General features: G+C 42.9%; 2 protein-coding genes across 11 annotated transcripts; both read right to left on the bottom strand.

Moving 5' to 3' along the window:
• Positions 1–16,181: 16,181 nt before the first annotated feature.
• Positions 16,182–64,733, bottom strand: LOC110537448 (ubiquitin carboxyl-terminal hydrolase 25). Of its 9 annotated transcripts, none has more exons than XM_021623499.2 (26): positions 64,505–64,733; positions 60,056–60,133; positions 58,809–59,010; positions 56,229–56,352; positions 55,841–56,003; positions 55,171–55,257; positions 53,775–53,912; positions 51,288–51,364; positions 50,904–50,977; positions 47,735–47,889; positions 41,206–41,333; positions 40,923–41,018; positions 39,475–39,639; positions 39,068–39,297; positions 38,906–38,976; positions 38,468–38,696; positions 37,439–37,678; positions 37,072–37,214; positions 31,162–31,398; positions 29,930–30,025; positions 29,343–29,521; positions 28,383–28,461; positions 25,629–25,708; positions 25,008–25,131; positions 20,546–20,738; positions 16,182–17,006 (listed from the first exon to the last, which is right to left on the bottom strand). In XM_021623499.2, the coding sequence occupies exons 1-26, from the start codon at positions 64,544–64,546 to the stop codon at positions 16,834–16,836; spliced, it is 3,603 nt and encodes a 1,200-aa protein (XP_021479174.2). In that variant the 5' UTR covers positions 64,547–64,733; the 3' UTR covers positions 16,182–16,833. The 9 variants fall into 9 exon arrangements, with proteins under 9 accessions (XP_021479174.2, XP_021479176.2, XP_021479175.2 ...); XM_021623501.2 differs by having other exon boundaries at positions 31,210–31,398; XM_021623500.2 differs by having other exon boundaries at positions 51,288–51,361.
• Positions 64,734–65,194: 461 nt separating this feature from the next.
• On the bottom strand, positions 65,195–69,842 carry LOC110537446 (arsenite methyltransferase). Of its 2 annotated transcripts, XM_021623498.2 has the most exons (11): positions 68,923–69,842; positions 68,610–68,682; positions 68,361–68,491; positions 67,977–68,127; positions 67,728–67,864; positions 67,356–67,425; positions 66,735–66,816; positions 66,401–66,532; positions 66,020–66,162; positions 65,766–65,888; positions 65,195–65,363 (listed from the first exon to the last, which is right to left on the bottom strand). In XM_021623498.2, exons 2-11 carry the CDS (start codon positions 68,640–68,642, stop codon positions 65,247–65,249), a joined length of 1,119 nt encoding a protein of 372 aa, XP_021479173.1. In that variant the 5' UTR covers positions 68,643–68,682; positions 68,923–69,842; the 3' UTR covers positions 65,195–65,246. The 2 variants fall into 2 exon arrangements, with proteins under 2 accessions (XP_021479173.1, XP_036793292.1); XM_036937397.1 differs by lacking the exon at positions 65,195–65,363 and having other exon boundaries at positions 65,511–65,888.
• Positions 69,843–72,089: the final 2,247 nt, after the last annotated feature.

Raw genomic sequence — 72,089 nt, 5'->3', positions numbered from 1 at the left:
CGCTTTCGACCATTTGTACAATTGTTACTGGGTTTGGCAAACCCTCTAAGGCTCTAGTTGCAACTTCTGTTTTCTACCCAGCAATGTCAACAAAACTTTAGGGAAAACTGAGGAACCTGCGATTGTCATAATATCATCCCATCTTGATGGAACGTCATGCATCATCAGTCTATAGAAAGTATTTAAAGTGCCCTTTACACCCCAGTTTATGAAGTCAAATGCATTTTGAAACGCTTTATGGACACTGCAAGGAACATGTTCCAGTGTCAATTAGCTCTAAATCTGTGGCTTCTGCAAGGACAGATGTGAATTCTCGTAAAACTTGTGTATAACTTTTGGTCCATCAATCAAATTTGTAGAGTATGGGACATGTTAAGTTTCTGTCTCAATCAACTCTGTGAAGTGAGAAAGACAGTCCTTAGCTGTGCCATGTCCCATGAAGGGTAACCTTGTTGGTTGTGGGGTCAAAAAATCTTGTGGACATCCATTTGTTTGAGCTGATGTGGTTTGTTGAGCGATTCGTCAAAAATCATCATATAACCTTCATTCTTCTGCAACTTGTCCAGGAGGTGGTGCCGAAAGGAATGTGCAAGACCATGACTGATCATGTAGGCTGTCTTCTCCCCACAGGCATATGACTTGGATATAGCACTGTCCGGAAACATCCAGGTGAAAATTGTGGCGTTGTCCTCCGCACTTTTGCAGGAGTAGTGGGAGAAGACACTTCATTGCCCATAGGATCTCTGCACGCTATGAATCATTGTTTCGGACCCATGAAGAGAGGTTTGAAGAGGACTCAGGTTGAGGATTCTGCAAGCAAGAAAACAAATAACAATTATTAACTTGTCAGTATTACCGTACCTACATATTGCAAGTATTTTAATATTCCCTTCAAACCCATGCCTGTAGCTTTATAATCACTGAACAGACATAATAAACATACATACCATATTATAGACATTAAACAAACAAATAGAATAATGGTAATTAAAACTATGGTTTCACGAGAAATGTATTAGATGCCTAACGTTATTGCTTGCCATAAAGAGCAGATGTAGAAACTACTTTCAACAATGGTGCTCAATGATGCCTAGTTCCTAACTTAGCAGATCTCCACTGGCTTTGATGGAAAAATGTAACATCAGTGTTCTGTATACAGAAATTAACAGTGCAGTGGTGGAGTGTGCTAGCTAACTAGCCAAATGTTAGCTAACTAACATTGTAGTGGCTTGCTATCTATTTTAGCCAAGTTGGCTAACGTTTGCTGGCTAGCATAATTTCGCCCAACTCACTCACTGTCCCATATCAACTTCCTTGAAGGAGGCATAGATAAAGTGCTATAGTTACCTATAAATAGTTTAATACTTCAGCTTCAGTTCCTTGGCTAAGAAAACTAGCTCGCTAATTGGCTAGCTTAAGCTAGCTGGTAAACTCTGGCTTGCTAACAGGCTAGCTAGCTCTATTCATCATTCAGAATGTAGCTATACAGATAACTAATTAATGTTTGAAATGTTTATTTGCCTGTTGGTCTGGTTGTGCTGCTGGTTGTTTTGTTGCTGCTGAAGCTCTGGAGGTTACTGCAGAGAAAAGGTCATGCAATGTAGAACCTGCACTAGCCCCTGCTGCAACTTTGTCTCTCCCCCTTCGTGCGGCTCTTCAGGGCTGATTCACCCAAGCTCACAATGTCAGTATTTTACGCATTTTTTTTTTGCACTTTGGGGGTTGGTTGGGTCTGGTAAAACCCATTCATAAATATCCTGCCAGGCAGGCTTAAATCTACATTTGCAGGGCATTTTTGCTATCGATGTGATATTAGGCAGTGACTCAGTCGTCAGTTCTGTACCAGCCTGGCTGAATTGAAGTATGGGTGGAATGAGCGTTACAACCAGAGCTCGAAACACTTGAGGGGGAAAAAAACACTTTCGGTAGTCTGCCTGGAAATTCATTCGCAAGACCAATATATTTACATATTAACATTACATATTAAATATTAACATTTTATCATTCTGTTCTCCTCTCATTTAAATTCCGATACTTTCAAAGTAGGCTACCTATTTAAGAAAATATAGGATTTAAGATAAAGATATTTAAGATATTACAGTAATTTCAGTTTGCCACATTCAACTTCTTCAAGCAACATGTGCAAACCCTGTTTTGAAAACCAGACCAAATTTAAAGAAAGCCCCCAGAAGGGATTACAAATCAATTATTCACTGAATGAAGAGAAGGATGCTTCTGTTGACCTTATAGAGGTTTTGCAAGGTTAGCCTTTCAGGATTATTTATGCCTATAGTTTAACTAACTATAGCCATCTGATTAGATGTTCAGGAGTCTTATGGCTTGGGGGTAGCAGCCGTTTAGAAGCCTCTTGGACCTAGACTTTGTGCTCCGGTACCGCTTGCCGTGCAGTAGCAGAGAGTACAGTATATGACTAGGGTGGCTTTAGTCTTTGACCATTTTTAGGACCTTCCTCTGACACCGCCTGGTATAGACGTCCTGGATGGCAGGAAGCTTGGCCCCAGTGATGTTCTGAGCAGTACTCACTACCCTCTATTGCCTTGCGGTCGGGGGCCCGAGCAGTTGCCATACCAGGCACTGATGGAACACGTCAGCTGTAGAACCTTTTGAGGATCTGAGGACCCATGATAAATCTTTTCAGTCTCCTGAGGGGTAATAGGTTTTGTGGTTCCCTCTTCACGACTGTCTTGATGTGCTTGGACCATGTTAGTTTGTTGGTGATGTGGACACCAAGGAACTTGAAGCTCTCAACCTGCTCCACTACAGCCCCGTCGATGAGAATGGGGGCGTGCTCGGTCCTCCTTTTCCTGTAGTCCACAATCATCATCTTTGTCTTCATCACGTTGAGAGAGAGAGGTTGTTGTCTTTGCACAACACGGTCAGGTCTCGGATCTCCTCCCTATAGGCTGTCTCGTCGTTGTCGGTGATTTGCAAACTTAAATGATGGTGTTGGAGTCGTGCCTGGCTGTGCAGTCATAATTGAACATGGAGTACAGGAGGGGACTGAGCACATACCTCTGAGGGGCCCCCGTTATTCATGTCGTTGTTCAGCCACGACTCGGTGAAACATAAGATATTACAGTTTTTAACTTCTTCTGGCTGAGATCCCATAACCGGCAGCGATATAACAACAACCAGTGATAGTGCAGAGCGCCATATTCAAAAGAACAGAAATCTCATAATTAAAATTCCTCAAACATATCGTTTCTTATATCGTTTTCAAGGTAGTCTTGTTGTTAATCCCACCACAGTGTCTGATTTCAAATAGGATTTACGGGGAAAGCACCACAAACGATTATGTTAGGTCACCAACAACTCACTAAAATACACAGCCAATTTTACCAGCCAAAGAGAGAGAGAGAGAAAGCACATAGAGATAAAATGAATCACTAACCTTTGATAATCTTCATCAGATGACACGTATTGGACTTCATGTTACACAATACATGCATGTTTTGTTTGATAAAGTTCATATTTATATCAGAAAATCTGATAAAAACACTATCTATAAAAACACCACAGCTGCAAAGATGGCGTCAACATAAACAAAAAATTACATGATAAATATTCCCTTACCTTTGATGATCTACATCAGAAAGCACTCCAGGAATCCCAGGTCCACAATAAATGTTTGTTTTGTTAAAAAATGTCCGTTATTCATGTCCAAATACCTTCTTTTGTTAGCTCGTTTGGTATACATATCCAAAACGCTAATTCTGGTCAGCGTTATATCGGACGAAAACTTCAAAAAGTGATATTACCGGTCGAAGAAACATTTCAAACTAAGTACAGAATCAATCATTAGGATGTTTTTAACATATAGCTTCAATAAAGTTCCAACCGGAGTACTCCTTCTTATCTTCGTGAGCAATGGAACGCAAGTGACTACCACGAGGAATAAACATGATCAGAAAATGGCTGACTGCCAGACACCTGACTGATTCTGCTATCATTCACTCCCACAACATCATAGAAGTCTCATTATAATTTCTATTGATGGTTGACATCTAGTGGAACCCCTAGGCAGTGCAACATCATTCATATCTCAAGGGGATTTCATTGGGGACTTCCTGTTTTGATTTCAACTCAGGATTTTGCCTGCCAATATGAGTTCTGTTATACTCACAGACATCATTCAAACAGTTTTAGAAACTTTGGAGTGTTTTCTATCCAATACTAATAATCAAGTGCATATATTAGAAACTGAGACTGAGGAGCAGGCCGTTCACTTTAGGCACCTTATTCATCCAAGCTACTCAATACTGCCCCCCAGCCATAAAAAGTAAAGGTCCCGTTGGTAGGATATACGTGCTTTTAGTTTCTTCCAATTTATTATCCAGAGATTGTATGTTGGCCTATTGGACCGATGGCAAAGGCAGATTAGCCACTCATCGGCGGATCCTCACAAGGTACCGCGGTCTCCTTCTGCGATACCTCTTCCGTCCTTTTCTCCTGCAAATGACGGGGATGAGGGCCTGTTCGGGTGTCTGGAGTAAATCCCTCTCGTCCGACTCATTGAAGGTGAGTAATCGCTGTCCTGATGTCCAGAAGCTATTTTCGGTCATACGAGACGGTAGCAGCAACAGTATGTACAAAGTAAGTTGTTACAAACAATGCGAAAAAATAAAAGAAATAGCACGGTTGGTTAAGAGCCAATAAAACGGCAGCCATCTTCTCCGGCGCCATTATGTGAGTTTGGCACACCTTTATTTTGTAAGTTTTTCCCATTCTTCTCTGCAGATCCTCTCAAGCTCTGTCAGGATGGGGAGCGTCGTTGCACAGCTATTTTCAGGTCTCTCCAGAGATGTTAGATCGGATTCAAGTCACTCAGAGACTTGTCCCGAAGCCACTCCTATGCAGATGTCACAACACAATGCCACAAATGTCTCAAGTTGAGGGAGCTTGCAATTGGCATGCTGACTGCAGGAATATCCACCATAGCCATTGCTAGAGAATTTAATGTTAATTTCTCCACCATAAGCCTCAGTTGATGAAACTGTTGGTTTGCACAACCGAAGAATTTATGCACAAACTGTTTGAAACCGTCTCAGGGAAGCTCAGCTGAGTGCTCATCGTCCTCACCAGGGTCTTAACCTGACAGCAGTTCGGTGTCGTAACTGACTTCAGTGGGCAAAGGCTCACCTTTGATAGCCACTGGAAAGCTGGAGAAGTGTGCTCTTCACGGATGAATACTGGTTTAAACTGTACTGGGTTGATGGAGTCGTGTAGGTGAGCGGTTTGCTGGTGTCAACGTTGTGAACAGAGTGCCCCATGGTGGCGGTGGGGTTATGGTATGGGCAAGCATAAGCTATGGACAACGAACACAATTGCATTTTATTGATGCAAATTTGAATGCACAGAGATATCATAACGACATCCTGAGGCCCATTGTCGTGCCATTCATCCGCTGCATCACCTCATGTTTCATCATGATAATACATGGCCCCATGTCGCAAGGATCTGAACACAATTCCTGGAAGCGTGTACCACTTCCCGCCAATATCCAGTAACTTCACACAGCCATTGAAGAGTGGGACAACATTCCACAAGCCACAATCAACAGCCTGATTAGCTCTATGAGAAGGAGATGTGTCGCACTACATGAGGCAAATGGTGGTCACACCAAACACTGATTGGTTTTCTGATCCACTCCCCTACTAGATGCATAGCTGTACTCCCAGTCATGTGAAATCCATATAGTTGGGCCTAATTTATTTATTTAAATTGACTGATTTCCTTATATGTGCTGTAACTCAGTAAAATCTTTTAAATCGTGTTTATATTTGTGTTCAGTGTAGTTGCCTACCCGTGACAAAGAGTATCCAAAAAGCAAATCAGAGATACAGGTAGTTGCCTAAATAATGGACACACTTGAGTAAATGAGGGACACAAAGTATATTGTAAGCAGGTGCTTCCACACAGGTGTGGTTCCTGAATTAATTACGCAATTAACATCCCATCATGCTTAGGGCCATGTATAAAAACGGCAAGTTACCCATTATTTTGGCAACCATGGCTGGAAGAAGAAATCTCAGTGACTTTGAAAGTTTCAAGATGTAATAGTGGTACTTATGGGATACCCATGCTTCTCAACAATGCAATAACAGTAAGCAATAATAAAAGATAAGAATACGAACATAAAGTAAATGGTTCAGTAGAATAGAATAAATATTTTAGCATAAATATAATACAGGAAGGCACAATTGGGTAGCCTAGTGGTTAGAGTGTTGGACTAGTAACCAAAAGGTTATAAGTTCATATCCCTGAGCTGACAAGGTACAAATCTGTCGTTCTGACGAGGCAGTTAACCCACTGTTCCTAGGCCGTCATTGAAAATAAGAATTTGTTCTTAACTGACTTGCCTAGTAAAATAAATAGTCCAATATTTACATGTGTTTTGTGGAAGTGTTTAAATTGTGCAGTATTTAGCATCATAATAAGAGTCTGGTAGTAACAGTTGTGATGCGTGTGTGAAGCCATAGCTGCGGGAAGTAGGGGTGCAGCACCCCCTAAAAAAAATCTGGAATTAAAAAAAAATATTCCAAAAGTAGTGCACTGGGTCTTTACTAGTCCTGTAAACCGATATAGGCTTCTATAGTGAGGGCAAAACATATTTTCTTGTCCCTGAGCCTGATGGTATCGGACCTCATGCTCCGATACTGTCTGCCCGACAGTAAGGGAGTGAACAGCTCGTAGCTGGGGTGTGTGGTAGAGGTCGACCAATTATGATTTTCAACGCCGATACCTATTAATGGAGGACCAAAAAAAAGACGATACAGATTAATCGGACGATTTTTATATATATTTGTAATAATAACAATTACAACAATACTGAATGAACACTTATTTTAACTTAATATAATCAATTTAGTCTCAAATAATTAAATATGTTCAATTTGGTTTAAATAATGCAGAAACAGTGTTGGAGAAGAAAGTAAAAGTGCAATATGTGCCATGTAAAAAAGCTAATGTTTAAGTTCCTTGCTCAGAACATGAGAACATTTGAAAGCTGGTGGTTCAATATTCCCAGTTCTTCAATATTCCCAGTTAAGAAGTTTTAGTTTGTAGTTTTTATAGGAATTATAGGACTATTTCTCTCTATACCATTTGTATTTCATATACCTTTGACTATTGGATGTTCTTATAGGCACTATAGTATTGCCAGCCTAGTCTCGGGAGTGGATAGGCTTGAAGTCATAAACAGTGCTGTGCTTCAAGCACAGAGCTGCTGGCAAACTCAGGAAAGTGCTGTTTGAATGAATGCTTATGAGCCTGCTGCTGCCTACCACCGCTCAGACTGCTCTATCAAATCATAGACTTAATTATAATATAATAAACACACAGAAAATATTATTTCGAAAACTGTTTATTCTTTCAGGGAAATACGGAACTGTTCTGTATTTTACTGAACGGGTGGCATCCCTAAGTCTAAATATTGCTGTTACATTGCACAACCTTCAATTTTATGTAATAATTATGTAAAATTCTGGCAAATGAATTACGGTCTTTGTTAGGAAGAAATGGTCTTCACACAGTTCGCAACGAGCCAAGCGGCCCAAACTGCTGCTTGCACAGAATGCAAGAGAAGTGACACAATTTCCCTTGTTAATATTGCCCGCTAACATTCATTTATTTTAACTAAATATGCAGGTTTAAAAAAAAAAAAATCGTATGTATTGATTTTAAGAAAGGCATTGATGTTTATGGTTAGGTACACTGGTGCAACGACAGTGCTTTTTTCACGAATGCGCTTGTTAAATCATCACCCGTTTGATGAAGTAGGCTGTGATTCGATGATAAATTAACAGGCACTGCATAGATTATTTGCAACGCAGGACAAGCTAGTTAAACTGGTAATATCATCAACCATGTGTAGTTAACTAGTGATTATGTTAAGATTGATTGTTTTTTATAGGATAAGTTTAATGCTAGCTAGCAACTTACCTTGGCCCATTGCTGCACTCGCGTAACAGGTGGTCAGCCTGCCACGCAGTCTCCTCGTGGAGTGCAATGTAATCTGCGTCCAAAAATGCAGAGTACCGATTGTTATGAAAACTTGATTAATCGGGTGACCTCTAGTGTGTGGGGTCCTTGATGCGGCTGGCCTTCCTCAGGCACCGTTTCGAGTAGATGTCCTGGATGGGTGGGAGAGCGGTGTCTCAAAGGCTGCGTTTAGACAGGCAGACTAATTGTGATCTTGAAAAAATATCAGAATTGGGCTGCTTGTCTAAACAGCCAAAGGAGCATACCGGTTAAAAGGGTGTGTGTGTCTGTCACCAAATCGCTACCTAATTGAACACTTATAGGAGATTCTGTAGCGGCACCTTAGTGTTTTCCACCACCATCAACAAAACACAAAAAGTTGAGGAGACTAAATTACTTGGCATCACCTTAATTGTAAACTGTCATGGTCAAAACATATAGATTCAATGGTTATAAAGATGGGAAGAGGTCTGTCCGTGATAAAGAGATGCTCTGCTTTTTTGACACCACACTCCAAAAAGCAAGTTCTGCAGGCTCTAGTTTTGTGTGATCTCGATTAATGACCAGTCGTGGTCGAGTGCTGCAAGGAAAGACCTAGTTAAGCTGGCCCAGAACAGAGTGGCACGTCTTGCTCTTCATTGTAATCAGAGGGCTGATATACAGTGTATTCAGAAAGTATTCAGACCCCTTGACCTTTTCCAAATTTTGTTACAGATTTGTTCTAAAATGAATTAAAACATTTTTTCCCCTTCAATCTAAACACAGTACCCCATGACAAAGCAAAAACAGGTTTATAGACAACAACAAAAAATGAAATCACATTTACGTAAGTATTCAGACCCTTTACTCAGTACTTTATTGAAGCACCTTTGGCAGCAATTACACATTTTTTGAGGGGGGCCTGCCTGTTTTGCTTGTTATTTTGACATTAATACGTGTCACATATTAGTTTGCAAACAATTTAATTGAGTTAATAATGCCGCATACAAACATGGTCTCTTTTTTGCTTTCTTGAGAAAGGCAGCTCCAAAATGCAGGTGTTTCAGCCTATCTCAGTGCTTTGTGCTAGCTAGCCGAAAATACAGAGCGCGGCGCCTGATTGGCTCAGTTTTCTGTCACTCATGGGACAGTACGTCATCTCCAATTCTAAGGTTAGAGCTTGAAAATGTTAGCCCCTTGGGTTCTGCCATAGAGTTATATTAGAAGTGCCCATCCAAGAAGGCTCAAGGTCATTGGCCACAGATAACGTGATTTGATGTCATTCTATCTACAGTAGCTTTGATTGGAATGATCATGTCAACATCATACTTTCAAAATCTTAGCTAGCAGTCGTCACCATGAATCAAGTCGACAATCAAATCCTTTTCTATCCTTGCCATATGAAGAGAAATTAGAGATAAAACGTCTCGGTGCTCATCGGACAAACATTACACAAGTTGGAAATCGCAAATTCAATAATGACTGGTTTGGGAAGGAATTAGTGGCTAACTGAGTTCAAGACAACTTAGAAACTAAGTTTTGAACAGTCATTCAACTCGGAATTGTAAATCCGCCATCTTTCTCTTTGATGACAAAATTTCCTGACGAAGGACCGTTGCACCACTTTCCTGTTCAAGCACATCACAAAAATGTCTTAGGTTGCTTCATAAATTATATAGGATGCCAGAGAGATATGTATACTGTAGCTAAAGTAATACTAAATTGTATGTTGTGTAGTAAGCTGTTAGTAGCCCATGTGCCTCACCCTAATAATTTGGTCTATTTTCACCAACACGGTACTGTAAACATTGTTCGTGGCCGGTGTGTGCTTGTTTGCAACTTTTTTTTTTAACAGCTTTGACAGTGCTACTGATAGTAGTGGTGGCGCTTGGCTTGCATGTGCAAATTCAGCACACACAACATTCTATAATAGAATTGCGTTATTTTATGTCAAATTAAAAGCTTATTTAACACGTCAAATAGTGTTATGACGTGTATCTTTTTTGACATGCAAAGACCCAAATGGCGTTCAATGTTTAGAGAAATTGAATCATTGAATATTGTAAAGAGCTTTCTACTGTTACCTATTGTTCACCTAATACCTTTTTTGCACTATTGGTTAGAGCCTGTAAGTAAGCATTTCACTGTAAGGTCTAAACCTGTTGCATTCGGCGCACGTTACAAATAAACTTTGATTTGATTTGTCTGTTTATATGTAAGAACAGTCCATGTTCTGAATTTTGTCACTGTACATTTCAAAAGTTATATAGGTTACGTCTGTCGTCTCTTGCTCATTGTCTTAAATTACGGATTGCCTCTTATCCGCTTGTCGTCCCCTTATGCCATAGCTTGTACATCTCAATTGTCAGTAGAAACCACATTTGTTTTAACAAGTCAGCCATATCAACTATGTTTTTTTTTTTTTTTAAGGCAGGAAATGAGGCTGAATGAACTGTAGCAGTGGTAAGGTGTTGGGACTGCTGTTGGGACAGCTTTATATAGGCCCTGTGTCTTACCTTACCAGTTTGTGGGCACCGTTTGTCACTGTTATAGTGCAATTCATTAATTATTGTGTGTAGATTGATGAGGAAAACATTTATTTGAAATCTATTTTAGAATAAGGCTGTAACGTAACAAAATGTGGCAAAAGGGAAGGGGTCTGAATACTTTCCGAATGCACCGTTAATACGGTGCATGCCAGTCTCTCTTGGCTAAGAGTTGAAGAGAGACAAACTGCATCCCTTATTTTTATAAGAAACATTGTGTTGAAAATCCCAAATAGTTTGCATAGTTAATTTACACACACGCCACCAGATGTCTTTTCACAGTCCCCAAATTCAAGAAAGAGTACAGTTTTATATAGAGCCATTAATGCATGGAACATCTCATATTGCTCAAATAAACACCAAACCTGATTTTAAAAAACAAACAGATAAAGCAACACCTCACGGCACAGCCCCTCTCCCTTATTTGACCTAGATAGCTTGTGTGTTTGTATTGATATGCCACGTGTGCCTTTAAAAAAAACACATGTATGTAGTCTTGTCCTTGAGCTATTCTTGTCTATTAATATTCTGTGATATTCTATGTCTCATGTTTTGTGTGGACCCCATGAAGAGTAGCTGCTGCTTTTGCAGCAGCTAATGGGGATCCTAATAAAATACCAAAATGACACTTGTAGAATCAACGCCAAGGCGCATTGAAGCTGTTCAGCCGGCCCAACACCCTATTAAAAGGTCCAGTGCAGTCAAAAACTTCACTTTGCTGTGTCTTATATTTAAAATCTAATTGTATTTGTCACATGCGCCGAATACAACAGGTATTACCATGATATGCTTACTTATAAGCCCTTAACCAACAATGCAGTTAAGAAAATATTTTCTTAATAGCCCCCCAAAAATAAGTTGCAATAATGAGGCTATATACAGGGGGTACCTGCACCGAGTCAATGTGCAAAGGCACAGGTTAGACGAGGTAATTTGTACATGTAGGTAGGGTTAATAAAGTGACTATGCATAGATAATAAATAGCGAGTAGCAGCAGGGTGGGGGGTGTGACAATGCAAATAGTCCAGATGGCCATTTGATTGATTGTTTAGCAGTCTTATGACTTGGGGTTAGAAGCTGTTAAGGAGCCTTTTGGACATAGAATTGGTGCTCCGGTACCGCTTGCCGTGGGGTAGCAGAGAGAACAGTCAGATGCCAAGCAGTTGCTATACCAGGCGGTGATGGAACCGTTCAGGATGCTCTCGATGGTGCAGCTGTAGAACTTGAGGATCTGGGGTCCCATGCCAAATCGTTTCAGTCTCCTGAGGGGGAAAAGGCATCGTCGTGCTCTCCTCACAACTTTGACAGTTTGTTGGTGATGTGGACACAAAGGAACTTGAAGCTCTCTACCTGCTCCACTACAGCCCTGTCGATGTAAATGGGGGCGTGTTCGGACCTTCTTTTCCTTTAGTCCACAATCATCTTTGTCTTGGTCACGTTGAGGGAGAGGTTGTTGTCCTGGCACCACACTGCCAGGTCACTGACCTCCTCCCTATAGGCTGTTTCATCGTTGATAAGGCCTTACAAAGTTGTCGTCAGCAAACTTAATGGTGTTGTGCTTGGGTGGACAGGAAGTACAGGAGGGGACTAAGCACGCACCCCCGAGGGGCCCGTGTTGAGGATCAGCGTGGCAAGTGTTTTTGCCTACCCTTACCACCTGGGAGCAGCCCATCAGGAAGTCCAGGATCCAGATGCAGAGGGAGGTGTTTAGTCTCATAGTCGTTAGGTTAATGATGAGCTTTGTGGGCCCTATGGTGTAGAACGTTGAGCTGTAGTCAATGAACATCATTCTCACATAGGTGTTCCTTTTGTCCAGGTGGGAAAGGGCAGTGTGGAGTGCGATTGAGATAGCGTCATCTGTGGATCTGTTGGGGCGGTATGCGTATTGGTGTGGGTCTAGGGTTTCCGGGATGATGGTGTTGATGTGAGCGATGACCAGCCTTTCAAAGCACTCATGGCTACCGACCTGAGTGCTAAGGGACAGTAGTCATTTAGGCAGGTTACCTTCGCTTCCTTGGGCACAGGGACTATGGTGGTCTGCTTGAAACATGCAGATATTACAGACTTGGTCAGGGAGAGGTTGAAAATGTCAGTGAAGACACTTGCCATTTGGTCCGCACATGCTCCGAGTACACATCCTTGTAATCCGTCTGGCCCCACGGCCTTGTGAATGTTGACCTGTTTAAAAAGGTCTTGCTCACATCGGCTATGAAGAGCGTGATCACACAAGTTTTGGCATGCCTGGTGATACCAGGCGGTAAATTAGGTAACAGACCAATAGGAAAGACAGATCCAAACATCAGGTACAGTTGAAGTCGGAAGTTTACATACACCGTAGCTAAATACTTTAAACTCAGTTTTTCACAATTCCTGACATTTAATCCTAGTAAAAATTCCCTGTTTTAGGTCAGTTAGGATCACCACTTTATTTTAAGCATGTGAAATGTCCAAATAATAGTAGAGAGAATAATTAATTTCAGCTTGTATTTCTTTCATCACATTCCCAGAGGGTCAGTTTACATACACTCAATTAGTATTTGGTAGCATTGCCTTTAAATTGTTTAACTTGGGTCAAACGTTTAAGGGTAGCCTTCCACAATAAGTTGGGTGAATTTTGGCCCATTCCTCCTGACAGAGCTGGTGTAACTGAGTCAGGTTTGTAGGCCTCCTTGCTCGCACACACACACATTTTCAGTTCTGCCCACAAATGTTCTATAGGATTGAGGTCAGGGCTTTGTGATGGCCACTCCAATACCTTGACTTTGTTGTCCTTAAACTATTTTGCCACAACTTTGGAAGTATGCTTTGGGTCACTGTCCACGTGGAAGACCCATTTGCGACCAAGCTTTAACTGATGTTGCGTCAATATATACACATAATTTTCCTCCTCACGATGCCATCTATTTTGTGAAGTCCACCAGTCCCTCCTGCAGCAAAGCACCCCCACAACATGATGCTGCCACCCCTGTGCTTCACGGTTGGGACGGTGTTCTTCGGCTTGCAAGCCTCCCCCTTTTATCTCCAAACACACCGATCGTCATTAGGGCCAAACAGTTCTATTTTTGTTTCATCAGATCAGAGGACATTTCTCCAAAAAGTACAATCTTTGTCCCCACGTGCAGTTGTAAACCTTTGTCTGGCTTTTTTATGGCAGTTTTGGAGCAGTGGCTTCTTCCTTGCTGAGCGGCGTTTCAGGTTATGTCGATATAGGACTCGTTTTACTGTGGATATAGATACTTTTGTACCCTTTTTCTCCAGCATCTTCACAAGGTCCTTCGCTGTTGTTCTGGGATTGATTTGCTGGTGTTTATACTTGCGTGCTATGGTTTGTACAGATGAACGTGGTACCTTCAGGCATTTGGAAATTGCCCCCAAGGATGAACAAGACTTGTGGAGATCTACATTTTTTTTTGCTGAGGTCTTGGCTGATTTATTTAGATTTTCCCATGATGTCACGATAAGAGGCACTGAGTTTGAAGGTAGGCCTTGAAATACATACATCTCCAATTGACTCAAATTATGTCAATTAACCTATCAGAAGCTTCTAAAGCCATGACATCATTTTCTGGAATTTTCCAAACTGCTTTCCAAGTGGACTTAGTGTACAGTCATGGCCAAAAGTTTTGAGAATGACAAAATAATTTCCAAAAAGTTTGCTGCTTCAGTGCCTTTAGATATTTTTGTCAGATGTTACTATGGAATATTGAATTATAATTACAAGCATTTCATAAGTGTCAAAGGCTTTTATTGACGATTTCATGAAGTTGATGCAAAGAGTCAATATTTGTGTTGACCCTTCTTTTTCAAGACCTCTGCAATCTGCCCTGGCATGCTGTCAATTAACTTCTGGGCCACATCCTGACTGATGGCAGCCCATTCTTGCATAATCAATGGTGGCAGAGCACCCATTCTTCTTCTGCAGAGAAGGGGTGCTTCAAGAAAGAGGCGGGTGGGGGTGGGAGGGGACATAAACTAAACAACAACAAAAACGCTTGCCGTTAGTCAGAATTTGTGTGTTTTTGTTTGTCCACCCACCTCTTAGATTGACCACAAGTTCTCAATGGGATTAAAGTCTGAGGAGTTTCCTGGCCATGGATCCAAAATATCGATGTCTTGTTCCCCGAGCCACTTAGTTATCACGTTTGCCTTATGACAAGGTGCTCCATCATGCTGGAAAAGGCATTGTTCGTCACCAAACTGTTCTTGGATGGCTGTGTTGTTAGGCAAAAAGATGAGTGAGCCCACTCCCTTGGCTGAGAAGCAACCCCACACATGAATGGTCTCAGGATGCTTTACTGTTGGCATGACACAGGACTGATGGTAGTAGCACTTACCTTGTCTTCTCCAGACAAGCTTCTTTCTGGATGCCCCAAACAATCGGAAAGGGGATTCATCAGTGAAAATGACTTTACCCCTGTCCAATCCCTGTACTTTTTGCAGAATATCAGTCTGTCCCTGATGTTTTTCCTGGAGAGAATCACCTCACTGTGCGTGCAGATGCACTCACACCTGCCTGCTGCCATTCCTGAGCAAGCTCTGTACTGGTGGTGCCCCGATCCCGCAGCTGAATCAACTTTAGGAGACGATCCTGGCGCTTGCTGAACTTTCTTGGGCGCCCTGAAGCCTTCTTCACAACAATTGAACCGATTTCCTTGAAGTTCTTGATGATCCGATAAATGGTTAATTTAGGTGCAATCTCAATGGCAGCAATATGCTTGCCTGTGAAGTGCTTTTTTTGCAAAGCAATGATGACGGCACGTGTTTCCTTGCAGGTCACCATGGATGACAGAGGAAGAACAATGACTCCAAGCACCACCCTCCTTTTGAAGCTACCAGTCTGTTATTCAATCTCAATCAGCATGACAGGGTGATCTCCAGCCTGGTCCTTGTCAACACACACACCTGTGTTAACGAGAGAATCACTGACATGATGTCAGCTGGTCCTTTTGTGGCAGGGCTGAAATGCAGTGGAAATGTTTTTGGGGGGATTCAGTTCATTTGCATGGCAAAGAGGGACTTTGCAATTGATTGTAATTCATCTGATCACTCTTCATAACATTCTAGAGTATAGGCAAATTGCCATCATACAAACTGAGGCAGCAGACTTTGTGAAAATTAATAGTCATTCTCAAAAGTTTTGGCCACGCCTGTATGTAAACTTCTGACCCACTGGAATTGTAAGTGAAATAATCTGTCTGTAAACAATTGTTGGAAAAATGACTTGCGTTATGCACAAAGTAGATGTCCTAACAGACAAAACTATAGATTGTTAACAAGAAATTTGTGGTGGTTGAAAAACAAGTTTTAATGACTCCAACCTAAGTGTATGTAAACTTCCGACTTCAACTGTAGTTTTCAAGTTTTCCCCTCCACACTCAGTCCACGCCCAGACAGTCCTAGCTAAATTCTTGCTTGAGAAATTGCTCTTTGCTGAAAAGCTATGGTTTATTTTGACCATTTAAAAAAAAAAAAAAAATCACAGCAACTTACTTGTTACCCAGAAATGATTTGATATTGAGATAGAAATGGCTGAATTGGACCTGTAAGACACTTTATTTTGGCAGTTACCTCTACATTCATCACAGTTAACAGCCGTGTAATACATGATTGCATCATATCAGTGTTAGTGCAGAAATAAAGACATGGGACATCAGACAAAGGAACGATGTATTTGGCCTAAAAGGGCCATAAATAAAATTTTATTATCTTGATTTATTAACAAGCCACAGAGTGTCCATGGCTGTCTACCACAGCACTTAAAACTTCTCATTCTGGTGCAGTCCAGAGTTCACAGACCCACTTGAGATACTTAAAGCCGCTGATAAAATCTCAAGGTTCTCATTTTGTCGCTTCCTTTAGAAAAATAAAACAAAAACGTGATAATACTGTACCAAACTGGTGGCAGAGCACCCATTCTTCTGCAGAGAAGGGGTGCTTTAAGAAAGAGGCGGATGGGGGTGGGAGGAGACATAAACTGAACAACAACAAAAAAACACCCCACCTCATTTAAAGCTTGGAGCAGCATGCACTGGCTTTCAATCACTGCAAGAGCGCCATTTCCACTACCCCTGCTCTTCCTTTTCCAACTGTCTGTTCATTCATTTCTGTTGCGTTTTACTTAAATTGGATTGAAATAATTATTATTATAATGATGAAACCTATAGCAGCAAAAGAGATAGAGGAGTAACAGCTATAGCGAGTGACCCCTGGTTTATAAGGAAGGCATGGGTTAAAAGAGTTCCATTGGTGAGTGGCCTGGGTGCTGAGGGGGCCGTGGGACTGTGAAGGGGGCTGCTGCCCCCTCAGCTCATCTCCCGTCCGCAGGCACCCGGCTCAAGGAGGCCATGACACGGCCGTAGCGCTCAACCAGCTCCAGAGTGGAGTAGGTGGGCAGCTTTGGAGGGTCGTGGAAGCTTTTTATCTCTGTCGAGCAGTCAAGTAACTTGGGTAGGAAGTCAGTCAGCTTCTCCTGAAGGTTGGCTGCAGCAGGAGGGGGAGAACAATAACAGAGAGGGCAGAGAGAAAAAGAAAGAGTTGGAGAGTTATTATTTCAAAGTCCTTGCTTGCGTCACTCTTCAGAGTCACATCCAGTTACCAAACAGATAAATCACAAGCTAAATATTTTCAGTGTGATAGCACAAGCTCTTTGTAAGCATGCTCCTCTAGGAAAACACAGATTGAGAAAACAAGATGAGGCGCCCAGGGTTGGCTGTAGTTCTTCTAAGAAGATGCTGCTGGGTCACTTTTCTGAAAACCAATCAAACTTTTTCTTGGAGTAGAGGCTAGAACTCCACTGAACCACGTTCTCTGAACTAACAATTTGGGTCACATTCTGCCAACACAAAGTGGGTATATCCCTGGTTGTTATGGCTTGCCTGTTCTGGCTGCTAATATCAACTAATTTGACCGTGTCCCTGACCATGTTCCATGTAACTCCCAAATTAAACTACAGCAGAAAAACAACCAATCATCCTACAGATCTCCAGTACCAAAACTCGAACCCCCCTGCCTCTAGGCTCTTGTACTCTTTTCACATTATTGCACTATCCCAAACCGTACTGTGTTGCCTCAGATATGTTATTGTTGGTTCCAGCAACTACCGAGGGTGCCTAATAGGGCAAGATGATATTACAATAGCATCGTCTGTCGAAGATTATTGACAGCCATTGTCGATGGTGATAACATCGTGATGTGACAGATGATGGTTTAGCCTATTTGAACTTGACTGGAGCCTGGCAATAAAATAAAAAAAGTCCCGCAGCGCACAGCAGGGCATTACACAAGTGACATTCCGAGTAATTTTCCTATAGGCTATTTCAATAAATATGTTATATAGCCTACAGAACGCAAGAGAGGAGGAATTTGGGGAGTTTTTCCTAGCCACCGTGCTTCTACACCTGCATTGCTTGCTGTTTGGGGTTTTAGGCTGGGTTTCTGTACAGCACTTTGCGATAGAAGCTGATGTAAGAAGGGCTTTATAAATTTGATTTGAAATTTGATTTGAATGTAGGCCAGACAGAGCGGAGAATTCCACCAAAGCGGCGCAAAATGCCCAGTCAGAAAATATTATTTCTCTCTGTCAGATGCATGGGCTATAGCCTAAACCTATACTTTTTAAAATAATGGACACTCAAAGTGAAACTGACAGCATTTTAGCTACTTTGCAGATATGAAACAGACAATCATAATATATCAGTCAAAAATATACAATTCCCAGTTTATGCTTACAAAACCAACTTTAAGTTTTCAAAATAGGTTATATTTGACTCAACATTCCATGACATACACTAAGGCATTGTTGGCAGAATAGAGCAATGCAGTTCAATGCATGATTAATATAATTCACCAATACATTTCTTGGAAGTCCAAAAACTACTGCTACAAGGTTTCAAATCACAGCTGGCCTGGTACATAGTTTGCTGCCTCCATTCAGTTCCACTGTCAGTTCCAATGACTAAATATTTTTGACAGAAACAGAAATGTAACTAAGGCTGGGAATGTCAATACAATCAAACTAGCAAAGGCAATGATCACAAGTCAATCATAACGTGGTTAATATGCTAGCGCATCCATTTATCTAGCTAGGACGTCATGTCATTGGAGAGGGTGAGTGACTGACTTATCTCCTCGTATAATTTTTCAGTGGCTACACAGCTAAAGATGCACGTGTCATTTGGTTAGCTAGCAAGAAATGTGAATCACTTTAGTAGCTAGCTATTCTGAACGACTGTTATGCAGATAGCATGAATTCTTTTTAAAGTATGACCCGCTGAATATGACCGGTGTCAGTAAACGTAGGCAAAAAAAAAAGTACTAGTTGGTCACGGACACTCTATATAACATGTAAACAGCTCTGCTAAGGCAAGTAAAATGGTCAGTGAGGTGTTCTCATTTGTGTCTGGAAGTAGCTAGCTACCTTAGCCAGTTAGCTTGGGTGCTTGGTTGGGACAATGCATGTATTGGCAGGCAAGTTGCAGAAGGACGAGCAGGCTATTCCCCATCGTTTATCCGTGCAATTTTGACAGCCAACTAGCTAAAAAAGTTTGAGGGTTTATCTAATGATCCTTCTTCAGATTTTAGCTCATATTGCTCTGGCTAGCATTAGTTGATGTGCATATAGTAAAATATAATCTACCTTTTTATGGTTGTTTGATCAATAGGACTGTAAAGTTCACAAATGTAAGAGGACTTCCATGGCATTTAGCTACATATTTGCAGAAATCCATTCAAGTGTATTTTGTGGCTTTTGCAGAACGCGTTCTAATGATGCAAATTTACACTGTTACCCATAAAACACACAGTCCAGTTCAAAGTGAATTATGGCAGGCCCTTGTAGCAAATGGTTTGTTTGCATGAACACCTACTGTAGCTCTCTAATTGGCAACGGTGCACTCGGTCTGCATAAACTCCTACCGTGTCTATTAATTGTCCAAACGCACGGTCGCTTTCCCACTCTATATTGCAATAGAATATTCACAAATGCCTTAGTAATTACCAAACATTCTAAGAATTTATGAAAACGTGAAAATTGCCATATCTACGTGCTCGCTTATTATTATTTTAACTATCTTGTGGTTAAAAAAAAACACAGCCTATATTGCCTTCTCTCTTCATGACGGAAGGCTATGCTTCATCGTTCTGTGCATGGCTTTCTCCTGATCAAACAATGAATGTAACGAGTTCCATCTCAAAACGTTATTTGAATACCCTAAAAAGGTAAGGTAGCTAGGGGACTAATAATGAGAAGGAACAAACAATATCAATAGCCAATAGAAAAATCGAATGACAAGTTGAAATTAGTTTAAGCTTTTTAAGAAAAAAAATTATCCAGTCGGGCCGTGAATATCCCTCCATGCTAGGTAGAAAACCAAATGGCGGGCCTCCCGGGTGGCACAGTGGTCTAGGGCGCTGCGTCGCAGCTGGCTGGCTTCCGGGTTGGATGGCACAGTGGTCTAGGGCACTGCATCGCAGCTGGCTGGCTTCCCGGTTGGATGGCACAGTGGTCTAGGGCACTGCATCGCAGCTGGCTGGCTTTCGGGTTGGGTGGCACAGTGGTCTAGGGCACTGCATCGCAGCTGGCTGGCTTCCGGGTTGGATGCGCGCTGTGTTAAGAAGCAGTGCGGCTTGGTTGGGTTGTGTTTCGGAGGACGCATTGATTTCGACCTTCGTCTCTCCCGAGCCCGTACGGGAGTTGTAGCGATGAGACAAGATAGTAACTACTAACTATTGGATATCACGATATTGGGGAGAAAAGGGGGTAAAATTTTAAACAAAAACAAAAAATGGCCAATAACCCATCCTCCTACTAGGCCGATCATAAAAGCTTTAACACAATAGGGCGATAGCATCGTATATTACAATGTTTTATGGGTACATACAGCACAGTACAGTACAGCTGGGTCAGTAGTGTGAAAATGCTCTTTGGTCCCTCTGCCCTATGACTTTTTTAGACTCTTGGTAGATTAGTCCCCTAATCTTCAAATTTGGGTTAAAAGTAATCCAAACAAACAAAAACTCACGCTCCATCTCCTGCCCCAGGTAGGAGCACCAGCGGTTCCTCATGTCCTCCACAGCCAGCAGGTCCTTCTCTGTGTCGTGGACAAGCAGTAGGGGGATACACGGCACCACCAGCTCATTCATGATGCTCAGCCCATTGCAAACCTCCGGCTCCTCACCAGACTCAAACATCCCCGCCGCATTCTCGTTCAGTTTCTATGGGCAAAGCACATGCATATAGAATGATGAATTATGGATTTGCTTCATATGCTAGGGATTAGCTTGAAGTGGTATGCTAACAAATTTACCAGTATTAGCTACTCTGTCAAAACAGATTTACAGGACAGCCAGGTATTACATGTTCCTATGTTATTAATGTATATGTATTTTACATTAGAGACCACCTCTGTGTGAGGGGCTGCAGCCCAGGTAAGACACAGACCATTTGCATTGCTGGGGGCGGCAGATAGCCTAGTAGTTAGAGCATTGGGCCAGTAACCAAAAGGTTACTAGATCGAATCCCCGAGCTAACAAGGTAAAAATCTGTCATTCTGTCCCTGAACAAGGCAGTTAACCCACTGTTCCTAGGCCGTCATTGTAAATAGGAATTTGTTCTTAACTTTTTATGGCTGCAGGGGCAGTATTGAGTAGCTTGGATGAAAAGATGGCCATTGTAAACGGCCAGCTCCTCAGTCTGTTGCTAATATATGCATAGTGTTTTTATTAGTAGTATTGGATAGAAAACTCTAACAAGTTTCCAAAACTGTCAAAATATTGTCTGTGAGTATAACAGAACTGATATTGCAGACGAAACCCTGAGGAAAAACAAAACAGGAAGTGGCTTCTATTTTGAAAACTCCATGTTCCATAGCCTCCCTTTGCTGGATTTAAAGGGATATGAACCAGATTCCTTTTCCTATCGCTTCCTCAAGGTGTCAGTCTTCAGACAGTTTCAGGCTTTTATTTTGAAAAATGAGCCAGAACTATAACATTGAGTCAAGTGGTCACATGAGTTTGGCTTGCGCAACAGAATTCGGACAGCCATTTCCTTTCCCTCTTCTACTGTGAAAGACATTTGCAGTTGATATACACTGCTCAAAAAAATAAAGGGAACACTAAAATAACACATCCTAGATCTGAATGAATGAAATATTCTTATTAAATACATTTTTCTTTACATAGTTGAATGTGCTGACAACAAAATCACACAAAAATGATCAATGGAAATCAAATTTATCAACCCATGGAGGTCTGGATTTGGAGTCACACTCAAAATAAAGTGGAAAACCACACTACAGGCTGATCCAACTTTGATGTAATGTCCTTAAAACAAGTCAAAATGAGGCTCAGTAGTGTGTGTGGCCTCCACGTGCCTGTATGACCTTCCTACAACGCCTGGGCATGCTCCTGATGAGGTGGCGGATGGTCTCCTGAGGGATCTCCTCCCAGACCTGGACTAAAGCATCCGCCAACTCCTGGACAGTCTGTGGTGCAACGTGGTTGGTGGATGGAGCGAGACATGATGTCCCAGATGTGCTCAATTGGATTCAGGTCTGGGGAACGGGCAGGCCAGTCCATAGCATCAATGCCTTCCTCTTGCAGGAACTGCTGACACACTCCAGCCACATGAGGTCTAGCATTGTCTTGCATTAGGAGGAACCCAGGGCCAACCGCACCAGCATATGGTCTCACAAGGGGTCTGAGGATCTCATCTCGGTACCTAATGGCAGTCAGGCTACCTCTGGCGAGCACATGGAGGGCTGTGCGGCCCCCCCAAAGAAATGCCACCCCACACCATGACTGACCCACCGCCAAACCGGTCATGCTGGAGGATGTTGCAGGCAGCAGAACATTCTCCACAGCGTCTCCAGACTCTGTCACGTGCTCAGTGTGAACCTGCTTTCATCTGTGAAGAGCACAGGGCGCCAGTGGCGAATTTGCCAATCTTGGTGTTCTCTGGCAAATGCCAAACGTCCTGCACGGTTTTGGGCTGTAAGCACAACCCCCACCTGTGGACGTCGGGCCCTCGTACCACACTCATGGAGTCGGTTTCTGACCGTTTGAGCAGACACATGCACATTTGTGGCCTGCTAGAGGTCATTTTGCAGGGCTCTGGCAGTGCTCCTCCTTGCAGGAAGGCGGAGGTAACGGTCCTGCTGCTGGGTTGTTGCCCTCCTACGGCCTCCTCCACGTCTCCTGATGTACTAGCCTGTCTCCTGGTAGCACCTCCATGCTCTGGACACTACGCTGACAGACACAGCAAACCTTCTTGCCACAGATCGCATTGATGTGCCATCCTGGATGAGCTGCACTACCTGAGCCACTTGTGTGGGTTGTAGACTCCGTCTCATGCTACCACTAGAGTGAAAGCACCGCCAGCATTCAAAAGTGACCAAAACATCAGCCAGGAAGCATAGGAACTGAGAAGTGGTCTGTGGTCACCACGTGCAGAACCACTCCTTTATTGGGGGTGTCTTGCTAAATGCCTATAATTTCCACCTGTTGTCTATTCCATTTGCACAACAGCATGTGAAATGTATTGTCAATCAGTGTTGCTTCCTAAGTGGACAGTTGGATTTCACAGAAGTGTGATTGACTTGGAGTTACATTGTGTTGTTTAAGTGTTCCCTTTATTTTTTTGAGCAGTGTATTATTGATTATATATTTTAAAAACAACCTGAGGATTGATTATAAAAAACGTTTGACATGTTTCTGTGGACATTATGGAAACTATTTGGAATTTGTCTGCGTTGTCGTGACCGCTCTTTCCTGTGGATTTCTGAACATAACGCGGCAGACAAACGCAGGTATTTTAGATATAAAAATAATCTTTATGGAACAAAAGGAACATTTGTTGTGTAACTGGGAGCCTCGTGAGTGAAAACATCCGAAGATCAAAGGTAAACGATTAATTTGATTGCTTTTCTGATTTTCGTGACCAAGCTACCTGATGCTAAGTGTACTTAATGTTTATCGTGCGATCGATAAATTTACACAAACGCTTGGATTGCTTTCGCTGTAAAGTATAATTTCAAAATCTGACACGTCAGGTGGATTAACAAAAAGGCTAAGCTGTGTTTTCCTATATTGCACTTGTGATTTCATGAATGTAAATATTTGTAGTAATATTTATTGAATGTAGCGCTATGCTATTCAGCGGTTGTTGATGACACTTATCCCGATATCGGGATTGCAGCCATAACAAGTTAACTGACTTGCCTAGTTAAATAAAGAATATATAACCACTATCTGGTAGTCACTCATCCCCACAGACATTGTCAATGTCAGAGGATGTTCTCCAGGCCTGTGGTACTGACGTGGGCAGTGACATACTACATGATGCACACAGACACTTTGCTATGTTCGCCTTAGCTAAGCCTTGCAATGCTGTTGACACAGAAACTCCCTGACCTCAGCTATGGGGTACCTTACACAGATGCAGACAGCCATTCTGGAACCAGAGAGACTTGGTGGGGGTTCACAATGTGTCAATGTCAGCAGTGTTTTCAATTAAAACAGAGAAGGAGGTAAACAAAGGGGGTGGAGGGAGCGGGGCTGGAGTGGGAGCCAGGGATTCAATTCTGGCCGGAGATCTGAGATGGTGGCTAACTCTAGCGGAGCCCTGAAGGAGCAGAGCCAAGGTTAGCTCAGGACACAGCCATGTCTCCTGGTAATGTATTTACACTTGCTGGGCCTACTGCTTCCTATTCCCACTCGGATGATTACATTAGGAGCACAATGCCGGTGTAGGGTTACTGAGTGCAGGATCAGCAACAGGGCCAACCGAGGAGAATCAGGGTTACCCCTCTTTCTCTCCCGGTTCATACCAGACCAGTCACAGCTTGATCTGACCGACCAGGGAATCATTCCATCTAAGCCCTAACAAATAGCTTGGAGATGGGATATGAAAAACAAAAGTGAAGCTGTAGTCTGATCAGAATATTGAAAAGATTAGGATCTTTCCCCCACACCAAGAGCATTTGCTGAGAAAAGTTCTGTGGGAATCTTTATGGGCAATAAAAAAGACAATGTAATATCTCAGCGAGAACAGAAACAAGCCTTGCATCAATCCTAGAGATTATTGGGTGGAGGGATGATCTTGGTCGACATCACAGTTTGGCTGAGTCAACGTGACTCAAGGGAAGGCAAGGATGAGTTAGGAGGTCAGAGACAGACAGCCTTGCTGATAAGACGATAGCGGTGTTCATTTTCAAAGAGAATGACTTAACTACTTCCATGGTGACCTATTGTTTTGACTGGAAACTTGTGATGATCTTTAAAACACTATGGATTAACTCCGATCACTTGCTCTCATTTAGGCTGCAACCTTGTCTCTTTAAAAAGTTTCTGTACCAAATGCTAAACCTGCTAGCATCAGAAAATCCTACATGAACTTACTAACTAAATAAAATCAACTGCTGACAGAGATTTGCAATAGTGCAGTTGTATGATTGTGAGTGATAGATGTTTGGATGTTTGTCTCACCAGCAGGCACTCTCTGCGGTAGTGACCTATGAGCTCATCGTTGTGACCTCTGTACAGCCCTTTGACCAACAGCTCTCTGTTGTACTGGTACGAGTAGATCAGGTACATCAAGGCCTCCACAAAGCTGCAGAAAAGCAGACACACAGGAGAGTAAGATACATTATAGAAGCATCAGGGTGGTACAAACTTAACCACAAGGAGAGGCAGCAGAGAACAAATCAGGTTTAGCTGTGTCTACAAAAGGAAACTAGAGAAGGAACTATCAGGCTTTTTTCATAGAGGATTTAAAAACGGATGTACTGGAGGGAGAATTAACAGAAGAAATAACCAAATACATGAACAACCATCTTGATCAATGCCAGACTGAGCTCTATGCTCCAGAAGGATCTGCTGGGATCTGCTGCCCTCTGCAGGTGACTTTAGGAAGTTCAGGTCCTACCATTAATAATGCAATCATCTACAGAGAGTATTTCAATCTCTATTTTCAAAACAATATATTCAATACAGAAATGGTTCAAGAATATCAGTTCACGCTTAAAGTAAGAAAAGGACACGAGTTAGAAGCTCTGCATCGTGGAGAGCAGAATGTAATAACAGTCCTGCCAATTAGCAGAGTCTCACCATTTCTTCTGGAACAGCTCTAAGCCAATCATCAGAAAGATTGTTGTCTCGCGGAAATTCCTGTAGTCCTGATGCCACATCTGGGAAAAATGTAGGGGCCAAAGGTTCATAAATGAGCTCTAAAGGATTTTAAGGACGGATCTGGAGCATTTGGATCTAACATTGAAGATTTTCCATTGGATAGAAGGGTTAGTGGTATCAGTTCAAATTTAGAGATTATAATCATTTAAACCTTTTACTTTAATGCTAAATATTATGCACACGCTCATCTCATGTCATTTGGGCTCCAGAGTTGCGCAGTGGTCTAAGGCACTGCATCTCAGTGCTTGAGGTGTCACTACAGACCCTGGTTCGATTCCATGCTGTATCACAACCGGACATGATTAGGAGTCCCATAGGGCGGCGCACAATTGGCCCAGCATCGTCCCGGTTAGGGTTTGGCCAGGGTAGGCCGTCATTGTAAGTAAGAATTTGTTCTTGACTGACTTAACTGGACACACCTACTCATTGAAAGGTCTTTATTTTTACTATGTTCTACATTGTAGAATAATAGTGAAGACATCAAATGATGAAATAACACATGGAATCATGTAGTAACCCAATTTTTTAAAACAAATCTAAATATATTTTAGATTCTTCAAAGTAGACCCCCTTTGCCTTGACAGCTTTGCACACTCTTGGCATTCTCAACCAGCTTAACCTGGAATGCTTTCCCAACAAGGAGTTCCCACATATGCTGAGCACTTGCTGGCTGCTTTTCCTTTACTCTGTAGTCCAACTCATCCCAAATCATCTCAATTGGGTTGAGGTCGGGTGATTGTGGAGGCCAGGTAATCTAATGCAGCACACTCATTCTTGGTCAAATAGCCCTCACACAGCCTGGGGGTGTGTTGGGTCATTGCCCTGTTGAAAAACAAATGATAGTGGGACTAAGCGCAAAACAGGTGGGGCAGTGTATCGCTGCAGAATGCTCTGGTAGCCATGCTGGTTAAGGGTGCCTTGAATTCTAAATAAATCACCGACAGTGTCACCAGCAAAGCACCCCCCACACCACCACCTCCATGCTTCACGGTGGGAACCACACATGCAGTGACTGACTATCTCCATATATATCATTTTTCAGTGGCTACACAGCTAGAGATGCATGTGTCATTTGGTTAGCTAGCAAGAAATGTGAATCACTATACTAGCTAGCTATTCTGAACGACTGTTATGCAGTAAGACCCGCTGAATATGACCGGTGTCAGTAAACGTAGGCAAAAAAAGTACTAGTTCCTCACGAACGCTCTATATAACATGTAAACAGCTCTGCTAGGGCGAGTAAAATGCTCAGTGACGTGCGCTCTCATTTGTGTCTGGAAGTAGCTAGCTACCTTAGCCAGTTAGCTCGGGTGCTTGGTTGGGACGACGCATGTATTGGCAGGCAAGCTGCAGAAGGACGAGCAGGCTATTATCCATCGTTTATCAGTGCAATTTTGACAGCCAACTAGCTGAAAAAGTTTGAGGGTTTAACTAATGATCCTTCTTTAGATTTTAGCTCATCTTGCTCTGCCTAGCATTAGTGGTTGATCTTGTTAAATGTGCATATAGTAAAAGATAACAACCTACCTTTTTATGGTTTGGCCAATAGGACCGTAAAGTTCACAAATGTAAGAGGCCTTACAATTCAAGTGTACTTTGTGGCTTTTGCAGAATGTGTTCTAATGATTCAAATTTGCGCTGTTGCAACTGCCTGTAAACACACAGTCCAGATCAAAGTGAATGATGGCAGGCCCCTGTAGCAAATTGTTTGTTTGCATGTAGACCTAATGTAGCTCTCTGATTGGCAATGGTGCACTCAGTCTGCATAGACTCTACTCCCGGATAAGACAGATGTTTTTATTTCGGTTTTATTTACGGCAGTGTCTATTAATTATCGAAACGCACGGCCGCTTTCCCACTCTATATTGCTATAGAATATTCACAAATCCCTTAGACACGGCGGTTGGAACCAACATTCTCACATTTTCCTCCAGACCAAAGGACAGATTGCTCCATTGCTCATTTCTTGGCCCAAGCAAGTCTCTTATTATTAGTGTCCTTTATTAGTGGTTTCTTTGCAGAAATTCAACCATGAAGGCCTGATTCACACAGTCTCCTCTGAACAGTTGAGATGTGTCTGTTACTTGAACTCCGAAGCAAACTAATGAACTTATCCTCTGCAGCAGAGGTAATTCTGGGTCTTCCTTTTCCCATGGCGGTCCTCATGAGAGCCAGTTCCATCATAGCATTTGATGGTTTTTGCGACTGCACTTGAAGAAACTTTCAAAGTTCTTGAAATTTTCCATGATTGACTGACCTTCATGTCTTAAAGTCATGGACTATTTCTCTTTGCTTATTTGAGCTGTTCTTGCCATAATATGGACTTGGTCTTTTACCAAATAGGGCTATCTTCTGTATACCCCCTCACCCTGTCACAACACAACTGATTGGTTCAAACGCATAAAGGAAAGAAATTCCAGAAATTAACTTTTAACAAGGCATAATTTAAATGCATTCCAGGTGACAACCTCATGAAGCTGGTTGAGAGAATGCCAAGAATGTGCAAACCTTTCATAGTTTTGATGTCTTCACTATTATTCTATAATGTAGAAAATAGTAAAAATAAAGAAAAACCCTGGGATGAGTAGGTGTGTCCAAACTTTTGACTGGTACTGTATGTACCAGACCAAACATTTGAAACCAGTCAAAACCAGAGTGTTGCAGAACGCTGACCTCATACTCCTCCATGTTGACCTCTTCTGGCTTAACAAGGTCTAGTTTGGCACGGGCCACCTTCATAATGCTCTTACACCTGAGAGAGAGAAGGGGGGGAATGGAGAGAAAGGGAAAGTGAGAGAGAAAAAGGAAAGCAGAGAGAAAGGGAGAGGGATGTTACAGCAGCTTGGCAGTGGTACGATGAGTACTGGTGAAGTACTAGCTACTCCAGGAGACTAAATATTACACGTGGTCTCGCGGCCGTGAAACACAGGCCCAATGAATCACTCCTTACTACTTAACCAGACGTTCCTCCTTTCCAGATGTTCTTATTGAGACCACATAATTACACCGCTCAGAAGAGGAGAGTTGAATCAATGAATTCAAGAATATGGATTACCACAAACATCTCAGTGCGTGTGCGAGAACTTTGAGACATTAGAAGAGATGTGATTTATCCAGAGAAATGTGATGTTCTTCTTTAGTTCTCAAAAAGGGCAAAGTTATAAAGTAGCTGGATATATGGCAGGGTAGGATGCTTTACACTGGTGCAAAATACAAAAGATTTTCAACTCTATAAAAGTTCTGTAAGGCTGTCCTACTGGAATAAATCTAACAAACATTATCAAGCTATAGTTGACTTCATAAACCACTTCAGGTCATTTCAGATCATATAACATATTCAAAGGCTTTGCTTTTTGCTACCCTCTGCTGGTGAATTTGGGAAGTTCAGCAGTAATAATCTGGTGTTCTTTGTTTTATCTTATTTACATTTTTTTATTTAACTAGGCAAGTCAGTTAATAACAAATTCTTATTGACAATGACGGCCTAGGAACAGTAGGTTAATTGCCTTGTTCAGGGGCAGAACGACAGATTTTTATCTTGTCAGCTCGGGGATTCGATCTAGCAACCTTTATCGACTCTAACCACTATTTTAATAAAGATAAGACGGTCATGGTGGTGTAACCCATACAGACCGTTCGTCAAAGCTTAGGTTGCGGTCTGCGAACTGCATGAGGAGGGTTCTCTCCAGGATCTTCTTGGGGGCCTGGTTATGGATGAAGTAGACGATGACGTGCTGCAGACGGTAGTCATTCTCCGGGGCCGTGTCCTCCTGGGCAAACCTCAGCAGACGGGTGTACTCCACCTTAATAGCCTGAAAAACAAAAAGCATGGGGTGAATGGACATCGTAGGCTCAATAAGCATTAGAACTTCGGAGTGTAGGCCTATATTACAACACTGACAAACATCTACAGCAGCAGGAGACAAAACTAGTGTCTTCCGTGTAAGAGTTGTCAAGATCATCATCATCATCATCATCATTATCCTTCTCATCCAAAACTCAAAGATTGGTTTCAAGTTTGCTTTGTTCAAATTAATCTCAAATCCCACTTCTGGAAGATGCTTTTGAAAAGAACTACTAGCTCAAAAAGATCAGATGGAGAAATGCCAGGTAAAAAGGGATGAGAGGATGGTTGTGGAGAGGCATGCAGTGAAATAGTGAGTGAATAAATAAAGGAGTGAAAGAGAAAAGAAAGAGAAATGGGATCTGGATGTATGTACCTTGAAGAAGGCGGCTTCAGGCCCAAGCTTTTCAAACACACTCCTGGCCTTGCCAATGGACATTATAATACCCTGCATGTTTGGAGTCATCATGGCCTGCAGTAGCCAAGGAGGGGAAGCATGTTACAACAGTAGAAAATAGATCCCTTGGACTCCTCGGAGAGAGCCCCCAAAATAATACACCTTTTTGGCACAGCACTATTAGAGTTGCCCTGGGCCATGCAACTCTGTCACGACGAGCATACCGTACATCACTCAGCAGTCCATGCATATGTTAATAGTTATTCTACTACTGTGAGGTACATACACAGCCCCTGTCATGTGAGGGACAAAGTACATGCTTAAATTGTCCTATGAAGGAGAGTCTGTCTATGAAGTAGGGCCTCTGAAAGACAGCCCTGTGAAGATCAAGGTCCCTATGGTACAGACAGTCCCTACTGACAGTCCCTACAGACAGTCATACTGTGGTACAGACAGCCTATGGTCCATCTGAGGTGGTTTGAAACTAAACAACATTGATTCTACTGCAGCACTTTGACAACATTATTCGCCACACACTACTATAAAATGCCAAACCAAGCAAAACCAAATCAAATCATTTATTGTTAGGAGCAGTGAGACGATGCGCTTACATTATTCAACTACTTTTACTTTTCTTTTCCCCTCAAGAGTTTAGTATGTATCAACTATGTATCAAAAATTATGTTGGCAATAGTAATACAAACTGTGCAAATCACATTTACTTTTCACATTTGCTGCAGAGATGCAGTTAAAAATAAACTCTCCAGAGAATTGAGTCAATGTTTAGGTGAAATTTATGTCCATATATCTCTGATGAGAACCGAAGGCTTCTGTTTTGTATAGAAGAGAGTGCTTCTGTTGCTAGATGCAGGTAGGCTTGACAGGGATAGGCTTTTCACACAATATGTTTTTAAAGCTAGCCCAAGGCTAGTTTCATCTTCTAGGATAGTACACTGACTGTACTCTAATATAGCAGTGCTATCTTGGTCTGCCAAGAAGTTTGGTGAAAATGCCAACTGTGAGAAACTTGCCCGGAGCTAACCATGACTCTGGTTTGAAGACTGCTCTAAATGAACATTTACTCAAGTGTGAAAACCCTATAAAAAGAGCTAAGAGGAGAACATGTCCTCATTCTAATCACCAAACAGGCAGAGAGACTTTTCAGCACACCAAAGAAGAGTCAGCTGGGTGAGCTGAGTGTCGAGCGCTACCTCATCATCGTACCCCCCCTCCTCTGACTCGATGACAAAGGTTCCCACCTGGGGAATGGCAACCTCTACCGTACGCTGGGAAAGGGGCTCATCCTCCATGGGGGGGTCAGAGGGAGGGGTGAGGGAAGGATCCACAGGCTGAGGGTCAGAGGGAGGGGCGAGGGGGGTTTCAGTGTTCACCTGGTCATCGGACTGGGGTTTGGGGGGAAGGGGTGGGGAGAGACTCCCTCCACTGGACTGTGGAGAGAGCGAGAGAACAAACAAGAAAGAGCGAGAGGCATGGTGGGCAACGTTAAACAGAAAGAGAAACTAAGAAAAAGGGGGAAATGAAGAACTTGAACTGGGGTTGTGGGGTAGGCCTACGTGGTTCAGTAACAGAAGCGTAGAAGGAGTAGTGGTTAATGTGGTTAAGAGGTGTATGTGTCCGAGCGTGTGTGTGTGCGTGTGCTGAGGGCAGCATTTGTTTCTTTAACGCACGCACACATTCATCACTCCTCCTAAGTTAACAATGTGGGTCGACACACAAATTAACTTCTGTCTTAGTACATACATTTCACACTTCTCAGTGTTCATTTGTAATATAAGTAATATGTATTATACTTATCTATGTTGTGGATGAGCACGTTGTTTGTTTGTTTGTTTGTTTGTTTGTTTGTGTTTGTTTGTTTGTTTTGTTCCTCTCGATCTCTGTAGCTTCCGGGTATGCTGGATAAGGCCCCGAGCTAAGGGAATTGGGCTGACTTTGTAGTGCCTGTCCCAAATGGCTCATTAATGTAAATGGGCATATTAAAAGACACTGTCAGTAGTGATGTAATTTTGTAAATGTTATGTGGTGATATTGTTTAAAAAACGTGTTGCAATGTATATCCTTTAGTATGTTTAGTTAATGGAAAACTTAGGTTTGACTAGGTAATTGCTTAATTAATTAGGGTTAATTGTTCTGAGGGGAGGGGCTAGCCCTACAAAAGGAGCCTCTCTTTCAGTTCATGGGGAGGCATTTTGGATTGAGCTGTGGGTGGGGTAGCATTGTTTTTAGCTGGCCCATAAGGTATATGTTTGATGGCAGTACGGTTTTGTTCCGGAATCACTTTGTAAATAAACACCCTTGCACAGAAGAACTTTTGCAGCGCCGCCATCTTTATTTTGATAGAGGTTAGGGTTTCCAGTATAGCCTTCTGGCCTACTCTACGTGACATATGGTGGCAGTGGTGGGATGGCGCAAAGCAAATCAGTGAATTCCAACAAGAGAGGTAAAGGAATGCATACAGGATTGCGTTCTCAGCAGCAGCATCAACTGTCAGAAACGGTACCTGAAGTTGAACTGGGGTGGAATACCATGGAATCGTCTGGTGAAGAAGAGGTCAAGTATGAGAAACTAGGAGCCTGACCAAGGGGCCAAACACAACCAGAACCGTTTGAGCTACCGGTTGAACCAGCAGATACAGCCATAAAAGACCAGCTGACTGAAGGAACAGTTGGGGGACCAGAACCACACCCAACAATGGTAGCCCTTTTCCAGCAACTGTTCACCTGCCTTGAGAGGAGGGACGAAGACCTCAAGCAGGAGTTCCAGGGTCTACGACAATCTATCCTCACAGTTCCTCACCAAGCGGAACTCGTCAGTGAGAGCCCAAGATTGGGTCTGCCAACACCAGGACGACAAAGGCTCAACGCAGCAGGGACTTCAACTCCACAGCAGGATCCCCAAGCAGTAATGAGGCCAGCCCCAGCACCAGGAGACTAGTCCAGCAGTGTTAACGTCCATCTTCCAGCATTCCTGAGGAAGGAGCCAAAGATGCCCTCATACCAGCAGGGGGAGGACATTGAAAACTACCTGCTGAGGTTTGAGTGCATGGCCAAGACGTGGCAGTGGCCAGAGGTAGAGTGGGCCTGCAGGCTTGTCCCATTGCTCACTGGCAAGGCCTTAAAGGCTTACACAGCATTGGATGAGGGGCTGTCCAATGTCTACAAGGGCTTGAAGGAAGCGCTGCTGGTGAAGTTCAACATCTCCCCAGAGACCTACCGTCAACGCCATCCGGTGAGTCACCGACAGAGACGTACCACCGCCTTAAGGGTCTCTACCGACGATGGGTTTGACCAAAGGAGAAAACACAGGACAAAATCAGTGAGGTCATCATCCTCGAGCAACTTCTACAAGTTCTACCACACGACATTTGAACCTGGGTCCGAGAGCACGAGCCCAAGGACGGGCTTATGGCGGCCAAGCTTGCACTGCAGTACCTTAATGCACATAAAGGGGGCCCACCACGACCTGCAGCACCCGCTCCAAGGAGTCTCAGACACAAGGGACATCGGCGACGCCAGAGATGGTGGAGGTAACTCTGGGGGTTATGTGTCTGGGAGGAGGGAGGTAAGGGATCATGCAGTTCGCTTTGATGGGAGGGGTCTGACCTGTTTTTACTACCGGCAGCAGGGGCACAAAGCTTCAATGTGTCCGCTACGTAAATCCAAGCTCTCAGGTTACTGTTATGTACCCAGAGAGGGGGATGGTGTTCAGAATAGACAGATTCGGGAAGGGTCAGGCTTGGTACCTGTAAAAGTGAATGGTAAAAGTCCCTGTCGTTGATCAGAAAAGGTAATGTACCTGTTAATGATATTGATTACGGTCATCAGATACTGATCCAATGTGTTCATGGTGACCAGTCACAGCAGCCCACAGTCAGAAATACCTCCTCAAAAGTTGGGGTAAAGGAGAAGCTACCGTATGAGATGATTTTGGGGAGGGATGTGCCTGTACTCTCTGATCTGTTGTGAAGTGTGGGGGGTCAGCTATATGAGCAGTCAGTTTGCCAGTCTGGTGTTCAGGTGTCATGTTCAGTTGTAACTCGTGCCCAAGCCAAAGCTGGTTTACAACCTCTGTCTGACTTGTGTAATAGTCTGTGCGAGGGGGGAACCAAAGGGCCCAGAAAGTCACACCGCCAGCGGCGTCTTGAGAAGTATGTGGGAACCCCTGTACCTGTTGATGATGTGTCTGGGTTAGAGGTGCAATGGGATCTTATGCAAAATTTTGCTACACTGCAGAAGTCTGACACAACCTTAATGTTTGTTTGACAAGGCCTTAGCTGGGGACATTTACATGGTAGACAACCACATACTCTACCTTGGGTCAGAGGCAGATAGCAGGAAGTTGGGGGTGCCATCTACCTGTAGACCACTTGTTCTCAACCTTGCACATACAGTTCCATGCGCAGGTCACATAGGGCAACATAGGTCTTATCTTAGGCTCCCGTTTCTTTTGGCCCTCCATGTATACTGATGTACAAACCTACTGCAAATCATGCCCCACGTGCCAGAAAACCAGTGCTGTCCATAGGTCTGACCGGGCTCCTATCTCTACTCCATTCAAGAGAATTGCAATGGACATTGTTGGACCCTTGGAGAAGAGTAGCGCAGGTTACAAGTATATATTGGTGATCTGTGACTATGCCACCCGGTTCCCAGAAGCCTTCCCACTCCGTTCCATAACCACACCAAAAATAATCAGTGCTCTTGTTCAGCTCTTCTCTCATTTAGGAATCCCTGATGAAATCCTGACGGACCAAGGGACAAACTTCACCTCGCGACTGATGGTTCAACTCCACCAACAGCTGGGCATTAAAGGCTTGAGAACCATTCCCTACCATCCCCAAATGGATGGCCCCGTAGAGAGATGCAACCAAACGCTCAAGAACATGCTGAGGAAGTTTGATGCTGACACTGGTCAAGACTGGGATAAGTGGTTACCCTTTCTGCTTTTTGCTTACAGGGAGGTGCCTCAGGCATCGACAGGTTTCTTGCCATTCAAACTCCTCTATGGATGGTCAGTGCAGAGACCACTGGACCTGCTGGGAAGGTTCCCCAGTAGCTACCTCAGGACAAGGGATTGTCCAGTACGTCCTCCAGATGCAAGACCGGTTGGAGTGGTACCGAGAGGAAGCTAGGGCAAACCCAGAAGGCTCAGAAGAGAGGGTATGACCAGCATGCTCGCCACAAAGAGTTTGAGCCAGGACAGAAAGTCCTGCTCCTCCTTCCCTCGTCTACCAACAAGCTCCTTGCACAATGGCAAGGACCGTACCTAATCGGGAGGAAGATGGGCCCGGTGACCTACGAGGTGCTGCACCCGGACAAGGGTAAGAAGAGGCAAGCCTATCATGTGAACCTCTAGGCCTGGGAGGAGAAAGAGGAACTCTCCAAGGGAAAGGCCTTTCTGGTCCGCAGAGTAGAAGACGACGAGTAGGATGGGGTCACAGAGGCATGGAAAGGACGAGCAGAGGTCATACTGGCTCACCTAGAAGAAAACAAGCAACATGAGCTGAAGCAGCTGTTTGGCAAGTATCCGGCCCTCTTCAGTCCCAGACCAGGAAGAACCAAAGTCCTAGAACACGTCATTCGTTTGAAGCCTGGCCAGAACCTTGTCCGCCAGCATCCTTACCGTGTGCCTGAGAGGCTGGTGGTAGCCCTCAAGGAAGAGGTCCACACCATGATAGAAATGGATGTTGTCGAGCCATCTTCAAGTGAATGGAGCAGCCCTATTGTCATTGTCCCAAAGAAGGATGGGTCTTTGCGCGTCTGCATGGGCTTCCGTAAGGTGAATGCCATCTCCCAGTTTGATTCCTACCCCATGCCCCGCATTGATGACTTACTGGAGAGAATAGGTAGAGCTCATTAAATCACCACATTGGATCTCTGCAAAGGGTACTGGCAGGTGCCTCTGGATGAACAATCTAAGGCCTACACTGCATTCCGGACGCCATTGGGCCTGTTCCAGTTCAAGGTCATGCTGTTTGGCCTTCATGGGGCCCCTGCGACTTTCCAGAGGCCAGGGAGGACCTGTTGCCCAGGGAAACCAGGTATTCTACAATCGAGGAGTGCCTGGCTATAAAGTGGGCCCTAGATAGTAACGGAGGCTATCTTCTTGGGAGGGAATTTGACCTGCACACAGACCACAGAGCCCTGACCTGGATCCAGACCATTAAGGACCAAAATTCTCGTGTGACCAGGTGGTATCTAGAGCTCCAGCCCTTTAGGTTCTGTGTCTGTCACAAGGCAGGAAAAGAAAACGATAGGTAGTCCACCGTGACAAGGCTCCCGAACCTGGTCGCTTCAGGAGAGGAGGAAGGTAATGTGATGTAGAAGTCAGTCACTGCTCGAGGGCGGCATTTGGTTCTTTAACGCACGCACACATTCATCACTCCTCCCTGCTCTGTTATAAGTTAACAATGTGGGTCGACACACAAATTAACTTCTCTGTCATAGTACATACATTTCACACTTGTCAGTGTTCATTTGTAATATAAGTAATATGTATTATACTTATTTATCTATGTTGTGGATGAGCGCGTTGTTTGTTCTGTTCCCCTCTATCTCTGTAGCTTCCGGGTATGCTGGATAAGGACCCGAGCTAAGGGAATTGGGCTGACTTTCTAGTGCCTGTCCCAAATGGCTCATTAATGTAAATGGGCATATTAAAAAAGACACTGTCAGTAGTGATGTAATTTTGTAAATGTTATGAGGTGATATTGTTTAAAAAACATCTTGCAATGTATATCCTTTAGTATGTTTAGTAAATGGAAAATGTAGGTTTGACTAGGTAATTGCTTAATTAATTAGGGTTACTTGTTCTGAGGGGAGGGGCTAGCCCTACAAAAGGAGCCTCTCTTTCAGTTCATGGGGAGGCATTTTGGATTAAGTTGTGGGTGGGGTAGCATTGTTTTTAGCTGGCCCATAAGGTATATGTTTGATGGCAGTACGGTTGTTTTTGTTCCGGAATCAGTATGTAAATAAACACCCTTGCACAGAATAACTTTTGCAGCGCCGCCATCTTTTTTATTTTGATAGAGGTTAGGTTTTCCAGTATAGCCTTCTGGCCTACTCTACGTGACAGTGTGTGTGAGAGATGTTTGGTCTTACTGCAGTAAGCAGTCCCTCAGGGCTCCTCTCCTCCTGCTTCTCGGCTGCAGCCTTGGAGATGGCCCTCTCTGTGTCCTCCTGCAGGTGCTTGGAGTCATCTGTGGGGGACGGCTGCTCCATGTACTCTGGGTCCTGCTGAGGGCCTGGAGGAACCACACACAGACACATAAACCAACACTGCAGTGGAAGCACAAGTCTCATTACATTTTTCAATCTGCCTAATATAATTTACACACTATTGTGCCAGTTCGCACCAACTGTGCTGGCCTAGAAATGTTATTTTCACACGTCCAGAAACTTTGGTCAAGGCGTAACCAGACCAGCTCAGTAGTGTTTAATTGTTGTAGAGAGGACCCCTAGTCCTCACCCCAGCTGTCTGGTGGACTGGGCTCTGTGCTCATAGGTTGAGGGGATGTTGTTGTTTCTGCTGCTGCAGTAGCTGCGACCAGGGCCAGCTTCTCCTGCTGGGCCTTGCGTGCCTGCAGGGTGTCCCACTCCTCGATCTCCTTGTCAAACAGGCCATTGTCCTCCTTCACGTAGGCCTTCAGGTCCGAAGGGAGCTTATCAAGACCACTCAGCATCTGACCCGTCTCCTTATCAAACTCCTCTGCAGAGACACAAACACAACCAGGCAGTCAGCTACAGTCACCAGGTGTATATGTTAAGGGATTTTTATGAATAATGACTAAATTATGTATACATTTAAATCAGAACTATGACTAAACAGAATACTATGTTACTGTATGGATGTATGAATCTTATAATCATAATACTGAATGTAATGTGTGTAGTTTTCTTCCAGAATTAGGACTGTCTGTTCCTTGTTAGAAACTAATGGAGCTGTGTTCCTTACAGGACATCCTGTCTCTACCCAGGGAGGGGAGAGACCTTGGGCTTGTAGTAGATTGTTTAACAGGTGGCAGACAATGTGGGAAGGCTTGTGAACTATATTGCCATTGTATCGGAGAGAAGGAGGAGCAGCATTCAAAACGCTATGACGAAATGTGATATAAACCAATGTACGTTGTATTATGATCAGTACTCTCGAGAATAAACGCTATTGATTGATTTTGAGACTTGTCTCTGTCCATTTTATGCAAATAAGTTTCTTAGAAATGGGTAGTGTTTTAATTGAATTGGTTGACCATATTGGAATTAAATTCCTTTAACAGTATATTATAAACATGCTCAGAAATGGAAAGTCCTGTGCACGTACAGCATAAACAGCCCTAAGAATAACCAACAAGCTTGCCCATGTCCTAATTACATACTCTGAAAGGATAGTGATTAGAGCTGCAATTACTGCTTTTTAACTCGAACAAAGAAAATACAGTATACCATAACAAGAAAGGCAAAAGCCAAATAAATATATTTATCTACAGTGAGCGGTTGCTACCTTCTATGAGGAAAGGCTTCTTGTCGTTGATATACATGAGGCAGTAGGCGCTGGCGTTACGGTAGCCTCCGAACGAGTCCCTGACCAGCTCCTCCCAGGAGGATTTGGTGACCGAGATGTCGTTGTACTTCATCCAGCGCTGCTGGTGGGGGTCGTAGATGTAGGCCCAGTAATGGCCAGCGTTAGCCTGGCCCTCGTGCACCAGCACCGCATGCAGCCGGAACGGAACCTGGTAGCCAGCAGGGGGGGGGGGAAATGGAGTGATCAGAAACCCAATGCAATCCCCTGACTTGTGTTAACTCAATGTGTGTTAAATGTGAGTGCTCTCAAATCAAGACAATAACACCTCCATTTGGTGTTTAAGTATTACAGCCAGTGAAAAATGTTTGTTTTTTTGTGTGAAGGTGGTTCGTCGGGTTTAGGCAGGGCATTTCTTACCTGCATCATGGACTTGTCAGAATACATCAGCTCGATGGTTCTGTGGATTCTGGATATGCTGCCCTGAAGATCTGGAGAAGCAAAATCAACCCATCATTAGAATTAAGATATGTGTGTGCTTGAGAGCATATGAGACAGATGGAGGTAAACAAGACCTCGTACCATGGGTGTCGTTCTCCACCTCACTCCTCCAACGGTGCAGGCAGCCCTCCAGCACCCGGAGCTCCTCCTCAGTGATGTGGCGTGGGGCTGGGTGCATGGGCAGGTCAGGGGGCAGTCGGGACTGGGTGAAGGGCTTGTGGATGGGCACCCTCTGCTGGGTGGAGGGAGCTTGGGTGGGGGCGGGGGACAAACCCTCTGGAAGGGTGCAGGAGGGACCCTGTTCGGCTGTGCTGTAATGTCAGGTGCAGACGAGTGTGAAGTTAAAACCACAACTCTGTACTTCTGAATCCCACTTATTTAACAGTTCAATCAGACAGAATTACTGGGGGGAAAAAGGTATCAGAAACATGTACACTTAAATCCTGACACAAGGAGCGGTTGTAGCTGCATGGTGTTGCATGACTTGCCTTAGAGCAGGCAGCAGCTGCCCCGTTGTGCCACCGGGTGGTGCTGACGTGTCGATGTCCTCCAAGGGAGAGGTGCAGACTGGCTTACTGGAGGCAAACTCCATGGCATACTGCAGGACATCTGCCAGAGGAAACCTCTTGGGACCAGAGCCATAGCTCAGATACCTGGGAGAGAGAGAGTGAGGGAAGAGAGAGGATGAAAGACTAAAGTGAAAGAGCCTCTATAAAACACCATACCAGCATTGTAAAATGTTAAATGCATTACAAAAGTATGAAATTCTGAACAGAATGTGACTGCTGGGGACATATTGTACATACCAACAATGCCAGAAATAAAATCAGCCGTTAATGATTACACAGTTCTGTTTTGTCTCCAGGAGTGGGTATTGTAGCTATGACTGTTGCTAGGGAATGACCAGTAATTTTGATAGTTTGTCAAGAAAGTAAACAGAGGTGTGTGTGTAGGTGTATACGTGTTAGGGCTGGGCGATATGATCAAAATATCTCATATTTTTGATGGTATATAATGTCTCTGAATAACATTTCTAAATATGCTGTATGGGTAGTGGTTTTAATAGGCTTTCTCCATACTGCTCAACCAAACTTTCACAAAAAATAATAGGAGGACAAAACTGACCGTCTTATTTATAGAACATTACATCGGAATCAAAATCTGGTACTCAACCAATGGTTACCATTTACAGTTATTTGTTCCATTCAATAATTTTTATAAAACTTCTTAATGTCCTGCATCATGCACACTAATAATTCAATATTAAAACGGATTATGGCAGTAGGAGGACACTGGGCCAATTGTACGCCACCCTATGGGACTCCCGATCACGGCCGGTTGTGATACAGCCCGGGATTGAACCCGGGTCTGTAGTGACATCTTAGACCACTGTGGCACTCGGGAGGCCCAAAATCATATTAACATTTTAAATAAACTATTATATTAAATCTGACTATCCACAATAATTGCATTAGTGTGTGCATGTAACCGTACACAGTGTCACGTTTTATTTCGTCTTAGTATGCCTCCATTTCATTTTTAAAAAAACATTACATTTGTGAAGAAGAATTATTATCCTCTATATTTTTGGCTTCAATTGCAGTTCTTACTTTTGTCCCTAGAGGTAGTTGGACGATTTCTAGGGATCTATTTGGCAAGCTTGCCCTCCTGAAGTTGTTGACTTGTTGTGCTAGAAAGTTAGCTAGCAGTTTTATTACTATAAAAATGGTTGAGCGCCATTTTTGTCATTAAGGAATTATTTTAAATGTAAGAAATCAAACATTAAAATACCCTTGTAGAAGGTAAAGTGAAAACCCAAACGGGTCCATCAATAAATAGTTATATAATTCTTTATGGTTTAGCCCCCCCCCCCCCCCGCATGTGTGTGTGTGTGTGTGTGTGTGTGTGTGTGACAGCCTAGCTCAGTTTACTGTACCTCTCCAGACGCTGTTGAAGTAAAGTCAGTTGCTCTTTCAGTCTCCTGATCTCCTCTCGTTTAATCCTGGTGATCTCTCGGTTCCTGTCCATATACCTGACGAAATACAACAGAAATCATACAAGTTCATAAATTCCTCTCCTGAACTGAAAGACCTTCTCAATAGAGAATCTCCATTGAATGTGTTTTTTAGGCCAGGAATATGCTTAATCTGGGTCACAGAAAACAGCCCTAAACACAAAACTTTTTTTTTGATATACAAGTTGAATAACATTTTCCTTACCTGTCCATGTACAGCATGGAGGGGAACTCCAGCTTGTTGTGGATCTTCTCAGGTCGACCCAGGGCTTGGTTGAACTCAAATCTTGACAGTTCAAAGGTCAAGACAGGAGGAAGTTCGGTAAACCAGTGCTGATGGGGAAATACCAAATATGTCATTATAATTGAGTTCCCGTTTTCTAAAATAGGTCATATGAGTCTTGGTTTTCCATAAACACCACATTTTAGAATGTTTTAATTGGGCCCTTCTTAATGAGTAGTCTTGAGTAGCGTGTTTAGAAATCATTCCTACATGACTCGCCTGTCCCACTAATATTGTTGTGTCTCCAGTCTATTATTTATGTCCAAGCAGACATCGATGGTATATACAGTGTACAAAACATTAGGAACACTTGCTCTTTCCATGACAGACTGACCAGGTGAAAGCTATGATTCCTCACATCTGTTAAGTCCACTTCAATCATTGTAGATGAAGGGGAGGAGACGGCTTAAAAGATTTTTAAGCCTCGAGACAACGGGCTGCGGTCCAAACACATTTTTACCTGCTCAGCCCTTACGCTATCCACTTTCCCTCTGGGGAATCCCCATCGAAACCAGATACAGTTTGACTGCCATCTTAAGGGGAGGTCCAATTCACTAACTTTGCCCCCTCGGCCATCAATTTAGCTCGAGGAAGCAAGTGAACAACTTTTTACTTGCAGGGTTGATATGACCCACAATTCAATGCAAACTGTAGTCACATGTCAAACTCTGGTGGCCGTGAAGTTTCGGCATGTCATAAAAAAGTATGAAGCTAGCTTGCTAAAACACATACACTAGTGATGCACTGAAATTTCGGCATGTCATAAAAAAGTATGAAGCTAGCTTGCTAAAACACATACACTAGTGATGCACTGAAATTTCATTTTTGGCCGAGAGCGATATCTGATATTTTTCTTGCCAAAAAAAACAATACCCGATATTTAACATTTTAGTGGCCTTTTAAGCATTAACACACACACACACACACGGACGCAGCGGTCTAAGGCACTGCATCTCAGTGCAAGAGTCACCACTACAGTCCCTGGTTCGAATTCAGGCTGTATCACACCCAGCCATGATTGGGAGTCTCATAGGGCAGCGTACAATTGGCCCAGCGTCGTCCGGGTCATCATTGTAAATAGGAATTTGTTCTTAACTGACTTGCCTAGTTAAATAATGGTTACACACACACAAAAAAAAGTTATTTTGCTGGCATTTACATATGTCCCCATTACCAGGAAAACATAATCAAAACCTATTTCTTTCACTTATTTGCTGTGCTGTTTCGTTGTTCATTTGTTCAGTCGGATTTCTATGCAACGCCATTTGGGTCTTTGCGTGTCAAAAAAAGATGCATGCCAAACAACACTATTTGAAGTGTCAAATAAGCTTGTTGACCAATCAGGACCTGAATATAACTGTACTTCAAATAATAATTTAATGCGTTGATACATTTTTTACACAATCACTCGTATTTCATATGTCACAACGAATCATCGATACGTATGCTATGATGCAGGTAAAGTTGTCTAGCGCACCTACAGTGCTGGTCATATAAAAAGCTAGGTAGCTCATGGATGCAAACTAGTTATTCGCCAAAAACATAGCAAAATGACAATGTTTCATTAGTTAAAGTTAGCTAGCTAACTATATTGCTAGGTGTCATCTAAAATAACCCTAATTTATAAGACAGTTCTTATTTGATTAAATGGTGGTCGGACCCATCTATGTGAAGCTAGCCACAATAAGGATTAGCCACAGTAGTTGGCTTTGCGCTTAGCCTTCAAAATTAAAGTACTACTATTTGTATTCATTTGCATCACTGTCAATTACCTACTTTTATTTTGAAGGCAAACTGCAAATTCCACTATTGTGCCTAATCCTTATAATCCGGGCTGGTCGAGTTTCACTAGCCAGATGAAGCTAGCTGGCTGCTTATAACGTTAACTTTGGGCAACAGGGTTAAGTAGCTGGCTAGCTATTTATTTTCATGAACTGAAATTCAATAGGTGCACAACAAGTGGCTACCTAGCTAATACTTACAAGGATTCCTAAATCATTGCTAAGAATAATAAAAATGACTGCAGTTTTTACTGGTCATTGTTTTCAGGCTGGTTGTATTGGTGCTAGCTAGGTAGCACGTTAAAGCTAGCTACCCCTGAAGGTGGGGGTCGAACAAATTATGCTTTTTTACCAACGCGCTATTGTAAACATATCGTTCGTGGCTGGTGTTTGCAGACTTTTTTGTACAGCTTTGACAATACTACTGTATCTTTTTTGACACGCAAAAAATAACCAAACGGAGTTCCATAGTATGTATGTCATGGAGCTAATGGCAGTGACGCTATTACTGTGTAACTCCGGTAGGGCAACATCATCGGAAAAATAGCACACTTGGTAGTGTGTACCGGTGCTCGACCTGTCGGCGAAAGCCAACATCACCCAGGACAGAGAACGATTGATTGTCATGGGCAATGAATTCCATTATCTTGGCTTTAATGAATTTCGACTTTGAGTTGTCAAAGGACTGCTCAACTTGTTGACTGCTTGATCCACACAGCAGACATTGTGGGCTAGGCTAGAATGCTGTGTTGCACATGTAGCGCAACATTTTACGTGGCGTCTTTACGTCCTGTATCTACGTTATATAGGTATGCACGGTAGCTTTGACATCGGCGTTAAACTAGACATCGGGCCGATACTGATGTTGGCATTTTTAGCTAATATCGTCCGATTCCGATATGCACCGATATATCGTGCATCCCTAACACACACACACTTACTTGTTGGTACACTTAAGCTCATTGAAATAATTCCTCCTGAAAAGCGATGGAATTAAAAGCTATTTTGTCATGTATACTTGCATGGTATGTCAAAAAAATAAAGCAAAGAAGCTGTGAAAAGATATTAATTATTGCTTATTTTACAAAGATATTCCAAAATGGCCTGGACATATTTGTTGGTAGAAAATATAATAAATAATTGGATTAGTGATATTTCAAACTAATTAGTTTCTTTAATTAGTATCACACGTCTCCAATCTTGTAATCAGTCATTCAGCCTATTTAAATGGAGTAAAGTAGTCACTGTGCTGTTTGGTATCATTGTGTACACCACACTGAACATGGACCATAGAAAGCAAAGGAGAGATTTGTCTGAGGAGATCAGAAAGAAAATAGACAAGCATGGTAAAGTTAAAGGCTACAATACCATCTCCAAGCAGCTTGATGTTCCTGTGACAACAGTTGCAAATATTATTAACAAGTTTAAGGTCCATGGAACTTTAGCCAACCTCCCTGGGCGCTGCAACAAGAGGAAAATCGCCCCCAGACTGAACAGAAGGATAGTGCAAATGGTAGAAAAAGAACTAAGCATAACTGCAATGAGATACAAGCTGAACTCCAAGGTGAAGGTATGTCAGTTTCTGATCACATCATCTGTCACCTTTTGAGCGAAAGTGGGCTCCATGGAAGAAGACCCAGGAGGGCTCCACTTTTGAAAGAAAAACATAAAAAAGCCAGACTGGAATTTGCTAAAATGCATATTGACAGGCCACAATCCTTCTGGGAGAATGTCCTTTGGACAGATGAGTCAAAACTGGATATTTTTGGCAAGTCACATCAGCTCTATGTTCACAGACGAAAAAATTAAGATTCCCAAAAAAGAACACCATACCCACAGTGAAACACGGAGGAGGCTCAGTTATGTTTTGGGGCTGCTTTGCTGCGCCTGGCACAGGGTGCCATGAATCTTTGCAGGGCTCAATGAAATCTCAAGACTACCAAGGCATTCTGGAGTGAAACGTACTGCCCAGTGTCAGAAAGCTCTGGCTCAGTAGCAGGTCATGGGTCCTCCAACAGGATAATGACGCAAAACACAGCTAAAACAGCTAAAACGCACCCAAGAATGGATGAGACAAAACATTGGACTATTCTGAAGTGGCCTTCTATGAGTCCTGATCTGAATCCTATCGAACATCTATGGAAAGAGCTGAAACTTGCAGTCTGGAGAAGGAACCCATCAAACCTGAGACAGCTGGGGCAGTTTTCTCAGGAAGAGCCAAACTATCTGTTAACAGGTGCAGAACAACAGAAAATGTTTGATTGAGGTGATTGCCTCTAAATGTGGTGCAACAAAATATTAGGTTAAGGGTCCCATCATTTGTTTCATTATTTACAACATTATGTTGAATAAAAACATCTAATAAGTCTGATTTCTATTAAATCTGGAATAAACAATAAGAGAATTTTAAATTCTTTGTTTTTTTGTGGAGGGGTACCTACAAATTTGAGTGTCCGTCCGTATATAAACTCAGCAAAAAAAAAACGTTCTTTTTCAGGACCCTGTCTTTCAAAGATGGATTTTTACTACACAGATCTTTATGGTAAAGGGTTTAAAGACTGTTTCCCATGCTTGTTCAATGAACCATAAAACAATTAATGAGCATGCACCTGTAGAACAGTCATTAAGACACTAACAGCTTACAGACGGTAGGCAATTAAGGTCACAGTTATGAAAACTTAACACTAGAGGCCTTTCTACCGACTCTGAAAAACACAAAAAGAAAGATGCCCAAGGTCCCTGCTCATCTGCGTGAATGTGCCTTAGGCATGCTGCAAGGAGGCATGAGGACTGCACATGTGGCCAGAGCAATAACTTGCAATGTCCGTACTGTGAGATGCCTAAGACAGTGCTACAGGGAGACAGCACGGACAGCTGATCGTCCTCGCAGTGGCAGACCACGTGTAACAACACCTGCACAGGATCGGTACATCCGATCAGCACACCTGCGGGACAGATACAGTATGGCAACAATAACTGCCCAAGTTACACCAGGAACACACAATCCCTCCATCAGTGCTCAGACTGTCTTTGATAGGCTGAGAGAGGCTGGACTAAGGGCTTGTAGGCCTGTTGTAAGGCAGGTCCTCACCAGACATCACCGGCAACAACGTCGCCTATGGGCACAAACCCGTCGCTGGACCAGACAGGAGTGGCAAATAGTGACTTCACTGACAAGTCGCAGTTTTGTCTCACCAGGGGTGATGGTCGGATTCATGTTTATCGTCGAAGCAATGAGCGTTACATCGAGGCCTGTACTCTGGAGCGGGATCGATTTGGAGGTGGAGGGTCCGTCATGGTCTGGGGCGGTGTGTCACAGCATCATCGGACTGAGCTTGTTGTAATTGCAGGCAATCTCAACACTGTGCGTTACAGAGAAGACATCCTCCTCCCTCATGTGGTATCCTTCCTGCAGGCTCATCCTGACATAATGCCACCAGCCATACTGCTCATTCTGTGCGTGATTTCCTGCAAGACAGGAATGTCAGTGTTCTGCCATGGCCAGCAAAGAGCCCGGATCTCAGTCCCATTGAGCACATCTGGGACCTGTTGGATCAGAGGGCTAGGGCCATTCCCCCCAGAAATGTCCGGGAAATTGCAGGTGCCTTGGTGGAACATCTCACAGCAAGAACTGGCAAACCTGGTGAGCAGTCCATGAGGAGGAAATGCACTGCAGTACTTAATGCAGCTGGTGGCCACACCAGATACTGACTGTTACTTTTGATTTTGACCCCCCTTTCGTTCAGGGACACATTATTACATTTCTGTTAGTCACATCTGTGGAACTTGTTCAGTTTATGTCACAGTTGTTGAATCTTATGTTCATACAAATATTTACACATGTTAAGTTTGCTGAAAACAAACGCAGTTGATAGTGAGATGTTTCTTTTTTTGCGGTGTTTATATATTATTTATTTAGCAAATTGGCTTAGTCTCGTAGTGAGGAGTCTATAAAACATTGCTAGATTCATAAGCATTTTTGCCATTCTGAAATGTATTGGAATAAATATTACTAAACTATAAAGCTACGGTCAGATGCTGAGCAGTTGCCATACCAGGCGGTGATGCAACCGGTCAGGATGCTCTCAATGTCGCAGCTGTAGAACTTTTTGAGGCTCTGGGGACCCATGCCAAATCTTTTCAGTCTCCTGAGGGAGAAAAGGTGTTGTCGAGCCCTCTTCACAACTGTCTTGGTGTGTTTCGAACATGATAGTTCGTTGGTGATTTGGACACCAATGAACTTGAAACTTTCGACCCACTCCACTAAAGCCACGTCGATGTTAAGTGGGGCCTGTTCGGCTGTCTCATCATTGTCAATGATCAGGCCTACCACTGTTGTGTCATTAGCAAACTTAATCATGGTGTTTGAGTTGTGTTTGGCCACACTGTGGTGGGTGAACAGGGAGTACAGGAGAGGACTAAGTACATACCCCTGAGGGGCCCCAGTGTTCAGGATCAGCAATCACAGTTTAGTGGGCACCTGATAACATTTGGTAGTTGAACAGTAGCGTAATGGTACTTCCTTTTTGCCTGTACATTTTGTGTGAATAACCATAGATTTGGAGGATGTTTTTGAGTTTCATTTCCCCTTTTACACATCTATTACAGTTAAAATGCCAAACTCCACTGTCAGTTGTTGTTGGTGTGTCTCAGAGAGCAGCAGCACTGACCTCCTGTCCAGACTTGGCAGAGTTCTCTGCAGATGAGTGTAGGGACTCGATCTCCCCCTCAATCATGGCTGCCTCTAAACACTCGTGCAGGTCCTTAAAGCCATTCACCTGCAGAGGGTACTGCCCGAACATCTCTGTGTTCTCAAACTTCTTTCCTGTGAGGAAGGGAACAGGAGCACAGAAATGTAAACTACATTTACAGTGAGGGAAAAAGGTATTTGATCCCCTGCTGATTTTGTACGTTTGCCCACTGACAAAGAAATTATCAGTCTATCATTTTAATGGTAGGTTTATTTGAACAGTGAGAGACAGAAAAAAATCCAGAAAAACACATGTCAAATTTTTTTACATTTATTTGCATTTTAATGAGGGAAAAAAGTATTTGACCCCCCTCTCAATCAGAAAGATTTCTGGCTCCCAGGTGTCTTTTTTATACAGGTAACGAGCTGAGATTAGGGGCACACTCTTAAAGGGAGTGCTCCTAATCTCAGTTTGTTACCTGTATAAAAAAGACACCTGTCCACAGAAGCAATCAATCAATCAGATTCCAAACTCTCCACCATGGCCAAGACCAAAGAGCTCTCCAAGGATGTCAAGGACAAGATTGTAGACCTACACAAAGCTGGAATGGGCTACAAGACCATCACAAAGCAGCTTGGTGAGAAGGTGACAACAGTTGGTGCGATTATTCGCAAATGGAAAAAACACAAAAGAACTGTCAAATTGCCCTCGGCCTGGGGCTCCATGCAAGATCTCACCTTGTGGAGTTGCAATGATCATGAGAACAGTGCGGAATCAGCCCAGAACTACACAGGAGGATTTGTCAATGATCTCAAGGCAGCTGGGACCATAGTCACCAAGAAAACAATTGGTAACACACTACACCGTGAAGGACTGAAATCCTGCAGCACCCGCAAGGTCCCCCTGCTCAAGAAAGCACATATACATGCCCGTCTGAAGTTTGCCAATGAACATCTGGATGATTCAGAGGACAACTGGGTGAAAGTGTTGTGGTCAGATGAGACCAAAATGGAGCTCTTTGGCATCAACTCAACTCGCCGTGTTTGGAGAAGGAGGAATGCTGCCTATGACCCCAAGAACACCATAACCACCGTCAAACATGGAGGTGGAAACATTATGCTTTGGGGGTGTTTTTCTGCTAAGGGACAACTTCACCGCATCAAAGGGACGATGGACTGGGCCCATGTACCGTCAAATCTTGGGTGAGAACCTCCTTCCTTCAGCCAGGATATTGAAAATGGGTTGTGGATGGGTATTCCAGCATGACAATGACCAAAAACACACGGCCAAGGCAACAAAGGAGTGGCTCAAGAAGAAGCACATTAAGGTCCTGGAGTGGCCTAGCCAGTCTCCAGACCTTAATCCCATAGAAAATCTGTGGAGGGAGCTGAAGGTTTGAGTTGCCAAACGTCAGCCTCGAAACCTTAATGATTTGGAGAAGATCTGCAAAGAGGAATGGGACAAAATCACCTCCTGAAATGTGTTCAAACATGGTGCCAACTACAAGAAACGTCTGACCTCTTGTGATTGCCAACAAGGGTTTTGCCACCAAGTGTTTTGCAGAGGGGTGAAATACTTATTTCCCTCATTAAAATGAAAATCAATTTATAACATTTTTGACATGCGTTTTTTCTGGAATTGTTTGTTGTTGTTCTGTCTCTCTCACTGTTCAAATAAACCTACCATTACAATTACAGACTGATCATTTCTTTGTCAGTGGCCAAACATACAAAATCAGCAGGGGATCAAATACTTTCTTCCCCTCACTGTATGTACCTCACAATAACAGTTGTGGCCATAACCAACAGCTAATTAAAGAAGCACTGGGATTTGGTAGAGGCAGTTTAACCCGATTATGAAGTACTATTCCTCCGAGGCTTGCTTGCGAGCACGTGCCATATGGGGAGGCTAGGGAGAAAGTGGCCCAGGCGTGAGAGAGAGAGGAGAGACCCATTTCACATTAATTTATCAGCCAGGCCTGGTTTCAAATAGGATTTGTTTAGTTTCAAATACTTAAAGCATTTGATTGAGCCTGCCTGAGATGCAAGATGGGCAGGGTTTATACCTTTTCCATTGGTCCATTGCGGCAGGCAAGCTCAACCAAACAAATAACATTTGAACCCAGATGTTGCCATCACATCCACTAACTGACTACATACAGCACAGAGACTCAGCTGACCCACTGCGCTGACTACAGCACCTGAGTGCTGACTGACCAGAAAAAAAAACTGAACCCAGGGAGTGGAGAGGGAAAGCTAGCAGACATGCTAATGAGACATTAAGGTCATAAGAAGAGCAGAAGCTGCCTTGCTGGTCCAGCTTTGTCTGGCGGTTCTGAGCCAGTATTGTCATGCATAATTAGAACAATGTCAATCAGACGTCAAGATCCTCCAGGATCAATGCTCTGCAGTCCCGGTACTTTTACATGTGCCACATCTCATTAAAGATGACCTCCAGGATCTTAAGCACAACAAATTCGTAACATATTTCTTTACAGTCTAAGAGGTTGGGGGGGCTAAGCTGACATATGGCATTGTGTTAAGATGGATCATTTACCTATTTGATTTTTAATTTTAGGAGCCCTTTACGTATACAAAAAAAATATATATAATATTCCTAAATGGCAAAAAGGACAGTCAAAAAAATTAATGATAAGAATCAAGGTTTTGATCTGTCTGTCCTATATCAAGGAGATATTTAACCCCTTTTTTTGGGTAGGCACAAAACTACCTTCAAACCTGTACCGGACACCTTCAGACGATTCTTGTGACACTTGTGTGAGAACAGCATCGTGTTCATGAGAGTGGTCATAATAGTTTGTAGGTCAAACTGTTCGGACGCTACAGACATTTGTGAGAAGACCGATTTCAGGGACGAACATATCATACAAAATGGATGACGTAGTACGCAAAAACAGGGACCACCTTTGTCTCGTGAGCACCACTTTCAAAACTACTGTCTGAAATTATACAAACGTTTGAGAGTGCATCTTTAAAACAAGGTCACCTTTCATTACCAGGGGCAAGGACTCTCTCTCCCTCTCTCATTGCTGCTGCTACAGACGGCTGAGCCTCATCTCTCAATCACTCTCCAGTCATCTATCCTCCCACACCAGTGGCGTTCTAACATGTTTGCCTCCCTCTCTCACCTTCCAGAACCCCCACAGCCTGGAAGCGGCCATAGAACAGCTCAACCATCGGGTTCTTTGGTTTCTCACCCTCTCTGGGAACGGAAAGAGGTCAGAGTCAAAACACACACTCATTGGGGTGTCACAGTGCACGCACGCACACACACACACACGTGGAAGAGGATGTTTAGGCCTCTAAGCTATATGAATAATGATCCTAGACCCTTTTGCACAGGTACCTTCATAAAATGGTTACTAAAGTCACTACGGTACATACTGTATGAAAACACAGAGAGGGCATGTGTCCCATTGTCCCCTAGGAGAATTAATCACAGCATGTGTGTGTGTTTCATGTGCTTTTTTGACAAATCATGTGTGTGACATTAGCGAGATGTTTTTCCATACCTGTCCTCCTCTGCCTTCATCTGGAAGGCATCCTCCAACCAGTCCAACAGCTTATGTGTAAACTCACTGACATCCTGCTGTTCCGGGAACACAGAGAGAAACAGACCAATTACAACACTACTTACAAGCAGCACACAAAGACAAACCAATTAGAAAACTGCTTTCAGGGCACAACAGAGAGACCGGACAATTAGAACAATGCTTTAAGGGCAACTGTGAGGAGTGAAGAGTTTACACAGGCTCCAATTATGCCCAGCAGCACAGGTCCAATCACTTAAAATCACTGTAGAATATAATAGGCCTAGAACTCCTAGACCTAGAGAATTTAGCCAAGGTTTAAAACATGGAAAGGAGGTAAGTGGGATTATACTGAGAGACTCGTAAATTGCAAAAGTCGATTTATATCCCCCCAGTTGGGTCAAATGTAATTGTTAGGCTTCAAAAGCAACCAACAGCCCAGAGGATCTTTTACAGACGTCCATTGCACCCTCTGATTGGGGTCAACACTTCTCTAACCCCAGACACACGAAGGGGCAAGAGCAGAGCGTACTGCAGACATTACTGATGAGTACAGTGGTCAGATGGCCGACCTCACAGGACCTTAACAGAAACATTAGCTCATCATTACCAGGTTTTGGGGGGCAGACACTGAACAGTTTTGGGACTGTGTCATATTACCATTACATTACAGCATATTAGCATAAAGGAGCTAATCGTGGTCTAGGGATTAACATTATAGACAAGCGTGGTTGATGGTGTCAGGGGGACAGGGGAGGGCCTGGTGTTCCAACTTCCACTGGGCCTTGTTACCCTTGCTGACTCAGCCAAATAGTTAAGGGAGGGGTCAGTCCTCTGCCAAAGAGACAAGGGACAATGGGAAGGTAGGAGAGAATTCTAATCATGCATTTACCAACTGACAAAACAATGGTATCTTGGTCGCTTAAAAAAAATACATACTTTGTGTATATCAGATATGTAAGTGGACACCCCTTCAAATTAGTGGATTTGGCTATTTCGGCCACACCCTTTGCTGACAGGTGTATAAAATCAAGCACACAGCCATGCAATCTCCAAAGACAAGCATTGGCAGTTGTTAGAAGCCACAATCGGCAATACTAAAGCTGACCTAGCACCCACCCGCCGAATGGCAGTAGAATGGCCTTTCTGAAGAGCTCAGTGACATTCAACATGGCACGGTCATAGAATGCCACCTTCACAACAATTTAGTTTGTCAGATTTCTGCCCTGCTAGAGCTGCCCCAGTCAACTGTAAGTGCTGTTATTGTGAAGTGGAAACGTCTAGGAGCAACAACATCTCAGTCGCAAAGTGGTAGACCACACAAGCTCACAGAACAGGACCGCTGAAGTGTGTTGCAACCACACTCACTACCGAGTTCCAAACTACCTCTGGAAGAAACTTCAGCACAAGAACTGTTCGTCAGTAACTTCATGAAATGGGTTTCCATGACCGAGCAGCTGCCTAAGATAACTGTGCGCAATGCCAAGTGTTGGCTGGAGTGGTGTAAAGCTTGCCGCCATTGGACTCTGGAGCAGTGGAAGCACGTTCTCTGGAGTGATCAATCACGCTTCACCACAGGGCAGTGTGATGGACGAATCTGGGTTTGGCGGATGCCAGGAGAACCTGCACCAATGCATAGTGCCAACTGTAAATTTTGATGGAGGAATAATGATCTGTTTTTTAAATTTTCATGGTTTCAGGATAGGCCCCTTAGTTCCAGTGAAGGGAAATCTTAATGCTACAGCATACAATGGAATTCTAGACAATAATGTGTTTCCAACTTTGTGGCAGCAGTTTGGGGAAGGCTCTTTCCTGTTTCAGCATGACGATGCCCCCGTGCAAAGTGAAGTCCAATGGTTTGTCGAGATCAGTGTGGAAGAACTTTGCTGGCCTGCACAGAGCCCTGACCTCAACCCCATTGAACACCTTTGGGATGAATTGGAACTCCAACTGCTTGTGGTTGAATGGAAGCAAGTCCCCACAGCAATATTTCAACAACTAGTGGAAAGTTATATCAGCAAAAGGGGGACAAACTCCGTGTTAATGCCCATGATTTTGGAATGAGATGTTCGAAGAGCAGGTGTCCACATACTTTTGGTAATGTAGTGTACATTAGACATTGTTCTACTGGAGTAGAATAATCACATTCAAATTGATTGCCCAATTGGAGCATTTGCTCCAGTCAGACATTTATTTTACAGCAAGCCCCTGTACCCTGTCCACCATGTACCCCATAGTTACACTTGCTGGATCAAATAATACACCGAATTTGATCACACCAGATGTCTGGATGACTATGCATGGCATAGCTGGCTTCATAAATCATTTTGTCTTGCCTTGCCACTGTGCTGTTGCTTGCTTTTTGAGGGGTCTAGGCTGGGTTACTGTAAAGCACTTTGTGACAACTGTTTATGTAAAAAAGGCATTATAAATACATTTGAAGGGTAGAGTGATAGCTAGGAGGTTTACCTGCTGAGACTCGCTGGACTTAAAGGCATCCTTGAGGATCTCCACAGCACGCGATGGGTCCACGTACTTCCTCTTAGAACCCACCATGAGTGAGAAAAGGTTTCTCAGCTCCTGCATGAAGGGCAGGTTCCTGTGCTCCTAAGGAACGACAACAGGAACAACACACACAGGGACGTTAGTTACCATGACAACTCGCCTTCTAGAGTAAGGGAATAATGGTTTCCAAATCACAGTCATATTCCAGTTTTAATGTTAACCATCTTTCAGACCATAGAGACTGCATTGAGAAGTAATACTATTATAATATGTTCACATTCAGTGCTTTATGATGGTGGTAGTGTGCCTATCAAAATATGAAGAACGGGTATATTCCCAGTTTATGCGAGGGAATGTGTTTTTCTGTTGGATCCTAGCGATGCTTAGCTGACCCAGTAAATCTGTGCTGGTGCGAGATGTGACAACCAGAGGGTTTCCTCCACTGCTCCATATACAGTAGGACACTGACTGGATGGCTGCACCACAACTACTGGCAATGAATCAATGAGTTATAAATTACACACTAAGCCTATGGTAGATGTTAAAAGCAAAGAGCAAAGCCTTGCTTCGAAGTCGAGCCTTGTTGACAGAAAAGAGCAGATTAAAAGAAAACTAGAGCAAGGTTCTCTCAGTGCCCAAGGCTATTGATGACAGGTTAGGGTCCAAGCCCTAAAAGGACTGAGTATGGGAGCCCTTCTGTTGAAAAACAATTTTAAAAAAGGGGCAATATTACCCTTTGCCCCTCGAGACGCAGTAGCAACAACATAGCCAGAAACTCTCCCTCAAAATAGTCCGAATTTCTCAAGTCAAAAAAGGTGCAGGAAAACTAGTCTTCTCTCTTTGAATGAAAACAAACACTTAATGTTCCACCATGGGAAGCGGGTGGGAGGAACGTGCTGTGCAGATAAGATCGCAGTTGTGGAAACCAATGAGGTAGAGACTGCAGCTGCTACAGAGAGAGGGGGGGGGGTGCTAAATAGACAGGGCAGTCAGGGGGAGCGTGACCCACTAGAACCTGAGGGGAAATCAGATCATGCTGCAACCAAATAGAGATATTGCACAGTGAGGGTATTTACAACCCAGAGAGTCGAGCCTCTCTTCAGAGGGCCACTGCCCAGCTCAGAGGCTAACAGGAATGATAGCTGTCCAGCTGAGGGCCATGGATCTCAAAGTCAGGAGAGAGCTAACCAGACCTTTCCCCAGCTATCGCCTATAGGGTTTAACATATGTTCCTAACAGAAGGGGGGTTTTTCAGTGCCACTATCTCTGTAGCGTATTGGTCCGGGGGATGTGACCTAAGTTTCACTGCTGAGAGTTGATATGAGTTGTCTGGGTGAGTGGAGGATGATAGGTGGTTCACCTTCTGGTTGCGAGGCAGGTCCTGGACTCTGGCAGGAGGAGAGTAATACAGCACCAGCCTCTGGAACTCCAGTAGGTTGAACAGAGACTAGAAACAAACAGATAGAAACCAGTCAGTTTTCTTGAATAACATTAATTTCGCTTTGAACCAGCACTAAACATTTGTACACTATCAAAAGAGAGCATGCATGTTGCTATACAGTGAGGTAGTCAACAGCTGTTTTACACTATGGATGTTATCACACTTTTGCTGCTAGCTGGAATGCTGTATGGGTATGATGGATTACAGAAGAATGTTAGCGTTCGAAGTTACGAACCAAACTTCCATATCTTTTGAAAAAAAGATTAAATAATTAGTAAAGGAGAATGATTAGTGGAGTTGTCACTTCATTTTATCACCTGCTTTCATTGAATCTCTAATTGTGGTTAGAGACCAAACCCAGGCAGACAGGGACCATGTGATGGTGTATCCAGTGTTCATTCAGAATATTTCAGCTCACTTTACCCTCTACTAGGGGGTCTATACATTAACAACGTAATCCATACCTTATGACGGGGAGGGCTAGTCTTTCCAAGTCTCTCTAGATATATGTCAAGGCCTATATTGAATACATTACATTGATTTAGGATGTTTAGCAGAGTCAAAATGGAGGGTGTGTGTTTATCCCCACCTGGATGACGGCGCTGAACCAGCAGGTGTTGCCCACGTTCTTGAGCCCGACGGGGCAGTTCTCCATCCTTTTCCTGTCGTGAGGGTTGGGCGAGTCACTCCACACCTCCGTGTGTGTCCGCTTCAGGCTCGCCTTGTTCTCCGCTATGCTGGCCTCCAGAACTCTGCAAAGAGTACAACAAGTTAAAGAAAACACTTTCATCAAAAGGATATTTTATTATTTCAAAGCCCTAACATGAATAAAGCATATTAGCGAAACTGCACAGCGACTTGCTCAGTCTGATCCCCTCAAATGCGCAGATCATTGACATTTTTCCACTCAAACACTCCAACTCCCTGAATGCTCCTCCTCTCCCCTTAGCCCAGCTGATGACATGACGGTGGTGTACCTGCTGATGGCTTGCTCCTCGTCGGTGATGCCAGTCTCCCTGAAGGCCCGGCTGGACTCCTCCAGGCTGAGAGCGATAGCCCTCTGGAGGTCATCCTTATCATCACCAGTCAGGTCAATCACGTCTAAAGCAACACATACGTACAACTCCTTACTTACATACACACATATACATACTTACATTACTTTAGACCTTCTTCATAACATAACTCAAGTTTTTCACACCAATCTTCCACTGACATCAATGCACGATTTACACTTAAAGTTAAGTACTCCAAGTTCAAATCCCACCCTTACTGATTTTATAATCCCAGTCATGCTGCGGTGTTTCACAGACAGGAAAGGGCAGACAGACAATATCCCTTTTTTTTTATCCCAGCTTAAAAGACCACAAAGAGAAGAGAGCTTAACATTTGGTGCAGTAGCCTATAATATTAAACAAACCTATAAAAAGACTAAGGTGAGTCATCATCAGAGTAGTAAATAGAGCAAAAGGTTATCACCTCCTCTCAGACAACTCTATTGACTGGGTTAAATTATAGGTCACGTGTCAAACTCATTCCACAGAGGGCCGAGTGTCTGCTGGTTTTCGCTCCACCCTCATACTCGATTGATGAATTAAGGTCACTAATTAGTAAGGAACTCCCCTCACCTGGTTGTCTAGCTAATAACTGAAAGAAAAAACAAAAACCTGCAGACACTCTGCGCTCCGTGGAAGGAGTTTGACACCCCTGTTATAGGTTGTTTTCCTTATTTGACACATATCCAAAGGAGTGTGTAAGTTCATTAATCAGGACATTCCTGCATGAAAGTCAAATGGGGCGTATCAGGATATGGTGTTCCCGAACAGAGAAGGATATGCCTCTGCAGTAAAGGCAGGACTTCTCGTGCCCATCTCAGAAAATTCCACAGAGATGACATCACTTAATTTCAACAAAGTAACCCCTTGTCTCACATGAGAACCAGGAGGCATCCTACTAAAAGCCATCCCACAGACCTTTATACAATGCTAAATGCTTACTTCGAGCTTCAATACAAAACTAAATGGGAACGATTAGCAAATCTGATCAAATATAAATTAGGGGAGACAGTAATGTTAATCACTCACATAGTGCATTCAGAAAGAATTCAGAACCAGACTTTTTCCACATTGTTATGTTACAGCCTTATTATAAAATGTATTAAATAAAAATGTTTCCTCATCAAACACCACAATACCCCATAAAAACAGTGAACTCAGGTTTTTAGAAATGTTTGCACACACACACAAACATTAATTACCTTACATAAGTATTCAGACCCTTTGCAAGGAGACTCGAAAGTGAGCTCAGGTGCATCCTGTTTCCATTGATCATGCTTGAGTGGTTTCTACAATTCAATGATTGATTTGGAAAGGCACACACCGGTCTACAAGTCCCAGAGACAGTGCATGTCAGAGCCAAAATCAAGCCATGAGGTCGAAGGAATTGTCCGCAGAGCTCCGAGACAGGTATTGTGTCGAGGCACAGATCTGGTGAAGGGTACCAAATAATGTCTGAAGCATTGACGGTCCCCAAGAACACAGTGGCCTCCATGACTCTTAAAATGGAAGAAGTTTGGAACCACCAAGATTCTCCCTAGAACTTGCTGCCCGGCCAAACTGAGCAGTCGGGGGAGAAGGGCCTTGGTCAGGGAGGTGACAAAGAACCTGATGGTCACTCTGGAGTTCGCTAAAAGGCACCTAAAGGACTCAGACCATAAGAAACAAGATTCTCTGGTCTGATGAAACCAATATTGAACTCTTTGGGCTAAATGCCAAGTGTCATGTCTGGAGGAAACCTGGCACCATCCTCACGGTGAAGCATGGTGGTGGCAGCATCATCCTGTGGGGATGTTTTTCAGTGGCAGGGACTGGGAGACTAGTCAGGATGGAGGGAAAGATGAACAGAGAAAAGTACAGAGAGATCCTTGATGAAAACCTGCTCCAGAGCGCTCAGGAACTCAGACTGTTGGAAGGGTCACCTTCCAACTGGACAATGACCCGTAGCACACAGACAAGACAACGCAGGAGTGGCTTCGGGACAATTCTCAATGTCCTTGAGTGGCTCAGCCCGGACTTGAACCCGATCAAACATCTCTGGAGAGACCTGAAAATAGCTGTGCAGCAACGCTCCATCTAACCTGACAGGACTTGAGAGGATCTGCAGAGAAGAATGGGAGAACCCCCCCCAAAAAAAATAAAGGTGTGGCAAGCTTGTAGCGTCATACCCAAGAAGACTCAAGGCTGTAATTGCTGCCAAAGTCGCTTCAACAAAGTACTGAGTAAAGGGTCTGAATACTTACGTAAATGTGTTTTTTTATTTTGTATTAATTTGCAAAAAATTCAAATAAACTGTTTTTGCTTTGTTGTTAACGGGTATCGTATGTAGATTGATAAGGGATTTTTTTTTAAATCCATTTAAGAATAAGGCTGTAACATAACAAAATGTGGAAAAAGTCAAGGGGTCTGAATACTTTCCAAATGCACTGTATATAACGGGTTTGAGGCCTACAGATTTTTTCTTATGCACACACCGGAGATGAGGTAGGTAGTGGTACTCACTGGTATCTCCCTGGCTAGGGACTGCCCCGGGCAGTGCTGGGTGAGGTAAGTACTCACTAGTGTCTGCCTGGCTGCCCACGCTGATGTATCTGTCGTTGCCCACCTGGGTGGTCTGGTAGTAGGTAGCCTCATCCTGCTGGGGCACCTTGGCATTCTTCTCTGTCAGAAAGGCCACCGCCTCCGCCAGGTCTCCATTACTGACCTGCAGGGATAGCAGGGTTAGAGCTCTACTATCAGACTGGTTTAGATGTAGACTGTCAACACTTACTCTGGGAGATCAATAAAGCTGATGAATTGGGTGAAAATAAGCAATTTCCAGAACTCCCACGAGAGATTTCAGAACATAAAATTGGTAACATTTCAAATTGTGTCAAACCATTTTGAAATGCATCCCTGAAAATCAATATCCGCTATATGGTCTGGCTGTATCAGTCAGTCAGACCATATAATGGTATCTATGTGCTCCCCATATTGTACGGTCATCCTTTTAGCTATATGCCTAAGTATGCTGCAGAGCTGTCTGATTAAATCATTTTACAAGTTCTTCAAAGTAGATAAGGCATACTTTCACAAACTGTCTTGATCCCACTCGTTGCGGTCTATGCGGTCTGTATGCATCTAGCCCAATGACTGTACGATCTAGCCTAAGGTAGCAGGCGTAAAAGTGTATCCGTCCGGAGATCTGTATAGAATGTCTCCGCCCTACCAATGGGGGTAGTCGTCCAAAAGGAAGGAGATAAACTTAGGTCCAAATTAAGCAAATATAAACTCATTGGGCTTATTTTGGACAGAGAAACCACTCGCTTTGACTCTTCCCCTCTAATCTGTCACTCTGTCCGAGCCTGAAAAAACTGTCGCAATGGATTAGGGTCACTGTAGTTAATTACCATGTTTCTGTGCTGAACTAGGTTGGATATTTGCTAAATGAAAACTACAACTCCTTTCAGCCTAGCGTCCCATAGTTCTTGACTTCTCTCGTGAATGATTTGATTTATCTCTAAGAAACAGCATGTTCGGCTCACAAAAAATCTAAATGGAATTCGAGTAATTTGTATTATCCAGTTACTAAACAACCAACACATTTCAGTTCAATCGTTCAGCATTACAGACTAAATACAACAGCTTGATCAACACTCAGACATTGTAAATTGAGAAATCTAACAAGATCACGTAAATTGAGAAATCTAACAAGATCTCGCAATTTGACATCACTGCATCCGTACCGCAGGGCCTTGTGTGCGTGTTACCTGCAGGGCCTGCTGGAGCAGCTGGACGTCTGTGGTGCCTGTGACCTCCCTCAGCTGGTTCAGTAGAGTCTGCTGGTGCTGTCAGGAGCGAGAGACGCACACATCATCAGAGAAACAGGCAGTCAGAGATGTTGGGGGGAAGAGGCAGAGATTCATAGAAAGCGAGAAGAGGACATAACAGGACAGGACACACATCACTCTCCATCACTTCACTAACTGCACTACACATCAGCAGGATCACATAATGTCTGACTGAATCATAAGTGAACCAAGCTCGCTAGGCTGCAGAGGGTGTTGCATTGCAAGTAGACTACAATGTTTTACCGAATCCATGCAGGCCTTATCTGGACCCCTGACCATTTCTCTAAACACCAGACAGTTAGGCTTTAGCTAGTGGAGAGGATGAGACTGCACTGTGCACTCATGTCTGCCCTGCTGTAACTGTTGCATGTCAACCCCAGCTGGGATGCAAGGGCTTACCACCACACAATGGCTGTGTCCACTAAACAATGAACCAGTGCATTACACACACTGGCCAAGTGCACTCCAACGCTCCAAACAATGATGGAGAAAACTTACTGTCAGGGCCTGAGGCTCAGGCCACTATTCTAGGTCCTAGGATCGTAGCCATAGAGGGTTGTACAGTAAGTAGGCCCTACACTGTTAAAAGTGGCTGTTGTGCTGCAAAGATGTCCTCATGGACAGCCCATGTTTGAGTAAAAATATATATGGGTGCGTAGTGTGTACTAGTTCTCCACTTGTGTCCACTGTGCAGCAGCTCCTTAGCAACTAGCTCCAGATATTTCACAGGGGGTTAAAAGTGAAAGAGTTTCACTCTGGTCCTGCCTGGGGCACCTGTGTTTCACAGGGCCACGAGAGAGAGGGAAGACACAGTTCACACCTCTGTTAGAGTAATTGAACATAAGCAACACACAAACCAAGTCCTCCATCTCAGTCTCTCTCTCTCTCTCTGGCCCAGCTCCCATGCAGGCTAAGCAGTAAACACTACTAGGCAGTGCTCTTAGGACAGTGAGTCAAACCCAGAGACAGCTACTAGGCCAAGTTCTCTCTGAGCCAAACAAACACACTCCACCCCATACTGGAATTCAAAAGAACCTCACTATTATTGGGTGTCTCTTAATTCTAATCATAAACTAGGTAGTTTGGATACTGAATGCTGATTGGCTAAAACAGCATTTAGCCGTGTGTATGTGACACCATATACCATGAGGTTTGTCTTTTCAGCTTGATATCATTGCGCCTTTTCACCTTGATAAAATGGCTACATCAACAATAGCTTGACATGCCGGTGTAGAAAATGTGAGTTTAATTGAACTTGAGAGAATCTGAAACGAACATTGTGAAACAAACAAAGTGGGCACTTACCTGCATCACTGACTGTTGTGAAGAAAAATGGATACATTGTGAGTTTGGGAATACATCAAAAATGGAGCGGAACCTCATTCTACAGGATTTTTATGGTTCACTGTTAGCTAAATCATTCTAATGTATCCTGGCAATATAACCAGTCGATATGTAGACCTAACTATTAGATAAGGTTATGTTATCTTATGTTTCAGGTACACAAAAGAGCCGATGGGTGTGAACATCCTCGCAACAATGTTGCCAAAGATCTTCAAAACAGCTGGCAGGTCTCAGATTTACCAACCCCTGCCTCCGAACCGCCATGATCCCGAAACTGTCGGATACCGGACTAGAGGCACAAGAAAAATGTCAGTGGACACAGATTCTAAACCTTGCTTCAAAGTTACTGGATGCCAAATCTGGAAGCGGTCGAGCACTACACAGCAGCATCTTCCCCAGCTAAATGAACAGCATCAATTTCCAGCGGAGCCAACAAACAATAACATGGGACAATTTATTTAATTCGTGCACAATAAATGGAAACATTCAGATCAACATTAATAAATAATTGGCGAGTGTTAGTCACTCTAGTAGTGGCGCTAATGCTTGGTATTTGCATACATTTAATGTAAGCTTGCTAGCTAGCATGTGGTTAAGAATTTTGTCCGTACTACTTTTTCAGGCAAAGTGCATTTATGAATTGACTTATTAAAGCAACATTTTCTATTTAGATTTGTAGTTCCTTGCGTTACTGTGTTGCAACCGGTTTATTAAAGCAATAAGGCACCTCGAGGGTTAGTGGTATATGGCCTATATACCACGGCTAAGGGCTGTATCCAGGCACTCCGTCTTGCGTTGTGAATAACAAACCACTGTCTTGTAGAAAGTGCATTTTAGTTTGGTCAAGTTTATGAACACATTATATAGGCTAGCTACAAGCAGGCAGAATGTGACAGTAGGTGAGAGGGGTCAGGCCCTCTTATATTTAATTTAATTTTACCTTTATTTAATTAGGCAAGTCAGTTAAGAAAAAAAATCTTATTATTTTCAATGACGGCCGAGGAACAGTGGGGGTTAACTGCCTTGTTCAGGGGCAGAATGACAGATTTTCACCTTGTCAGCTTGGGGATTTGATCTTGCAACATTTTGGTTACTGGCCCAACGCTCTAACCACTAGGCTACCAGCTTCCAGTTGCCTGGAACACACCTCGACTCATCCTCATGTGGCAAGTCTAGAGCGTCTGTCTGTCTGTCGCACAAAGTCTCTCCTTACCATGAGGTCGGTGATTGACACTAGCACAGTGAGCCTTACAGGAATGAGCATTCCTAAGTGTTACTAGACCAATGAGTTTACAGGAGTAGCCTTTAGTCATGCCACCTCAAAAAGCACAAGAAAGAGGATTGACATCCACCTCGATTGTTCTGAAATAATTTCTGTAGTTAGAAACAGATAAGATCAGCATTACTGAAACATTATTTTGTCAAAATATAATTTTCTCTCTGAAAAATTAAGCTAATTGATTAGGTACTATTGTTACTGAAGATTATATGAATGCAGTCCATTTGTTTGCAATCAATTTGCTTAATTTCTCAGAGATAACATTTTATTTCAACAAAATAATGTTTCAGGAATGCTAATCTTATCCCATATCCAATGTGAGTGAATGTAAGCCTACATGCAACCAGGCATGAAGGCAATATACTGTTTTGAATGCTAACTGTGTGTCACTACCTAGGTGTATTGCAACTTCACAGGGCAGCAATATAAATAGCCGTATATAGTCCAATAACACGATGATGATAAACCTCCTGCTGTTCTAAACTAAGTCAATAGAGAGTAGAATCTAAACATGTTGCCAAATCATGTCACCATCAACACTGATCAAAGGATGTGGTGCTGGATGGTAATCTGAGGGATGGTAACACCCTCAGACAAATCCCATGACAGTGTAATACTGCTGGTAGGTAGCTAGCTACCTTACCTAAAAAGAGTTGAGTTACGTAACCAGCTGCTATGGTGTGAGGGCTATGCTGTCAGCAGCCAGCTCACTAGTACTAGGCTAGATCATTTGCTTCATATAATTAATATTGGTTACCAACCTATTGCTTATTCTGCCCTCTAATAATGAACTAAAATTAAGAAGTAATGTTGTTGCACCTCCTCTTCCAAATCCAATTAACAAATAAGAGATAAGGTGTAATGTGACCAATGTTTTTCCATCTTACAATCAAAACACAATCAATTATGCATAGTTGTACTAGATACGTATTTATCAAATATGTTCTTTAACGTAACCTGTCAAACTAACCAACCCACACCCAGCAAGCTTGCAGTAATGCAGTTGCATTCACTCATCGTGGTCACTCCTGGCTGCCTGGCAGTCACTGCACGTAAACAAACATATCTCAACAGTAATTTCAGTAACGTTAGCAAACCAGACCAAGCACACAGCCTGGGTCAAGTGTCTTGCTTGCATGTTGAAAGCAATAGTGACTTGCTATTATAACACCTCAACAGTCAATAACTGTAAATTACTTCTAACGCTTCTGACTCCTGCTGACTAGCTAGCTAACAATAGAGCTACATTTGACGGTAGCTGCTAGCATCTGACGACAGATGATCACAGGGCAAAGACTGTCTGAACTTGAGGTAGCTAACATTTGGCCACCCAGTAACGAGCAGCTTGTAATGCTGATTTGACGACATTAGCTAGTTACCCAGCTAGCTAGCCGTTGCCCTCATAGGCGTGTCACTGTTGGTAAACTTATGTTAGCGGGGCTAGCTGTAACGTTAGCAAGATAACGCGCTAGCTAACTTGCTGACAATGTAGATAGGTCTAGATACCTAATTAGCGACTATAGTTGGATACCGATCTGCCTTCGTGATTTCTTTGACAAGGCAATGGGATTATTTAACGATGCATGTTGTTTGTAAATACTTTCAGGGACTGTACAATCGATTGAGAAAATATCCAAGGATCTGACGCCACACTTGGGAACAAACATCAAGCTAACTTTCTCTGGCAGTTTTGCTAGCTAGCAACCAGGCGGAGAAGGAAAACATTGCCACTACGATGCACCTACCTTCTGAGAATGCTGTTGGAGGACATTCTGCTCCACGGTCATGGCCGGTTGAGAATTAAACGGAAATAGTTTCAACAAAGGTAAAAAAAATATTTTAAAAATACCTAGTTATATCCAAGTTAAATAAAATAACACTTAATATGTCCCCCAGTTAACCAACACGATAGCGGGCGCCATGGGAAATGCAGGCATGGAGGAAAAATAAATGCAGCTGGCAAGCGATCGCTTTTCTGTTCTCGATTAGTATTGCCTTGTTGGACTGCATTTACGTCACTGATCTAGTTTTAGAATTACGTAATGAACAACTTTCAGTTCTGTATTCTTGCATACTTTCCCTTTTCATTTCTTCCTATACGAAACCAATAATTTAAAACCAACGGTTTGGATTTAGTTTAATAACATGTCAGCTTCACTATTAAAGGTTTGAACATATGTGTGTATTGTGTGATTACCAATGACTATGAATAAGGGTAATAATGTGGGTTATATAATATAATAACTATTTTTCCCAAAGAGAGAAAGACAGCCTTGATACAATGTGTGTATTTTCTAGATTACACTTTAATGCCTTAAATGTGTGGCGTAAGGTTAGGGACCAACTCAGTCCATTTCTAATAGCAATGTATTAACAATTAAACAGAGCCCACATTAAATATATTTGCAAATCACACAAAAATGTAGTTGACAAAATCATGTAAAATGTTTATTATATTCATTTTCATGGAGAAAATAGTATCTCCCTTCAGTTGGTAGTGTCATACTTTTCCACTGGTTCTTCAGTGTTCCCAATCTTGGTGGAGGGCTTTGAATGAAGTTTGAGGTTATCAGCAAGTAGGAATGGGTTATTAAGGTGGCAGCTCTGAAAAGCACATCACAAAGGAGAGGAGAGAGAGGAGAGAGAAAGAGAATTAGCCACTGGTGCTTGCAGACTACTGCATATAGCTATCTATTCGAACAGTAGGGCTTTTGAGACACTGAGTGGGCTGAGCTGTGTGGTAAGCCTCCTCCTCCTGCTCAGAGTGATGCTGTGACCTGAGTGGGATGAAGGTGCTGAAAGTGCTGTACTTCTACATAACAGAGAACATGTAGCCCTGCCAGATACATGACCATAGGATCAACTTATGAGGATTTATTAATTACAATGATAAGAATTGCTGACTAGAATTTCTTTCTTTCTCTTCATGTAATGTAGCACATATAAAAATATACAAATGCATGATGGTTTCTGGATAGCCCAGAGGAAATATACTAGAGGGTTTACCTGAGGGGCACATTTAGGGCTTGGTGCAGGTTTGTCTGAGCTTTGGATTGAGAAGTCAGAGGAGAATCGGGAATGCTGAAGCACGGCTGCCATTTCTGCATCCACGGTTACCTCTATGTCTGTCTGTAGGGATCAAGCAGAAACACAAAACACAGCTCTTCAGAGGCAAAACGCAGGTCCAGAAAGGGAGAAGAGGAATACTTGCCAGCTTTTTAATAGGGGAATAGGTTTGGTGACAAATTACTTGGACACACCTCAAAACAATGATACATGTCAAACTTGAGTAGGTCGGGATGGTCAGGGACCGTTCCTTTGTAAGCCACAACTGCGTCGCTCTGCTTTCTATTTTTGGGCAACTTGAAGAGGCGGTAAGTTGCAGAGGTGTGTGTGATGCCACCTGTGGGGAACAAGAAAACAAAGAAACAGATGTTTTGATCTGATAGTTGGTAATGGAAGTGGTTGAAATTAAACAATATATTCATTTGTTCTCATCCAATCATGTTTCAGAATAATGCTCAAGAGAAATGGTAACAGAGAACGGAACTGTTGAACCTTGCTAGACATTGAAGTCGACCTTCATCTCATTGTCCTATTCATGAGATCATTGAGAGGCAGACATTAATGTGCCAACTTACTTGCTTTCTTCTGTAACTCACTATTGTGGACCATGATGTGGCTTGCAGTGAGAAGGTATGGAGTACTAAAGCCCACCTCGTGCACTAGAGATATCAGGTCTCGCCAGTAGAGGGCACCACTCAAGCCTTCACCTGTCACAACACAGAAAACATGACATTAGATTAACAATTCCCAACCAACTCAAACCCCCCTCCACTGCTATGTTGTTGATATTTTAATGTATCTAGAACAGTGTGTTATTGGGTCTCGCATTGGCTCAACATCATTATTCCTGTCAGATAGCATACATTCAACTTTTAACTCTGTCAGCTGTCACAAAGCAAGCATTCTTACCCCACAGAACTGGGTCTTGTTTCAAATGTTCCGGAACAGCCTTGCTGGAATATATGTCACTCAAGTAAAGTTCCCCACCCTCCTGTAAATACATAGGATTTGACATGAATTAAACATTTTACAATCTACAAAACCTATCAGAGTTCTGACAAGAAGGCTCAAGAGACAATCTAAATACTATATTATTGTATGAAGATCATGTGATTTACTATGAGGGAATAGTTTTATTATTTTATTTTGGCCATTTATTTTGGTGCTAATCTCTACAAAAATAAATGTTTTACAATGTTGTAGGTGAAGGTAAATCAAACCACATCCTCATAAGTAAAAGTTCATTGTTTCTCCAGCAGATGGCAATAGAGTATCAGCAGATGGCAATAGAGTATCTGGTTTCACACTGCGTGTTGCATAACGATAGGTTCACATACCGACAAAGATAAATGAGGAAAAGCAAATGATTCATGAAAATGATGCCACTTTGTAAATCAAGTAGCTTTTAAAATCACATAGTCTTGTTTCCAATTTTCAGCATTGCTACTTAATCAATATTTTATATATTTATGTGAGGCATGCAGCATGCTGCTGAGGTATTGGCTGACCACCAGAGAGTGTGAAGGTTACCTTGAGCACTCTGAAAGCCTCCCTGAGAACCGGCTTCTTGTCAGGACACAGACACATGGCACAGTTTGACCTACAGACAGACAGACAGGCAGGAAGACGGCAGAGACATCAGTTAGTCAGGGTATTTGGGAACCGATCAGGTCACCAATCAGGGAACAAATTGATAAATCAATCTGTGAACCAGTCAGTGAATAAATGGTAAATAGATAAAGCATTTTCCCTTAACAGACTATTAGCTCAAAGGAGATGGAGAGGAGGGATTGTCATTGGACATGTATTGTGTGGGATTTTCTTCAGTAAGACACTCACTCGAAAAGATCCCCAGCAGAAAGCAAGCCTAAGGGTGTTGAAGGAAGGAACAGCTTTACTCACACCAGAACATCCAGCGAACCACTCTGTATTCCCGTCTCATTCAGTTTCTCTATGTAACCCTGCACAAATATGGTGTTGGGCTTCTCGTAGCCATACTTCTGCTGGTGGTACTGGACATATTTGCGTGATGCCAGGATCTGGGTTTAGGATACATAGTATGAAAATCACTTGTGATCCACAGTTTTATTTGTGATAAGATATTAGATAGGGAATTCCCACAAAATATATTGTGCGGCACGGTAAGCCTACCAGTTCTGCTGTCATGTCAATGCCGATGACATGACCGCTCTGGCCCACTAATTTACTGAGAATGAAGCAGTCTCTGCCAGAGCCACTGCCCAGATCCAGCACCTTACAGCCCTGTAGCTTCTCAGGAACAACCAGCCCACAACCAGAGTATCTGCAGAACAGCACAGTAGCACCTATGATAGTAGATACTAATGCACTGAAGGTGCATTCTTACTGAGAGTGACCAATGCTGGTGCAAAGCAAATATAGTATTGATGCTTTTCACATAGACAAACAGTGAATTAGATGTTATTGATTTAGCCTGTTATCAGTTACAACATGTTTATTATTAGGAACACAACAATATAACAATATGGGGTTATAAACCAGAGAGACTTAGCATACTTTTTGCAGACCGAGGGGTGGACTAGTCGAAGTGCATCAAAAGTGCTCTGGGGTATTGGGGTGGATGGTGACATGCATGATGCACTGGTCTTTAGATTACCATGTATCTCCAGGCGAGAGCCATAGTATCTCTACAGTGAGGAGGATTATAGTAGTTCAAATAAATATGATTCAGACATTTAACATCAGATACAGTGACAAAAATCTGTTAAATAACAGTACAGTATGCTAGTGAGGGAAAATATATACCTGAACAAGTTCATGGTATTCCAAGGTTTCCATGTTTTAGGCTGATTGTAGCTGGTTTCACTTCAATTGTTGCCTAGAAAACAAACACTTTTTTGTTCAAAACACAAAACTGATAGGCTGCACACACTGAAACATTCACATACCAGAAGACAGTTGGGCGGATTTGCTATTACTGTGTAACAGAGATACTACTAGTGTAAGGTGTAAGCACACCTTGAATTTATTGTAATCCCTGCTGATTTTAATTGACATAATTATTTTTTCATACAATGTTTTAGCTGGTAGTAGGACTGACCGAAATGACAGAGCTTACCTGGCTAGAAAGATCGCTTCACAGTTGATGTTCCCTTTCCCCTCTCTGCATTTATTGAGATCTAAGAGCAAGGTGAGTATTGATTTTATGACAACTGATTGGTCTAGTTAAAGCCAGCTGAGTTTGGAAAAAGGGCATCCAGCAGAGGCCTATGTCCTGTAAAATCCATCCAAACTTGATAGTACCAGATTTTGACGATTTGTTGAGGCCAAGTTCACTTACCCCCACTTCATGCAACAAACTACAATTGTTTTTCAGTTGTATTCATGTTTTTCATGAATGTATTCCTTAATGTGTTCTTTATGATTTTACCTGTCAATTGTCCAGGCACTTTCTTTGTACTGTACTGAACATTGTTTTTTGAGTCACGTATAGCAAATGTTTTCCTCTATCCCCTCATGTCCCACACAGAGTTTGTCATCTCTGACTGCACATCTTTCACAGTTCAACGCATAATAACATAAATATGCAAGCTATGTGAGTTGGAGATGTCTCAAAATCCCCTCTGAATGCAGATGCAGTAAGTAATGTTGAGCCTCTGTCCCTCCCCTCAACCCATGGAACTGCAGGTCAGAAACCAGTCAACAACAGAGTAAAATGTTGCATGTTTCCCCTAAATGGCCCTTGAACTCTACTGGCACAAAGTTTACATCTCAATCTGGTCTCAGCAAGACCAGCTGACACTGAACTGTTCTTTCTCATTCGACTGGGGTTTTTGAGAAATGTTTACTTGGAAAGTTCATGGCCACAGTGTCATCATGTGTGGTGGAACTGCACAGACAATCACAATTAAACTGTTTCTTTAAAAAAATGTTATTTGAGAATTGAAAATGGGGTTAAATTGGTCAAATCAATTTGAATCATTGTTTTTTTAAATTTTAATTGTTTGATTTGGCTAATGGGGACATAGTCACAATCGAGAACTGTGCAGTTTCAGTTCTAGCTCTAATGTTGAACTTTACTGCTCAGTGTGAAATTTGGCCTAGGTAATTGCGAATAACCCCAAAAATATTTAGGCATTTTGTAGGAATACTGTATACTCACCTCGAAGGGCATAAATATTAGTAAAAGGTTTTGTTTAAGGATAGTGGGGGAAAGGATTATATGTGAGTACTTTCCTGGGAGGAAGACATTAACAGACAGGAGATTGACACCACTAGCTCTCCCCAGCCAGTTTGTAAAACATTTACCCTTGTGCTTGTCTGACATTGCAGACGTCAGCCATGCTCTTTCATTGTCAGCCAAGATCCCTCAAATGGACAGGCAGGCAGGCTGCTGCACTGAAGCTCTGACTGCAGAGAGACGCTCTTAGGGATCATTAATATTTCACTCACTCTGTTTACATGTATTCACTTGACCATCAATATGCAGGCTATACAAAATGTGTTATTTTTTTTACCTTGTCAATAATTTAGGGCACACATTTAAACCAAACATATATTTCTTTGTGATTACTGATCAATTAAATTTGTGTACTTATGTATTGTATATCGTTTTTTTTTGTGGTTTGGTATTCATATAAGACCTTGGGCATCCAACCTCACCTGCAAACTGTTTTATTTATTTATTTTTTATCTGTATTTTTGTCTTTCACTTTTTTTACTGCAAAAAAAAAGAAGAAAAATAAATGAATAAATGTGAACCCTGTGCGTCTTTGAGACAGGTTTCCTTGACACAGTAAACAGTGTCTTAGTAAACAGAGCAGTTATCCATTAGCTCTAATAGACCATCATATTTTCAGTCCATTCTATATTAACCTATTGAATTGTAACTATCACTAGAACCACGGAAATCGTCGTAAAGCGCAATTCCACACATCAAGATAATTACACATTTATGACATGTAATAATTACCAAAACATTTATGTTCACCCACAGAGAGGTCTGGGGAGCAGAGAAAGTCAAAGGTCAAAAGGCTATCAGGTGTGATTAAAAGAAAGAACTGAAATCAGGCTGCCAGTTGTTATATTTACGGAGGCCCTTTGAAGAATGGAATTGTGAAGCGGAGGGGGGCCCGGCTCACAGCTGCGGGGCAACACTTGATCCTGGGCTGCCAAGAGACAGAGGGCGGTCAGGCTGAGATGAGGTTCAGAGGTTATGACCTTTGGGGGTTAAGGCTCCAGACTTCACAAGAGGTACATCTTCAAAAGCTAAGGCCCCATTGGGGAAACAGGTTAGGGCAGGAAAATTAACAAATGTGACCTCTTTCTCTAAGAACAGGATTTTCCTCCCCCGGTTAGTTGATTCTATTTTGTATTTGATTTTATGTTGGTTCTCTTCAAGTTTTACTTTTACTTTCAAATTTCATCCATTCATTGAAGTATTAAAACCATCTAATTTCAAAGAGCTTATCTATTGTATCAAATAAAAAATGCTTTAAGGCTTCTTAGTATGTTTACTCTTTTTTTTTACTCTTTTACTTCTAATTGTGAAGTTCTCATCAGGACAAGGAGCTCCTGACACACCTCTTTCAAAGGAGGTCACATTACCCATAAAATGTTAATTGCACTCCTCCATAGGGAGGTGTTGTGTGTGTTTACAGTACATAACACGGCAGGTCAAACCATGTGCTCAAAGATCAAATACTAGTATAAGCAGGGATGACTGAACATCTGTGGGGGGATGCATTAGAACAATCACCATGACAACTAAAGACAAGTGTTGGCAGTGCATGGCCCCCATGTGAGTAAACAAAAGGATTTTATAAAATAGGACAGAAAATAAAAACAACAGTTTCAATGACCATCATACCAATAAAAGTTGTTTAAAAAAAAAAAAAACTTTTGTGAACTTTTGTACATTTGAATTACCCTCATTAGTGGAAAGATCTGCAGATCCTTGACAAACTTTAGAATTTCAAGTGAACAATGCTACCAATGTCGGATGCCATGTGAAAAATCGTATTATTGTGATTATTTTCACGCTTCTGATTGACTCTGGTTGTGACGTCAAAGCGTGAAAAAGCTCACAGCTTTAGAATTTTCATAGGTCAATTATTTGCTTGCACTTCTGCTTCAATTCTGTTTCTAAGTTATCTGTGCTTCTTAGGTGGATAACGTCAGTGCCTGATTGAAATTGACCCTTCAAACGTGGATAAAAAAGTAATGATCCCCTTTAAAATATATTATTGATTGTTTTGCGCTTCTATCGGGCACAAAACAACTGGA

This window comes from Oncorhynchus mykiss, chromosome 12 (assembly GCF_013265735.2).
Source record: "Oncorhynchus mykiss isolate Arlee chromosome 12, USDA_OmykA_1.1, whole genome shotgun sequence".
In the NCBI taxonomy this organism is placed as follows: Eukaryota; Metazoa; Chordata; class Actinopteri; order Salmoniformes; family Salmonidae; genus Oncorhynchus; species Oncorhynchus mykiss.
The sequence above is the reverse complement of the archived record's forward strand: the minus strand, read 5'-3'. Positions and strand labels throughout refer to the sequence as shown.

Excerpts from the sequence above, each read along its gene's own strand:
- LOC110537448 (XM_021623499.2), bottom strand. The coding sequence starts at position 64,546 with ATGACCGTGGAGCAGAATGTCCTCCAACAGCATTCTCAGAAG. Across the intron at positions 47,890-50,903 it reads GGCTGTGGGGGTTCTGGAAG|GAAAGAAGTTTGAGAACACA; the intron begins GTGAGAGAGGGA and ends CCTTCCTCACAG. Across the intron at positions 29,522-29,929 it reads CTGAAGCCGCCTTCTTCAAG|GCTATTAAGGTGGAGTACAC; the intron begins GTACATACATCC and ends TTTGTTTTTCAG.
- LOC110537446 (XM_036937397.1), bottom strand. The coding sequence starts at position 68,642 with ATGGAAACCTTGGAATACCATGAACTTGTTCAG. Across the intron at positions 68,492-68,609 it reads AATACCATGAACTTGTTCAG|AGATACTATGGCTCTCGCCT; the intron begins GTATATATTTTC and ends TCCTCACTGTAG. Across the intron at positions 66,163-66,400 it reads TGAGTTACAGAAGAAAGCAA|GTGGCATCACACACACCTCT; the intron begins GTAAGTTGGCAC and ends TGTTCCCCACAG.